The sequence below is a fragment of the Siphateles boraxobius genome, unplaced genomic scaffold (assembly GCF_051911475.1).
Source record: "Siphateles boraxobius isolate OS27281-9 unplaced genomic scaffold, OSU_SipBor_1 1, whole genome shotgun sequence".
Lineage (NCBI taxonomy): Eukaryota > Metazoa > Chordata > Actinopteri > Cypriniformes > Leuciscidae > Siphateles > Siphateles boraxobius.
Window position 1 is genome coordinate 14,155,853 of NW_027508699.1, and position 72,089 is coordinate 14,227,941.

The window sequence follows — 72,089 nt, forward strand, 5'->3', positions numbered from 1 at the left end:
GATAAAAGGCAGGATTGATTCATGCTTTCATATTGTTTATGACCCTACAATCTGTATGTTGCAGCAGAAATCAAGACCCCGTTTAAACATACAATGGTGCGATGAAGGCTGTCCCGATTCAATTCTCCACCCTTCGAAGGCCTGTTGCGTCACCGTGGCGCGACGAATGCTACCCCTGATTTAAAAGCGACGCCAAATGCACCCTTCGTCTCCCTGTGAAAGAAAGGATATACAAATGGATCCTTAGCGGCCTATCCTACACCATAAGTCATTGCGCGCCGGTGACGACAGCATTTTTATTTAAAAAAATTACGGACGATTGTTCTTGTCACCTAGCAATTGTGACAGCTACCGATGACGAGTGGGAGTAACATGTACATGACCCGGCGGCACCGGGGGTGAAACATCCTCACCATGTCCTCCAGTAAAATATAAAACATAAAAATGACAATAGCCAATTCTGGCTCCATAGCTGCTTACTCTGTTATCAAATTAATTATCAGGATGGCAGCTGTTCTCTTGCACCGTTGCTTGGTGCCAGGAGCAGTAATCAGGAACACCTGCTTGCGCAATTAGGAAATCCTTCGAAGGCTACATGGTGCATCCTTCGAAGGACGCATAGGCTGCATTCTTCGAAGTCCGCGGCCTTCGAAGAATGCAACCTTCACATTGGGACACAGCTATGTGTTTTTCTAATCTTCTATTGTCCAATTTTGGTGAACCCATGTGAATTCTAGCATCTGCTTCAAGGTTTGACGTGTTGTGCATTCAGAGATGCTCTTCTGCAAACCTCAGTTGTAACGATTGGTTATTTGAGTTACTGTTGCCTTTCTATCACCTCGACCCAGTTTGGCCATTCTATTCTGGCCTCTGGCATTTCGGCCACAAAACTGCTGCTCACTGGATATTTTCTCTTTTTTTGACCATTCTCTGTAAAACCCTAGAGATGGTCGTGTGTCAAAAATGTAGGGCTGGGTAAAAAATATCGATTTCTAGATTTTAGTCGATTCTCATTTTTACGAACCATATCGATTCTTAAATCCCAAGAATCGATTAGGCTAGTCATAGTTGATGAATGAATGGAACATTGTAGCGCGCATCCCATCCAATAAACGCAATAATCTTTGTGCTTTGTTACTACTGATATGAAACAAAGTCTCAGATTTCAAATTACGTCCAAAATAAAAAAAAAAAACGCTTTGGCGCATCTGACATCTTATCTTCCGCCTTAATAATACCAACTACAGCGCGAAATAAACATTCATGAGCATCTGAAAGTGTTTTAAAAGATAGAGTAAGACTTTTCGAATTCCGTATCATGTTACATGGAATCGCTCAATCAGTGTTTCAACCGTGGAAAGACGTCAGTGAAATCAATGTAAGCTAAACAATTGTCATGTAACGTCACATTTACCTCAGATAAATGGCCATATCCATTGCCAGTGACCATAAACCTGTTAGTCAGCTAGAAAAATTTATTCTAGAGAGGAGCATTTTGCTAATATATGCACCATATTACGCATTCATTATAATTTTTTATGTTCTTTAATATTTAATGCATGTTTGAATAAATCTGGCAAGTTTTTATGACATCCACCATTTAAATGTTTATATTTCATATAAATGTATTAACGAGCGAGAAACACAAACTGCTTTACGGCGATTCGACATAAACACACATGCCGCCCTCAATGTGTATGATGTATTACCCACCTCAGGAGACATAGCTCCAAACGATAAAGTTTGCCGGCTCCGATAATAACAAATGCACATGATCAGCGGTAGATGGGGAGGGGAGTTTTTTTACGACATTGTTGTGAAATATACGCCTCACAGCTGTAGGGGGAGCTCGTTGAGAAAACATGCGACAACAAAAGTTAAAATCAGCGAATAGCTAGAGTTGCCGAATGCCCCTTTAAAGGTGTGTAACGATTTTCAGATGTTATGGGAAATGGGAAGAAGGAGGCGGGAACCGGGGAACATTCAACAATTTAATAACAAATACAAAATGAAAGTAAAGACGGCAGTCCCTCACGGTCGACTGCCACCACACATAATACAACAAAACATCAAATAAAATCCAGGCCTAGCCTCTCTCGATCTCCACTGTCGTTGCTCCTCCTTTAATGCTTCTGCTCCTCCGTGAGAGATACGAGACCGGTGCGTTGCGCAGGTGACGCTCATCAGCCTCCGGCCTCGCGCCATTCTCCCACGGCCCTGGACTTCGTCCTGCTCGCCACAAGGTGCAGTAAGCAGTTTTAAAAAAATGCAGTTGAAAGTGCATCTGACCGAGCGAGCACCACAACAAACTTGTAGCCAATCAGCAGTAGACACTAATGATGCGAGAGGAGAGGGATTTGAGCAAGAGGGAGATTTGAAGAAAAGAGCGATGGCTGAGAGAGAGACATTACAAAAGAGAAAAGCTCAAAGGAATATCACTAGTTGTAAATTTGACCATTTTTTAGGTTTTTCTATTATTCCGAAGTGTCAGATATTGTAATAATTCAAGTTAGTAAGGTGGATAGCAGGGGGGGAAAAACAAGTAATATCTTGAAGAATATTTATTAAAAAATACAGATTTTTATTCAGAATGTGTGGAAAAAATGTGCTTCAAAAATGCTGTTATAACTTAATTTATTTTGTATTTGTATGTGTGTGTGTGTGGGGGGGGGGGGGGGGGGGGGGGTTTGATTCTCTAAAATCAGACTATGATAAAGGCCTTTTATTTCTAAATTATTGCAATCTTTGATGTAAAAATCATACTTACATTATAAGGGCACCCCAGGAAACATAAAATAATTAAATATACAGTATAATGCTGTAAAAATATCTCACTGTAAATTGGTTTTGAAAGTCACTACATTAATTCCCCAACATCATCCTATAGCCTAACATGTAAGGTTTCACCTTTTCGTCTTGGCAAATCGAATGTGAATTACTTTTTCCATCTGCGCTTCTGTGGAACACGATTGTGTGTCAGAGAGAAAATCTTATACAGTACGTCATATGAGTCACTTGCTCTGGTGATTCCGACAACTTCAGAGATCAACTATTCACTCAATAGTGCTTTAAATGTCAGCCGCCTATATCTCAGAGCACAAAAGCAATAAGGTCTAAATGATATTATTGGACTTGATCAATGAGCCGAAACATGGGTGACACTTAAGGGCTTATGCAATTGGCTAGAGCTTGAATACTGTGACGTGAGAAGATCTATGGCCTTTCCCAGACCACAGGAAAGCCCTCAAAAGCCTATTACCTAATAACTAACTGGTAGTAAAAGCAAACCTGTGTGTGTGTATATATATAAGTCTGAGGACTTTCTCTAATAGCATATATATTGTAAGACATACTTATGATTTTCTTCTTATAAACAGGAAAAGAGAGCAATATTTATTAGCAGTTTAAGCAAATGATCATTTTAATTTGCTGCTGTGTGAACATCATCCTGACAAATTGCACCACTAATGTCGGGAATGGCCAGCACATTAATAAAACTATATGGTACAAAGAGGAAGAAAGTGAAGATATGGGTAAGAATGCTGTAGTCTGATGTTTTTATTAACTGAAGGTGCACAGTACATACCATAAATAATACGATTACAAATACTCAATACTCTGCAGTGGAATACAAAGACCTTGAATTTTGATGCACAAATATTCTTGTTTTGTGAATTTCTGGGCAGCCTGAGGGGGTCGAATTCTAACCACAAAATTTATAATTTCTTCAAATGTTGTCGCTCAGCAGGTCTCAGATTATTCTGTTTTTAATAGGGTAAATTATCTAGCCTATAGAAAATAAACTAGTCGCTGCAACTTTATTTCTAAAGGACACAGCTTCAATTCTGTTACTGGAGGGCCATGACCAGCAGAGTTTAGTTCCAATCCTAATCAAGCACATCAAGTACCTTGATTAGCTGATTCTGTTTAATTGAGTTTTGAATTAAACTCTGCAGGTCATGGCTTTCCAGGACGTCATTGTATAGCTCTGCTATAGTTCTAAAGCACCACTCAATACCAATAATGGTACCAATCATGTCACAGACTCAAATCTTTTGAATCCACAAAAATAATTTGTATTTGGAGTTGCTTAGTTCAGTGTAATTTTCTATAGGTTACATCATTGTAAGCTACTGGATTCAGTAGGTGGAAGAAAGTGTTATATTTGTGTGTTATTAGTAAGCCAAAACCAAATAAATGATGACTTCCAATGTCGTCATTAGGTCATTTTAATGTCAGTTTTACACAAATATAATTCTTCAGTCCCCTTTCTACTTGTTGTGAACAAGATTGTCTCCCAAGCAAAAGAACAGATCCCCTCCTCCCGTCTGTCATCAGATGCTTGGTTCGTTCAGTGCTTCAGTCCAGCCTGCAATGTAATACTTTTTCCATCTTTGAAGGCAGGAAATTTGTCACATGCTTCAAAAAGCAGAGATAAAAAATATCCAGTGCACAGAAGTGAAGAAACGACTCGATAATTTAAAAGATTCGTCCAAAACACTAATTTGATCATGAACACAACTAACACCAATCAGTAGGCCACTCTAGCAATACATGAAGTGCAATGTCAATAATTTCTCTTAGCTTGAAAATCTTGAGCAGGCCTATGGCTGTAACATGTATGCACTGTGTCGTGTTTCCCTGTGACCTATAGTTTTCCCCAATCTGTTTGATTAGTCATTTCTTTCATATGTGTCCTTTTAATTATCAAATTAATTTCCTTTGTTTGCTCTGTGTATTTAGACTCTGTTTTCTCCTTCAGTCTTCGTCTGTTCTCGTTAATGTTTGTGGAGTTTTGTCTATACCTTTTATAATTGTTCTCTTTCGTGCTGATTCCACAACCACGGTAAGTAACAATGTCATGAGTATATGTTTTAGAAAAAAATCAGGAGAAAAATATCTGCTAATTTTCTGACATTTGTTAATTTTGCTGAATGCGTGTTCTTCTGAAAAAATCTAGAAGGATTTTCCATGTGAAGTCTGTGTCTCCTGGGAATGAATGAATATTTGTCTCTCAGTAGTTTTCTGTTTTATGGAATTTTGATTTGTATGAGCAAAATAATTATATCACATTGATAAATATTATGTAATTTCACACATTTTTGGTACCAAATGATTGTTTTATCATGTATTTCTTATTTTTGTATGACATATAACTGTATAAAGGACAATAGATTTAATGAATCATTCTCCTATGGATATGCAATGACTACAGATTTCTGTAAAAAAAAAATAAAAAAAACTTGACCGACGTATTTTTGTTATACAGTTATCGCTTTGGATGTTTGTCACATATGGTCAGTGTTTTGATTCTTTGTGTTTAGTCCCGGTGTCATTGGTTGCTATGTGGTTAGTCGATCGATCAGTCCCACCTTTGCTGTTCTTTGAACCAAAAAGCCTCAGTCTTTTGTTTGTATTAAAGAATCGTTTGCACTTAGAGCCTTGCCTTGGCTCTCCTTCCTTGACAACCAGCCGTGAGTGACACTAGGAATGTTAGCACATTGTAAGGAACCTAACTATTTGAAATATTAATAATCAATAATAACTTGTTATGATTAATTATGAATATTTGGGTCAGTTAATTGGATTAACTTGACATGGCTAAATTAATATTACAATCAATTAATCAGTTCGTCCAACGAACTCTTTTGATTATTAATTTATTCTAAGAAAAGGGTATCTTCCCTGGCCACAGAAGAATAATTATTTCTTAGTATGTACAGCGTTTTGAGCATGTAGCAAGAACAAAAACCGTAAAGGGACTTCGTATTGCCAGCAAATCAGAACCAAATACATAAAGTGCATAAGTTTTATTAACTAAATCATAAACATGAATAAACTAAACACACACATATACAGAAATACATAAATAGGTTGGTGATAGGATTAAATTGGGAACCGGAAAAAGGGACTATGAGAAGAACCATCAGAATTTCATTTTCACATTTCATTGAATTGAATACTTGCATTTGTAGTGGGAACAATTCTTGAAGTCTTTGTCCCTAGCGTGGTTATACCTTCATTAATGCTCAGATAGCTATAACACATCCACATTGCATTCTAGAAGAAGGTGACGTACATCAAAGTGTGAGTCATTAAATGAGGATTAATTAGGTAGGAGGCATGATACAGGTGAGGTTACATTGATCGTTAGTTGGTTGTATACCAGGATACATACCATAATATATACCTAATAGTACACAAGACAGTAAACCATTTACTCTGTGTCTTTCACAGTTTTATGCATGTTCATTTATTGACAGTTAGTCTATGATTAATGCAGCAAAGTCTGTTTTAAAGAGGGTTTCTGTTTCATAGTCTCTCTCATGTGCATGTGGCCACATTCCTCGGAGGTCGTAAAATCTCCTTATCATGCCCTGTAACATGTAACAGTGGCACTGTTTCTGCCCTTGTGTTCGTTCATTTGGGCTGTTAGTTTTGGAGTTTCATAAACCTTTGTATATAATGAATAATTAGTGTGTGTCAGATTGGTCCATACCCTACAACATATATTGTTGGATATATAGGCATTTTTAAGTTAACAATTTCATTAGATGCATTATGGTAAATGTCTCCCGATTCACAAGTTCCTTTGCCCATATAATCTTTAAGCTAATAAGGCTGAGCTTATTTGGCTTGCTGTCCGCAATGGAGGGGCTCAAGGAAGCAGCTTCAACTCAAGCCTAGATTCAGTATACCCCCCAGTGGGACTACTAATGCTTAGATGATGAGTAGCCTATGGTAGCAAGATGCCTAAATTATGTTGGGGAGGTGGAGGGATGCCAAAACAGCTGAGGCCAGAGCAAGGTGAGCGGCTGCTTGTATGCTCTGGCGGTTAATTGAAAGATTAGATGGGTTCCCTCCTCCTGAAATTACGGTGTGAACTTCACTAAATGGAAAAAGATGTGCTATTTTCTATTTTTTCAGTGACAATGTGAATTGAAATCATTTTGTCTTTGCACTGAGCATGTTGGACTTTTTTTGGCCTCTGAATAAGAGCATTTTTGTAAGAAAGCTTCTATGATTATGTGTGTGAACTTCTCTTGTTGGACTCAGCTACATTTACAGACATTTCCTTATTTGACCCTACAGTGCAATCTGTAATTCAAAGTACTGGTAAAACACCTGTGAAAAAACAATACAGACAATTATTTTAGATTAATACATTGGACCCTTTCCTTTACTGACTGAGTGTTCATGATGTTCCTGGTTAGAATTTTATAGCCTGTCATCATCCCAGTGGTGTGTGATTGTTCTTCTTGTGGTTGTAAGGGCGAATGAGAAGGGAGACAGAGGAAGTATCGTGTGACAGCAGAACAAACTATCAGCCATTTCATGTCAGAGTTTGTCGTCTTTAACTGAGGCAGAGTTCAAGGTGTCTGAATCAGACAGGAAATCTCATTTCATCTCTCTGCTGCATTATATGGTAATTGCCATGCTTGCTAATGTACTGTTGTTGATTCCCAGTGAAAATGCTGGATCTTTAATTAGAAAAGGGCAGTGTCAATCTGAAGCACATATGTATGTACTTAGCCTGTGAATACCAAATAGCCACAATGAAAGAGGAAAATTGCTTAATGTGCTGAGAGGACATTAATTCAGGCTGCATCCCAATAGGAGAAAAATAAAACACTGCAGCCTGATAAAAGCCCTGGTTTGAACCACCTGTCTTATTTTTGAGAGCTGCGTGGTTTAATGTAGTTGGCCCGACCACACTCAATTAGCCACACTCGTCGTTCTTTCATTCAGATGTTCACCCACTCACTCATTTAGTCTCCATCGCTTTTTTTTTCTCTTTAAGTGTCAGCTAGTAATCAATTTGATGGCATTATACAATCTTAACTCAATGAGGCACCTATTATTTGGATTACCTAGACAACAGTGATATGTGATACTTAAACTTCTATCTGCTCAAATTCTCTTAATTTAATTTATTACAATCTTATGTGTAAAGTATACTATAGAGGTAATGTAATGTTCTCTAATAAAATCCCATTCACATGCATTAATACAGCTACTTCTAAAACCAGACAGAAAGCTACGAGACAAAGAGCTTTGCCATTTAAAGTCTTCATTATTAAAAAAAAAATGCATTCAGCATCTCTCGACCTATATAAGAACAAATTTAGCACTGTGGCCTTAAGAATAAATGAAAATCACTCTGGGTATCTGTTATTATTCCTGTGTTTTGTCAGCTGAGGAGTCACAAGATGAACAATTCTAATATCTCCCCTTACCAGATGCTAACGTTACCACACATTCCTTAGAGAAGCAATAATGCTACAAGGAGGCTGTTAGTCACCCAAGCACCATAACATTTTCTAAACGCATCTTCAAATGATTCATGTCTTTCTATGTGGCTTACAATTTTGAGAGAAGAGATTTGCTTAATAGTCCCTAAGAGACAATGAAGCTATACAACATTAGAGATAAAGATATATGGTATGGAAAGCACCAATGCTATGTTGTGAGGCTGTTGCTTGCAACCTAGGAAGTGCATCTGAGAAGCTCTTTCTCAGGCATATAGACCAGGCATAGAGGACTATGAAACAGTATTAATATCAATTATTGAATTGATATCAATAATTATAGACCAATATTTATTATATGTTCCATATCCAAAGTTTTTGAAAAATTAATTTATAAGCAACTTTCAAATTATTTATGTATTAATAATATTTTATCACCATCTCAATCTGGTTTTAGGACTAACCATTCCACAACCACTGCACTACTTAAGTTTACAAATGATGTGTTTTCAGCTTCAGATAACGGCAAGCTCACAGGTGCTATTTTTCTTGATTTGACTAAAGCTTTTGATTTGGTTGATCATTATTTGCTTTTAGATAAACTTCATGCTATTGGTTTTTCAAAAAATTCTATTTTGTGGTTTAATTCATATCTACATAACAGGAAACAATGTGTTGTCTTAAATGGAAACAAATCAGATTTTTTGATTCAACAACGTGGTGTGCCTCAAGGTTCAGTTTTAGGACCACTTCTCTTTTCTATTTATGTAAATAATCTACCATTACTTCTTAAAAATTGTCAGGTTCAACTTTATGCGGACGATACTGTCATATATACTTCTAATTTTGACTCTATACAAATTCAATTATCTCTTCAATCGGATTTTAATAGTTTACAAGAGTGGCTTTTGGCTAACAAATTAGTGCTTAATAAAACCAAGTCATATACTATGATCTTTGGTTCTAGACATAAACTTAATTCCAAAACCTGTTCTTGTGCTATATTATGTAAAGACGGTACTCTTCTGAATAGAGTTGATACTATTAAATACCTTGGTGTATGGCTCGACTCTAAACTTTCCTTTAAACTTCACATTAATCATGTCTTACGAAAAGTCAACGTTGGAATGAGTATCTTGCATCGATCTCGAAATTGCTTTACTTATAGTGTTCGTAAGAAACTAGTTGTTCAATTAATATTTCCATTGTTTGATTACTGTGATGTGGTTTATCAGACGGCATTAAAATCTGATCTTGTCTTACTTAATTCGGCATATAATAGAATTTGTAGATTTGTTCTAGGATGTTCTTTTTCCACTCACCACTGTACAATGTATGATGCACTTCAGTGGCCACCTTTGAATGTGAGAAGGCAGACGCACTGGCTCCAATTTATATTTAAATGTATTTATTTTGATTATCCTAGTTATCTACAACAATATTTTGTACTCTTTTCCTCAAACTATCATGTTAGGCATTCTGTCCAGACTTACTTTTTTGTTCCTCGTGTTAAAAAAACAATTGGTAAGAGAGCATTTATGTTTAAAGCCCTATTAGATTGGAATAATTTACCCATACATATTAGATCCATTACTTCATTTCGGTTGTTTAAACAATCTTTATTATTTTATTTGAAAGTAGATTGCACATGCTATCATTGAAACTGGTGTTGTAGTTTTGTGTATTGTTGTGTATGTATGTGTGTATGTGTATTTGTATATATATATGTGTATGTGTATATGTATACATGTATGTGTATGTATGTATATATATATATATATGTGTGTATTTTATATTGGTGGTGTCTTGTTGTTTGATGTATTAATTGTAAATATTTTTTTTTTTTTTTTGTAATTGTGTTTCATTGTAAGGACCCCCTCGAAAACGAGATGATACATCTCAAGGGGTTAATCCTAATAAATTCTAATAAATAAATTAATAAATAATATATAAAAATTATATTCATAAAAGTAATAATATGAAGATACTAATATAAAGCATGTTAAAGCATGGTTCTTTATGGAACCTTAAAAAGGGTTCTACTTGGCACAAAAAAGGGTTCTGCTATTGTTACAAGCCGAACACCCTAATTTGGCACTGTTTAGAACCCATTTTTCTTAAGAGTGTATGCTTGGTTTCTAACAAAAACATTTTATATTTATTTTCTAACATTAACACTTCCCCGTGAAAGGTAAGTGATTAACGTTACATCTGTTGTCTATAAGCTAATAAAGAGCAAATTATTATTAGTGAAATACAGCATGGAATATTAAAATAACTGTGCAAACTCATTCATTAACATTCACTACAGGCTTGTTTGTCAGCATGTTATACTGACATGTTAGTTCCGAAAGGAAAACTAGCTTCCTTTGTATTAAATACTATGCAGTGTATTCTTTATACTGTCTACTATTTTATTAAAACTTAAAGTGTAGGTATTGGCTGAAATATGGCAGAAATAAAGTATTACAGTAAAATGCTACTACACAACGGGCCTGTCCTAATACTTACACTTGCAGCCTATGCACTTGACCACTTGACTTATTTCCTGTATTTGGGCCCAGTGATCAAGTGGGCTTGAAGACGCGAGTGTATGTATAATGTTTGAAGACCTGATGGGACAAACTTACACTATAGTGTTACGAAATGTGTTTTCCTTGGGGGCAGATGAGTTCCTGAACATAATGAATGATGGGATATGCTTAGCCTCAAATAGAGCCCTGATGCGTGTATATCCTGTGTGCATTATAAGGGCACTGAGTTATATTAAGTGTGTGTTTCAATTACATTGCTACATTGCTGCCATGATCGCAATATTTCTGTCACATGACCATCACATTTTATGTGAGCTGCATAGTTATAAGGTGTGGCTGCAGCTGGATTTAACCATTTGCAGTTGGAAGACGAGTCGATAATAGATTGTGTATTCGGACACCTTTTCCTTCCCGTAGTAATGCTCGAATGGTGTTTGTGTACTAAGATAAAGTGGATTAGGTGCAATATTTCTCAAGTACACAGACATTTCAGACATTTTCATATAGCCTCAGAAACACTTTTTCTTTCAATCTTTTATGAACTGCTTAATAGAAGATTATATGTAATGTATGTACAAGTGCAATTGCAACATAAGCCTACACTATTTAAATACCAATAAGGTGGGGTCTAATATTTTTACATAAATTATTTTAGATAAATAATTATCAGTTTTATTTTGATAGCATTACACAATATAACATTGGCACTAAATTAAGAGTTTTTACTGTAATAAAAACAGATTTGGTAGCATTAGCAGAACTGAAGGTGTCCGAATATATACACGAAACACACATGATCATTGTCGTCAGTGAAACCAACCAATCGTGAAACAGCTGTCGTTATCAGAATTCGTGTCGTTTGCTCTCGAATCGCATTCGCAGTACTTTGATAGTATACGTCACAGTCACGTGGTGTCGACGTCATTCAAAATTTCCAACCAGCATGCACTGCTTCAAATTAGACACCGATCAGTAATTTTCGGATTTGTCATTTCAGCTCCTATGGCCATATGGGATACCGCAGGATACTATATTTGCCTTGTCCAAATACCCACACTTGCGGTCTTGGCCACTTGAAAGCGTGTGAACACTAAACCCAAACTATCTTGGTCTAAGCATATCCCATCATGCATTGTGTTCGGGAACTCGTGTGCCCTGAAATCATTCTGAAAACATTCCACTGTAATTTAAAGGAATTAGATAAATATAATTTGGGCCAAATGGAGGAAACACATCATACAAGTAGACAAGTGGTCAAGTGCAAAGACCACAAGTGTGGGTATGTGGACAAGGCAAACGACTAGTTACACACTTCAGAATCTCAGTGGATGCCATACTTTATGTCAATAATTGTTCGCTTACTCTGTCATGAATTCGGACATCCTACTCATGTACATGTGCATAGCATCAGTGTTTTTACTGCATTTTTTCAAATGAATGAAGCCTTAGTGAGCATAAGAGACTTCTTTCAAAAACATGCTATATTGTACGTATGCATCTTTGGTCGGGTTTTATGAGTTGAAAAGAAGTACAGGAACTCTGTGGCTGAATGCAGGCGAGCTGAAAGCGATCAAGAGGAGGAACACCTGTGACATTTTTTCCTTGACATTTTCAATTAAAACCTCTCCTGAGCTCCTGAAATGAGCAAAGACTCGTGTTTCTCACCTTGGAAAGGGCGAGACTAAGTCACAGCGGCTCCATCACACATCTTTCACAACACACGATTCAGAATCTGTGCTCTGCTATTAAGCGCCTTTCATTCTCCCGCCCGCTCTCTTGTACTCTAATGACATCTCAGAGACAAAGACGGTTCACTTTAACTGTGCTTGTTGCGTTTGAACAAAGACTGGAAGATTTGGAAAGAATAAAGAGAGAAATAGCGCATGAGACTGTGTGTGATGAGCGAACGCTCCTGCACATCACACAGAAACGTCACACTCTTGCTTACAACACATCATCATTTAGATGTGAATGAAGCCATAGCTCTCAGTCTATCACTCCTAACACTTCCCCAATTCTGTTAGATTTAAAACAGGGGTTTTCAAACTGTGGTCTGGGGAATTCAGTAATTATTTTGAATTAAAAAGTTTGGAATAATAAAGATGTTTTAATGTTCCTTATGCTCACCAGGCTGTGTTTATTTGGTTTGATTTATTCGAAGGCAAAAACAGTAATATTGTGAAATATTATTACAGTTAAAAATATCTGTTTTCTATTTGAACATTTAAAATGTAATTTATTCCTGTGTTTTTAAAGCTGAATTTTCAGCATCATTACTCCAGTCTTCAGTGTCACATGATCCTTTAGAAATCATTCAGAAATTATGATTTGCCACTCAAGAAACTCTGTAATTATAAATTGTAATAATACTTCTCAATATTACTGTTTTTACTGTATTTAATCAAATAAATGCAGTCTTGACGAGCATAAAATACTTCTTTCAAAAACATTTTAAAAAATCATATCTTTTGACCAGAAGTAGGCCTATATACTGTATATAGACTGGGATTCTTTTCAAATTAAACTGATTTTATACACAATTTTGTGTCCTTAAGTCATTTTAAAATTGTCATGTGTGATCTAAAGGATGAATCAATGATGTGTACATGTTGTAAAGGCTGTATGTTTTATGTCTGTTTTATTACATGTTGTTATTTGTTAAATGATGTTTTATTAACAAGGTTCGGGAGGAGCAGGTGCAGATAATTAACCCAATCAGCACAAGTGGAGATCAATCAGTAATCATCTCGGGACAAGATAAATAACAGCAGAACCCACCTGTGTTTCTTGACGGTTTATCAGCATTTGGCCCCGCAGTAGCCTACCTTCCTATCATGTCCGAATCGAGCTCTTCCCGTTTGATGAAGAATCTTTCGTCCATCAGAATCAGGAATATTTCCCGCAATCCTGGTGTTATCTCGCGGCGTCAGGCCAAACAAACGGAAACATCCGCAATCTACTTCCGCGTATTAAACTGGAGCATTCAATAATTCCTGCCATAGAGAAATGGACAATAAAGGCCTCATTATGCTTCTGCCGTCACTCCTACGGCGTCGTTGCCGTTTTATGGTTCTGCGTCAGGTTGAGTTGCATCGTGGTGCATCTGACCAATCACAGCCCTTGTGGTCTGCGTCGCCTCGACGCGTAGTTAAAATTTTTTGGAGGTGCACGTCGAGCTACGGCGGAGGGGTTCGCGGCGACTCAGAGGGGTCTGCGGGGGTACGCCATCGATTCGACGCAGAAGCATAAAACAGGCTTAAGGCAATGCCGCCCTCTTCACGCGAAGGAACGGGCCTTCCTCCAGCGCCAGGCCGCCGCAGGAGGCCCTAAGTGAGCCGCGCTGCAGATTCAGTCCCGACCAGTCCACACTCTCAACATCTGCCGGGTCAACTCCATGAGTGCTCAGGTCAAAACCTTTTCGTTTCCGTCACCCGGTTGAACTTCGCATCGTTTCAGTTGTTGAATCACGAGCCAGTTATGCTATCTGGATACTCATTTTTGATCAGGGAACACTCGCTTTAAATCATTTCTGTACAAATGATTTGCCGTCACTAACGCGATGCTTCCTCGTGGCATAAACTCACACGTAAACAGTAGATCTAACATTACGTGCAGATTGCACACAGAATCATCAATAACCTATCACTAACACTGTCCTGCAATGTATCTACAAAAATCGCTTAGAAACTTAGTTATAGCGTAAATGTATTTTTTTTTTTTTTAAGTAGCCTAATTTAAAACCACTGCTTCATTATTGTTTTTCTGATTCATAACGAACAAATCGGCAGGGAATGTGACCCATAGCCATAGAAATATTTAAAATAAACTGTCATGTTGACGGTTCCTGTTTGATGATCATCCAACATCAAACAACGATTACTGAATCAAACCGATGGGTCAGAGGTGAATATATGCAGGTTCTAAAACGTTTTAGTCTTCTCATGTAAGCAGTCTAAACTGTTCTGAACGCGGATTGCTATCTTTGCTCGGCCACTTAAACTTCAGATGCGCATAATCCTGCAAGGATTAATCTCTCACCTCCTCTTCCTCGCGTCTTTGATTAACGTGCAAGAAGACGAGCATCGGTCTGCCAGGCCCCAATCTCCTCCTCCCTTCACTCAGCCTCACACCACAGGAGCTTAATTTCTCCAGGTAAGTTTCTCTACTGCCACAGCAGTGATGTCTCCTCTGCTGCCGCAGGAGCTCTGTTTCTCTGGGTAGGTTTCTCCACTGCCACAGCAGTGATGTCTCCTCTGCTCCCACAGGAGCTCTGTTTCTCTGGCTAATTTTCGCCACTGCCGCAGCAGTGATGTCTCCTCTGCTCCCGCAGGAGCTCAATTTCTCCAGGTAAGTTTCTCCACTGCCACAGCAGTGATGTCTCCTCTGCTCCCGCAGGAGCTCTTTTTCTCTTGCTAATGTTCTCCATTGCCACAGCAGTGATGTCTCCTCTGCTCCCGCAGGAGCTCTTTTTCTCTGGGTAAGTTTCTCCACTGCCACAGCAGTGATGTCTCCTCTGCTCCCGCAGGAGCTCAATTTTTCCAGGTAAGTTTCTCCACTGCCACAGCAGTGATGTCTCCTCTGCTCCCGCAGGAACTCTTTTTCTCTTGCTAATGTTCTCCATTGCCACAGCAGTGATGTCTCCTCTGCTCCCGCAGGAGCTCTGTTTCTCTGGCTAATTTTCTCCACTTTCGCAGCAGTGATGTCTCCTCTGCTCCCGCAGGAGCTCAAATTCTCCAGGTAAGTTTCTCCACTGCCACAGTAGTGATGTCTCCTCTGCTCCCGCAGGAGCTCAATTTCTCCAGGTAAGTTTCTCCACTGCCACAGCAGTGATGTCTCCTCTGCTCCCGCAGGAGCTCTGTTTCTCTGGCTATTTTCTCCACTGCAACAGCAGTGATGTCTCCTCTGCTCCCGCAGGAGCTCTGTTTCTCTGGCTATTTTCTCCACTGCCGCAGCAGTGATATCTCCTCTGCTCCCGCAGGAGCTCTGTTTCTCTAGCTAATTTTCTCCACTGCCCCAGCAGTGATCTCTTCTCTCCAGTACCTCACTATTCAGAATTGATATTCCAGTAAAAAAAACAAAAAAACGAATTGATGATTTTCTCTGTCCAGCGAGCATTGGTCTCCCAGCGGACGTAGTATGCATCCGTTTCCTCTTTCTCCATCCAGCGAGCATTGGTCTCCCAGCGGATGTTGCATGCATCTATGTTTCCTCTTTCTCCATCCAGCGAGCATTGGTCTCCAGCGGACGTAGCATGCATCTGTTTCTTCTTTCTCTGTCCAGCGAGCATTGGTCTCCAGCGGACGTAGCATGCATCTATGTTTCCTCTTTCTCCATCCAGTGAGCATTGGTCTCCCAGTGGATGTTGCATGCATCTGTTTCTTCTTTCTCTGTCCAGCAAGCATTGGTCTCCCAGCGGACGTAGCATGCATCTATCTCTACTCTTTTCCATCCAGCGAGCATTGGTCTCCCAGTGAATGTATTATGTACTTGTGCTGCGTTCTATTATTTATGCGTGTCGGAGTTCCGACTAGGAAGACAGACATTGCCTAGCAACATGCCCCCTTTCCTCAGATTTCCCAGCTCGGTAGTCAGACAACCGTGAGGACACTGAGCAAGAATTCCGATACGTAATCCAAGATGGCTGCGCCCTGTGTGACTTGTATGAATTGTTTTTGTTGGTTTTGGACCGCTTTGGTTGTTTAAATTACGATTTTAATCACTCGTATTAATGCGATACCTTACTGCGTCTGTATCACTGCCTGTGGGTATGGAAATCGGCCTTGTTCTGAGTGCAATATTGAACGAAACCTTGTTTCAAAAGGGTGTTACTAACGTGGCTAGCGTTGCTAACAGAAAATAACTAAAACATGAAATAAAGTGAGAATTTTAGAAGTTCAAATGGCTGTGTTTTGATAAGCGCCTGGTACTCGGGCAGTGCTACCATAGCAACAGCTTTCGGGGTGGCGTCTATGTTTTTCTCCGACTCGGACGCGCGAAACATACCAGAATACTTGGAAGCGTAGAAGTGACGTCAGATATGAGGGCCGAATCGGTTCGTTCACAAAAAAAAAAAAAAATCGGTTCGTTGACATAATAGATCGCAGTGTTATCTCTACTCTCTCCCGTCCAGCGAGCATGGGTCTCCCAGCGGACGTACTACGTATTGTAGGATTACAAATTTATTAAAATGTTAATTTAGGTTTCAATACTATAGTATATAAACTGAGGAAGTTTATTAGCGTGTATTTTTATAACTAAAAATGCATTCTATGCATTCGAATCACACTGTTAATACCGATGAGATCAGGGCTGGGGAGTTTCAGGTAGCAGGGTGGACTCCTGTGCTCATTTACATTCTTTATTTCAGAGTGTCTCCACCTCTATGTAACTCCTCCCCCTTGAAAGATATATAAACTACAATGTATTTTGCCTTAGTCAGATCTTGGACGAAGCAGACTACAGCAATAAAGAAACCTGCTTGAAAGATATCCCAATGTCTCCTGCTCTTCGCTTCTGAGTTCCTACACCTTAGAAGAAAGTTCACTACAGTACTTATCTCTACTCTATCCCGTCCAGCGAGCATGGGTCTCCCAGCAGACACAGCATGTATCTATCTTCCCACTACCTCTATCCAGCAAGAATTGGTCTCTCAGCGGACAGCATGTATCTTCCTTTTTCATATTTCTGTCCAGCGAGCATTGGTCTCTCAGCGGACTCGACACGTATCTATCTTTCCTGCCCAGCCAGCATTTTCAAATTCATTCCACCTCGCAGGGGGCCGGTAGAGCCCAATATCCTGACGCCATCGAGCCGCTCACGTCAGAAGCTACATGAGCCCTCCCGGTCAGCCGTTTTTTGATTCCCGCTTAACTCACCTGTTAACGCCACGGAGATATACTTGATCAAGCGATCAAGCTTATTGAAAAGCCAGCCCGCCAAATTCGCTGCATCTTTGCGGGGTCTATAGACTGGCGGCTGTCCTTTTGCTCTTTTGCTTTTTGGGGGGAGTACTCTGGGTTCGGGGCAGAAATTCCGAGCTCGGAGCCCTCCACCCGGACAGCACACCAAGTACGCATAACCTTTACCATAATAATTATGTAGATGTGAACTTGTGAAACATGAGTATTAGTAAATGGCAATTATTTATTTTATTTAAGTACAAATTAATCTATAGGTGGATTTGTATTTTAAGAAGGGATTCCTCATATTAGGGGGTCCTTGGCTTTAAAAAAATTTAAAAACCCTGCTAAACTACCAAAAGAACAAATGAACAGCAGGAGGTTTAATACTGCAGTCAATATGGAGATGTGCGTACTGCGTACATAATTAAAAATTTACTTAGTTAACAATTAATCACTAAACCAACACCTTTCAGGTACACAAAATTGAGCCATGATTTCTGTTGACAAACTTAAGTCACTGACTGACCATTAGAATTTGCTGCCACAATTCATGAATGAATGGCTCGGTTGGGACATTGAAGCTCTATCATGAGGGAAATACATCAAGACCATTGACCACTTGGACATCAGTCAAATGTCCGCAGTGTTTGAAGTAAGCGAGTGTGGTGCATTAGCACAACAAGTAACTGAGGTCTTCAATAAACTTTTCCAAATAAAAATGATGGGAAAGGGCATGAGAGACACTTCATGTGCAAAACAGGATCTCAAACCCACACTACAGATAGTTCAATAGTTTGTCAGTACGTTTTTTTTAAAATGTTTTTGAAAGAAGTCTCTTATGCTCACCGAGGCTGTGTTTATTTGAATCAAAATATGGTTGAAATACTAATATTGTGAAATATTTCACAATATTTCAATTTCAAATAACTGTTTTCTATTTGAATATATTTTAAAATTGAATTCATTCCTGTGATGGCAAAGCTGAATTTTCAGCATCGTTACTCCAGTCTCTCCACTTCACAGTGCACGTATTGTGTATGTATTTCCAGGCTGATGTTCACAGGCACAATGCTCAGATGTCACAGCTGTTGTACGCCTGGAGGACTGTATTATCCAAACTCAGAAGCCATAAACCAATCAAAACTAAAGTATGCACCTAAATGTAATAAAACAATAAAATTTACTTTGTAGATGTTGCCTACATCTTAAATATTTACTTGCATGGGTTTCCATGGAAGTAAAATATTTTATATCTATAGTTTATCTATATTTTTTTAAATACAGATTATTTAATTTTTAATAATGAAAACGTGTGTGAAATGTTTTGAAATATTCACAGCTTAAATATACAACCATGTTGAATTTCAGCTCATAAAAATGCAAGCCCTAAATTTGTCATTATTTTACTTCCATAGGTTTCAGTCTGGATTGGAACATAATAGGTGTGCTATTTGCAGAAAAAAAAACTATACATAACAATGTAGTATAGGAAATTTTCAGGGTTTTATTTCATGTTATTTTCTTTTCCAATAGAAGTAGGTAAATGCTAAACAGAAATATGTGTCATGACTCAATGTCATCATTCATTTCAACCATGCTCTGAGTGTCAAAAAACTGTAGACAGTAACAAAGGCATAATGCAACCAGGCTCAGCTGTGTGATATTTCTATAGCAACAGCTAATCTTGAAATTTTTTGAAATGTGTTTCATTAATGTAATTGATTTTCTATTGACATTCCATTGATTAAGTGTGTTTTTTTCTCTCAAGGGACATGCATCGCAACAAGGGAACAACTGAAATGATTTGGAGCAATAATAATTCACTTGACATGGACGATTTAAAGATTACATTTTATTTTACACAAGTTACACAAAACCTGTCCTTATATATAGTGTATGTATATGTCCTCTATGCGGAGACACGCACGCACGCACGCACGCACGCACGCACGCACGCGCACACACACACACACACACACACACACACACACACACACACACACACACACGCACGCACGCACGCACACACACACACACACACACACACACACACACACACACACACACACACACACACACACACACACACACACACACAGGCTTTATATATATATCTGTACACATGTAAATGTATGTACTTCATATGTCTTAAAATGTAATTTATTCCTGTGATGGCAAAGCTGAATTTTCAGCATCATTACTCCAGTCTTACTCCCAGTGTCACATGATCCTTCAGAAATCATTCTAATACAGGCTAATGATTTGCTGAAATATTTATTATTATTATATCAATGCTGAAAACAGTTGTGCTGCTTAATTTTGTGGAAACTAGTATAAAAAGAATGTTTAAAAGAACAGCATTTATTTGAAATAGAAATCTTTTGTAACATTATAAATGTCTGTTCTGTCACTTTTGACCAAACAATCTTACTGACCCCAAACTTTTGAACCCTAGTGTATATTAACAAGTGAATTTTAAAATCTTGTTAAAAAATATGTAATTTTAATCCTATGATTGTGATGAGACTGTAGCCTACTGAGATCCATTGTTGGGGGTAACATACATTACAAGTTGTTCTGTCTGTGTTTCCCCGTTCTTTGTGTTTTTGGTTTAGTCCTGTTTCCAGTTTCCTGCTCCTCGTTAGTGTTTAGTTAATTCACCTGGTGTTCTGTCATTATCTGGTCATTTGCCCCAGCTGTGTCTCGTCACCCTGTTTGTAACCCTTGCCTGTTTGTACCCTGTTCTCTCATTCACTCAGGGCGAAGTTTTGTATTACTGTTGTGAGCATTACCGAGCGTTTCCCCTGTCTGATATCTTCCTGGTTTGACCCTGTCCTGATCTCTGTTCTCATCTGCCTGTTTCCTGTGTTACTTACCTCTGCCTGGATACCGACTCTCGTTTGCTCGCCGCCTGCCTCGACCATCCCTGGATTTCCTCTGATACTTCTGTTTGCCTGTGATATTGATCTTTGCCTGTTCGACTCTGCTTTCTAATAAACACGCTGCATTTGGATCCCCCAGACTCACATGATTCATAACAAAAATTTTCGCATGATTCACCGCGATCCAGCAGCGCCATAGACCAACATGAATCTGACAGGTACCATTCAGGACCCGCTGAGAAAACTGTGTACTATTTTTCAGTTTAATCGCATCATTGAGGAGTATGTGGAGGAGTTTCTTTTTTATAGTCATCTTGTTCCTGGCGATGATTCAATGATTAAAGACTGTTTCGGGAGTGGACTACACCCAGACATTAGAATAAATTTGCCAGAAGAAGACCCCAGCTGGACTCTGGCACAGTTTATGGACTTCTTCCTGGAGTTTTGCGGATCTCCCTTCACAGTATGGAGGTGGAGAAGCCTGCCTCTCCAGCTAGGCCTGTGTCTGAACCGTCCAATTCTTCAGTGAAGCCTGTTTCCGAACCGCCCGAGCCTCCAGTGAAGCCTGCCACCGAACCTCCTGTTCCTGACCCCCGTCCAGCCAGAACCTGTCCAACCAGAGCCTGTCCAGTCCGAGCCTGTCCAGCCAGAGCTCTCACCGTTGGCCCCGACCAGCCCAGAGCCCTCATCGCTGGTTCCTTCTAGTCCTGAGCCTTCACCGCTGGTTCCGTCCAGTCCCGAGTCTTCGCTGTTGATCTCGTCCAGCCCAGCGTCCTCACGCTCTGCCTGCGCCGCCCGAGCTCCTTGCCCTGCCTGCGCCGCCCGAGCTCCTGGCCCTGCCGTTGCCACCTATTCCATCAAGCAAGGCTGAAACTGTCCACACCCTGTCTGCTGAGTCTCAGACGGTCCACGTCCTCTCAGCCCGGCCAAAGACGGTCCCAGAGCCTGCCCCAGAACCTTTCCCAGAGTTTACTCGAGAGCACAGTCCTAACCCCGTAGCTCTCTCTAGATATTTTTTTGGGGAGGGGGGGCCGGCCACCTGAAAGCTCCTTTCTGCGGCCGTCCGAAGATCCATGGCCACCCGAAGGGTCTTCATCTCCGTGGCCACCCGAAGGGTCTTCACCTCCATGGCCACCCCGAAGGGGCCTCACCTCTATGGCCACCCGAAGGATCTGCTCCGCCCGTGTCCACCCAAGGGGTCCTCGCCTCCGTGGCCACCTGAATGGGCTTCACCGCCATGGACACTTGAGGGGTCTGCTCTGCCAGGAAGCAGACCAGACCAGTAAGTGTGTGTGTGTGTGTGTTATGTTATGAATTCTGTCTGTGTTTCCCCGTTCTTTGTGTTTTTGGTTTAGTCCTGTTTCCTGTTTCCCGCTCCTCGTTAGTGTTTAGTTAATTCACCTGGTGTTCTGTCATTATCTGGTCATTTGCCCCAGCTGTGTCTCGTCACCCTGTTTGTACCCTGTTCTCTCATTTACTCAGGGCGAAGTTTTGTATTACTGTTGTGAGCATTACCGAGCGTTTCCCCTGTCTGATATCTTCCTGGTTTGACCCTGTCCTGATCTCTGTTCTCGTCTGCCTGTTTCCTGTGTCACTTACCTCTGCCTGGATACCGACTCTCGTCTGCTCGCCGCCTGCCTCGACCATTGCCTGTTGACTATCCCTGGATTTCCTCTGATATTGCTGTTTGCCTGTGATATTGATCTTTGCCTGTTTGACTCTGCTTTCTAATAAACACGCTGGATTTGGATCCCCCAGACTCACGTGATTCATAACACAAGTTACATTGCCAGAGTAGGCTACTTTTTAGTAGGTCTAACTAACGCATTACTTTTAAATTTACAACAAAAATATCTAAGTTACTTTCTCAAATAAGTCACGCAAGTTATTTTGTTTTCTCATTTGTAGACTGGAACCTCTCCTGTCCTCATGTTGAGAGAATCCGGGAGTAGGTGCCGAGCATCCACTGTGCAAGTTCGGACACTGAAGCTTGTGAGCCCTTGCACATGTCACAAGCCCGTGGTGGCACCGGAAACACAAGAGATTCCGAATGGTGTGTCCATTGAAAACAATTAGAAAAATACGCTTTGGTGGACACACGGCCTAAATGTGAGCATGCATTTATTAAGCCTATCTCATATGCTCAAAAACCGATTCAGTATTCCACAAAATTAATAGAAATAGCCTAGTTAAATACTAACTCAGAATATTGCAAACCTGCTTTATGTATTTAGGTTTGTTTGAGCTTCACCCTATAATGTACACATGTGTGACTTTGCATTTGCTTCACCCTGAGGCTTAGCCTATTCATATCACTTTGGGTGTGAAAGAGCTATTACATTTGCCAAAAATAGAAATTTTATTTTATTTTGTTATTTAAATCAAACGAGCAAGCCCAGCCCAGGTGAAAAAGAAGTAACACAAAAGTAACCTAACATATTACTTTCCATAAAAATTAACCAAGTAACACAATTAGTTATATACTTTTGTAAGGAGCAGCGTAATATTGTAACTCTTTACTCTTAAAAGTAACTTTCCCCAACACTGCTGAAATCTAGACATTAAATAATGATTTTGTACTAAATGGGAAATAATCAATGTGAAATATTATTTTTACCACTATTTGTGCTATAAATGATTCTCCACAGACATTTATAGTATGTGTTTGCTCATAAAATAGATATCTGTATATATACACTTACCACGCACACACTCAGCTAGCCGTCCTCTACAAGAGCAGGGTATAAACGCCTCCTCTCTGTGTGTGATGTGGGCGTGTGAGTGTTGGCGTCTATGGCCAAAAGGTTATTGTAAAAAAGATATGAAAGGCTGAGTGAGACGTTTGCCCGGGGTGCCGGTAGCACACACACCGACTCCTGCTTGCATCAGGGCAGAATCTACTTATAAAGACAGAGACACAGCAAAGCCGTCACACGGTGGCATCGCTCTATAACTCCCTTGTGATGATGAATTCTTTCATTACCTCTAATTACACCTCAAGCCCTGGGTTCACGACTGCTATAAGATACCTGTGGTAGACAGAGGAAGAGCTTTATCGAGATCCTGTGTTGAGAAAGGCTCTGCCACACTGGGTTTATATAGATTCCTGCAGATTCATAACCCTCTCTGTGCCTAAATACTCCCAAATGGATTAGGAGATGGATGCAAAGATTTTCCCAGTCCAAACACAGACATCAATACCTCTCCACTGCCTATATCAGCTCAGGATGTGTGTGTGAGGGACTGTTTGCAATGAATTCGTAAAATGGCATCACAATCATTGATTATGTGAGAATCCTTTATTCAGTTGATTAACAAAAGCCCTGTTTTTACAGGTGGAGTGATAAAGGATGTAATACTGGCTTTGTCAGAGATAGAGAGCTATACAAGACATTCTTAATGAAGTTTAAGATTTTCCAAGATGAGGGGAAACAAGAGAAACACTAATTCAGACAAAACAACACACACACACGCACGCACACACACGCACACGCACGCACACACACACACGCAAACACTCTAAATAGATGTTGATGATGCTATTCAAGTCCAATATTATTTAATATGTTTAAATCAACCTGTCATTTAGGGGTCTGATCAGGAACAAATGGATCATGAAAGGGATAGTTCTGCCAAAAATAAAAAAATGTGTAATCGGTACTCCCTTGTTTCGTTCCAAACCTGAATGACAGATCACATAAGAAAATATTTTATTAGACCTTAATTTTTTTTAAATACTATCTTTTATGTTCTACAGAAGCCATACAGGTTTGGAACAATAACAGGGTTAGTTTCTATTTTGTATACTATTCCTGTGATTAAAGCTGAATTTTCAGCATTACTCCAGTCTTCAGTGTCATCCTTCAGAAATCCTCAGATATCATGATTTGCCACTCAAGAAACTCTAATTATAATTTTTTTTTATTATTATTATTATTTTTTACAGTAGATCTGAACATTACTTCTTTTCCTGATCATCTGAGACTGTTTTTTTTATAATTACAACACTATTAAAAATTATTGAAAAAAAACTTGAATTTCAAAGCCAATAGTGTTGTAATTATAAAAAAATAACAGTTTTTTTTTGTGCGTACAAAAGAAAATACTGTAAAATCAATGCAATCTGTTGTTAGTGTTGTTAGGTTTGTTAGTTGTTTGGTAGTTTTAGTGCATTTTGAAAGTGAAATTAACAGCTGTGCCAGGTTCAAAGTTGGTTAGGAGAACTGTTTGAAGAGTTTTAAAACAATCAAACAAAAAACTATAACATTTACCATACAGAAAAAGGGTAGCCTTGTGCAGGTACATGTTCTGACATAAATACTTTTGAAAGATGCACTGAGGATTTTGGACAAATTACCGGCTTTTACAGGTAATCTAGTGTGTGGTGCTGTTTGTACAAATTGTTTCGAGACTGTTTTAGGATTATTCCAGAAATGTACATGTGACTGAGAAAAACCGTAAGAGAATAATTTGTCTTTTCAGTTGAACGCTCAGTTATTAAGCTATCATTCACATGAAACAAATATAGTTATGTAATCAAGTCACAGCATATATTACAGTTTTTTACAATCGCTATGACAATTTTTTCAATACTTTTAACAGATTTCCTAAACTCTTAACACAGTTAGGACTATATCCGTCTGTGTAAGCTATAATATTAACACATTTCTTGTTGCTTTAACACAAAATGCATACAATTAACACAAATTTAAAATGCTTGAACTTCATTTACACACAAGCTCAAACAAAAACAAAACAATGTATTTTTACTGGCAAATTTACCAATGCTTTAAAGGAACACTCCACTGTTGTTTGAAATAGGGCTTATTCACCGTCTCTCCTACATTTAGATAGGTGGGCAAAAGCATTTTTGTCTCAGTGCATGCATTGTCTTAGTTTGGCAGCGGCAACGCTAGCTTAGCTTAGCATAATGAATGGAATCCTATGTTGTCAGGTAGCTTGACGTGAGTAAAAGTGATGAAAAAAAACAAACCCTGATTACTTCTTGTGCCCTGCGTATTCACCACGAGTACAAATAGCAATTCAGATTAAGACTAGGCGATTTCCTAGGCAGAGATTGACTTGGGACTATATTGGGGGGAAGCACAGACGAAGCACTGCTACTTGGGCGCAGAGATATCGCGCAACACCTGAAATCCGTCAACATACTGACGTGACCTGCACCGAGTATCTTCTATTTGGATTGTGTTGAGTTTGATAAGTTACAGCTACAGTTACAGCAGACATGGTAATTGCCTGCATAGCAAAAGGTTGTGAGAACAAGCAAAGGACATACACTCACACCACCAGTTCATGTTGGCTCTCATCCTCACGTCCTCTGTCTGTTGAGCGATCGCAACCTCCTCCTGTCGTTCTATGTCCAAAGCATGCAGCTCCTCTTCTGAAAACTCTGGTTCGTAGAGTTGTGGTTCTGGATCTTGACTGTCTGAGAAGTCACCCTCTTCGTTTCTCACAAAATCCGCCATGTTCATCGCCATTCACTATGTCTACTGTAGGAAAAATAGCCAGCTACTATTCACGCCGGTATGTTGACGGAAGTTGGGGGATTTCCAGAGGGGATTTCAGGTTTTGCGTATATATATCTTGGAGATGTATGAACATCTGATGAACATCTTTAAAAGAGCGGATTGCCGACGTTCTAAAATATTTACGTCTTATTTACATACCCTAGACGTCGTTCTAACAGCTGGCAAGGACGTCTTGGCGACGTAATCCATATGAGCACACGCCATAATATAAACGTCTTCCCGATGAAAACGACGACGTCACACAGATGTCTGCGCGATGTGCGTGTGCTATCTGGGATGACTGCGCCTAAGTAGCAGTGCTTCGCCTGTGATTCACCCTATAGTCCCAAGTCAATATCTGCCTAGGAAATCGCCTAGTCTTAATCTGAATTGCTATTTGTACTCGTTTCGAATACGCAGGCCACAAGAAGTAATCAGGGTTTTTAAATTTTTTTTATCACTTTTACTTACGACATGCTACCGACATGGGATTCCATTCCTTATGCTAAGCTAAGCTAGCGTCGGCGCTGCCAAACTAAGACAATGCATGCACTGAGACAAAAATGCTTTTGGCCACCTATCTTAATGTAGGGGAGACGGCGAATAAGCCCTATTTAAAAAAAACGGCGGAGTGTTCCTTTAACACTGTATGTCAGAACAGATAACACCATGTTCTAAACCTAACCTTACAGGCTAAAGTCAAGGTAAACGACTGTTTATATTGTGAATTGAAACACAAATATATCCCCTGTATTATTATTGTATTATTCTATTGTTACTGAGAAACAGCTGATTGAATTATGCAAATATATACATTTATTTTTATTTATTTTCTTTATTGCAGCAATTCTGTCTCTGTCTTCGTTTTTTCATTACAGTAACCGTACATTCTATAAAGCACTCTGAGATAGGTCTTTTTTGATTGAATTTCTGCAGCAAAAGACCTAAACCCAACAAAACAAAAATGTAGAGAGGCTTCAAAAGAAACTGCAGTGCAAAACACAATCTATGATCAATACAATATAGCCTACTGTCTGTTGTATAAGAGCATACCTGACACATATAAAATAATGCAGTTTCTGTAATTCCATCTGATGTTCGATTTTTTATGACATTGTGCTATGATTGACTAAATCTTCCTGTTGGACGAGAACATATGTCAGTGTTTTGAAAAATAATTTGATTTTGAGTCATGTTTGCAGTGTTTTGGTATCATAGTGTATTGTTGATAGTGTATTATTGTATTTTGAAAATTAGTGTTGGAGTTTAGTTTACAACGTGTGATTTTGAGCATGAAATTAACGGTTTTGCCAATTGTGTGTTGTAGGTGTGTTGGTGCGTTAAGAGTTTAGGAAATTTGTTAAAAGTATTGAAAAAATTGTCATAGTGATTGTAAAAAACTGTATTATTATTTTCCATTCATAGGTTTAGAAACCACGAGCAACAGAAAAATATATTGCTCCGCAAAATAATGCAGTTAACATGCAAAACATCTGCCACTATTCTTGCAATTCCTAAACTGAATTGAGCTTGTCACAGGCTATACACACCTGCGTTTACAATTACCTATAATATCTGGCTGCATTGGATTGCATTGTGACGTCACTCTCTATTGCTGACATCACTTGGTGGGAAAGAGGAGCTGTGGGTTTCTATAAAAGCAGTGACACGTAAGGCACAGAGAGATGCGAGTAAACTTAAGTTGCAAAGAGGTCTGTTCGTTATTTATTTGGTGAACTCTCTGTATGTGCAGTGGCTGCACACTGTAGCCTACTTATGGAAAGTGGAGATTTTGAGTTTGTGGAGACACTTGCACCTGTCAACATATCAGGCATGAATGATTCACTGTTGAACCTGGGTTTGAATGTATCAGAAGTTCTAGTGCCTTTCGCCAACAGCTCGTCTCGTGATTTGCGCCTGGACTATCGCTCTCTCATCACTTCGGCAACTATGTTTGGTTTCGGAGTCCTCGGAAACCTCGTGGCGATCGTGGTGCTTTGCATTTCCAAGAAGGAACAGAAAGAGACCACCTTCTACACTCTGGTGTGCGGGATGGCCATCACAGACCTGTTGGGCACCTGTTTCACCAGTCCGGTGGTCATCGCCACATACATCGCGGGCAGGTGGCCGGGCGGAACGCTCCTGTGCCATTTCTTCTCCTTCTCCATGCTGTTCTTCGGCTCGGCTGGGATGTCTATTCTCTGCGCCATGTCAGTGGAGAGATATCTGGCCATAAACCACGCGTACTTCTATTCTCAGCATGTGGATCGGACCATGGCTCGGTTTGCGCTGATGGCGACGTATCTGGCCAATATCGTGTTGTGCATCATGCCCAGTTTTGGTTTCGGAAAACACACTAGACACTTTCCCGGAACTTGGTGCTTCTTGGACTGGCGCGCAATGGATCCCGTCGGCGCCTCGTACACGTTTCTGTACGGAGGTTTCATGCTGCTGTTGATCGCCATAACCGTCCTGTGTAATTTCGCTGTGTGTCGTTCACTGGTCGGGATGAGTAAAATGAGTCGTATGGTGAGGGCAGAGGTATCCGGCCAGCGCAGGTTCAAATTAACATCTGCGGCGGAGATCCAGATGTTCTGGCTGTTAATTTTAATGACCATCGTGTTCCTAATATGCTCCATTCCTTTAGTCGTGAGTTATTCAGTACTACTATATTATTTGTTCTATTTCATATTATAAGCGCTATACTAGTGGAGGTTGTATCTAATTCTGCCAATCATAACGCAACATAAAAAGTGGCTCAGGCTAACTCACAACCAATTCATTCAGCATCCGTTCCAACCACAACCTTAGACCCACTTTTCTAGAAATTAACTGCTGACTTAATTTGTCATCATTAGCTTATTATGGCTATTTATAGCTCAAGTGGAGTCTCAGACTCCAAGCAAGCCAAATCAGACTTAATTTGAATACAAGGATTATATGAGCAGGTGAACTTGTATTTGTCACCTCTTGAAAGTGGGGGAATGACGTGAGTTATTAAATCGCTGTGTTATTATCACGAAGTTATTTAAAAAAAAAAAACATCATAAAAATGCAAGTCGTACAAAAATGAATCAGGTTTAAAGTAAAAAATGTCTAGGTAAAAAAAAAGACAAACTCTTTAAAAAAATTCCTTTAATAATCTGTGAAGCAATTTTGTTTTAAAATATAATTAAAATTTTTTTTTGCTGTCATCTGACAAGGAAATTATTTATACTCTAATGACATCGGTTTATTATTGTTATTATTATTAAACCTTAGTTCACCTAAAAATGAAAATTATTTAATTAATTTCTCACCATCATGTCATTCCAAAGACTTTCGTTTATCTTTGGAACACAAATGAAGATCTTTTTGATGAAATCTGAGAGATTCCTGTTAACAGCTACGCAACAAACCTCATTGGTTCTTGCAGAAGCTCAAACGTGCTGCGTAACACAGGAAAATGAACCCTTATTGGTTTTTGAGGAAGCTCAAACGTGCTTCGTAACACAAGAATGAACCTAATTGGTTCTTGCAGAAGCTCAAACATTCTGCATAACTCTTCTGGTTCTTGCACATCAAGCGAACATGCTTTAGCTTCAGTTTATCATTAACGATGTGTGCGTTGATGAATGTTTATATGTGAATAAAAGCCTAAATTCAATCTGTTCATCATATAAAGTGATCATGTCTCTTCAGAAAAATTGGACTAAACCACTAAATTCATATGGATTTGTTTTATGATCTCTTTATGTATTTTTTGAAGCGTCAAAGTGTCAGTTACATAGCTGTCAATGTAGGTAAGAAAGCCTTCAGATTTCATCAAAGTGTCTTCATTTGTGTTCGAAGATGAACGAAAGTCTTACAGGTTTGGAACTACATGTGGGTGAGTAATTAATGACAGAATTTTCATTTTTGAGTGAACTTAACCCTGTAAGACAGGTTTTAATGACGTCAAATGGAATAACCTTAAGAAAACTTGATATTCATGACGTCATGATGATTGTAAATTTTTTTTTAAAAATAGATATAAATGTTATATGTATCATAATCAATGATTAAGTTATGTACAATAATGTGTATTCAAGGTGCAAGGAAAATATTGAAATATTGAATAATGAAAAAAAAATTAAAAATGAATGACTTTTCACAGGCTGTACTTATATAATGTGTAATATTGACACAATCGCTATTATCTTTTCTCATTTTAATGGGATTGAATTTTTGTTCAATTTAACAGGTGCGCATTTTCGTCAACCAGCTGTATGATCCTGCTCACATATCATCAGGCAAAAGTCCAGACTATCGCAGTGATCTCCTAGCCATCAGATTCGCCTCCTTCAACCCTATCCTGGATCCATGGGTGTATATTCTGTGCAGGAAAAACTTATTAACCAAAGGTTGCACGCGACTCAAGCGTATTATCAGACTGAGGAAAGGGGAGCACAGTCATGTTTCGGCTTGGATGGATGGTCAGCACTCACCTCCGTCATTTGTGCAAAGCAATTGCACAAGTTATGCATCGTTGCGCACAGCCATCTGTAGAAACGACGTGTGTAAACAAACCTGTACGAACACTAAATCTTATGTGGACTTAACCCTTCGCCAGGCATGGGACTTTGATACAGCCCTGGCTGAGTTTCATCCTTTCAGCGTCGAGCAGAATGGTGTCATGGGTTTTGATGAAGACGAAAGAGCATCAAGCCCCAAACCCTTCTCCAAAACTGTTGTGGCTCCACCAGCCGCTGAAATATTAGAAAATAAAGCTGAAATAGTGACCTGCACTTTCAGTACACCAAGTTCATGTGTATCAGAAAAGTGCATGAGACAATGACCTAGATGCCAATCTAGATTCAATCTGTAAAGCACTGTGAGGAAAAAAATACTTTTTCTCTTTTTTGTGGCATTTTACATTCACAAATAATTCTGTGAATTTGCTTATTTTGATTCTGAATGATCCTGATTTTAAGGATTAAACCATAACACTTGTATATCTATGTTTTGTTAGATGACATGGATGTGTTTAATATGTGGTTATGGATATGCTGCTTCCTTCTTCTGTGCTGTGCCACGTTGCATGCTGGGTTGTACTTGACTATGACTTGTCAAACTGTGAATAATTTATTAAAGGTGCAATTTATTTTCATCACATGTAAAAGTACAACTGAACTGACCAACAAACTCCCAACAATTCGACAATCCTTAAAATGCTTCTATTGTAAAACGCTAAAATCAGTCTTTCAGATAAAATTATACAAATAATTTCATTCACAGAAGGACCATGCATCTAATAGATTCAAAAATAGTCAATGATGATACCTCAGTGAGACTTGAATTTTGGTGCTAAATAAATATTTTGTAACATCCAAATACTCGAATCCACAATAAAGATATTACATTACATTACATTACATACTGTTTGCAGCCAGATGGTGTAGTTACAGCATCCACCAGCAGGGGCGAACTATCCCATGATGATTATACACTGTATACAGCCAAAATGCTTCTTAAATAAATGTAGTTAAACTGTACTAATGCTGGGTCACTGAGAATGAAACCGATGCCTGAAATTATTGATTGAGTCTAGTTTTAAAGATATGCTACTGGTTCAGCATTACCTTGGGAATGTCGGAGGATAAGTGAGATCTCAATTTAAACCAAAAAATCATTAAACTACATCTTTGACTGCTATAAACAAATCTACGACTAGGTTAGGACAATAGGCCTACTTGCCTTTAAGGCAAAACAATGAATGTGGTTGGCACCCCTGTAATAGTGTCATGCTCTCTCATTTATCAGTGTTTGATTTAGCAAAGGGACACATTTCTGTTAAGCCAAAGTGAGCAGAGAGGCCTCGTACCTGTCAACAAAGCAGATAACTTCAAATGGAGCAAAGCCAAACCTTGACTTCTTCACTGCACACTAATCTAGGTTAGGAGACAGTATGAAAAATGTAAACACTTCACCTTTTAAATTTGGGCTGCTTTGCAATTATGTTGAGCTAACACATTTGTAAAAACATTTGACATTTTGGTCATTGCCACTGTGCATTAATTCTCATGTAATTGTGTGGCGTTTGAAATTACCCTGAGGCCACAGAATTTACATTAGAGTCTCATCGTACCGCAACGTCTTTGGAGGACTGTACCTCACATATCACACTGATGCTAGTCCTCCATTAACACAAAAATGGAGGCCTTGGCTTGGACTCAACATGTCTATTGATTTCAGTGATGCTTTGTGAGCAAACACATCTCTTATGATCTGCCAGGATGTAAAAGACTTATTGAATGAGACATGATGAATACTCACTGCAGAATGTCACAGCAGTCAATTAGCTAATTATTTTTGGGTTGTTGTCTGATGATATGTAGAGCATTGCAGTCAAACTAACAGAAAAAATTAAATAAAATGTATTAAAATAAAAAATTATTACAGTAATACTAATAGTTTATCAGGTAAATATGAATTGTCCACTGTGAATATTTTACTTACAATATATATAGGCAGATGCAGATTGTAGCTATGCATAGGCTATAGCCTACTGAAGATTGCCACCATAATGACACAAAACAAGCATATCAAAACAGAAGTTTTGAGAGTTGCCATCACTGAATTATAAATGTGTGACTAAAATGCCTGGCAGATGAAAACATAGTATGTGATAGATCTGATCTAGTTTATATCTAACCTACCATCAAAAGCCTGTAATGCGTGTTTGAACCGACATAACTCTGTTGAACAATTGAGCTTTGTCGTAGCTTATATTGACCAGCAGATGTCAATACCGCACAGCTTTTAAACCGAACACATAAATGTTGACTAAACTAAGATGATAACATTTTACATTGTCTGCTGAAATGACAGATAGGCAGACAGACAGACACAGACAGACAGACAGACAGACAACGTAAGTTACTTAACTAAAGCTATTTATTGGCGCCTGTCACGATTTTTGAACAATATCCTGGCCACTATTTTCCAAACAATGAAAGCGAATGAGGACCTTCAAATTACTGAAAATATCCACGACGTGCGCCTTAATTCAGAGTCTGAGGCCATTGATTTGTGTGACAAACACAACAAAATATGAGCCTAATCCTGATTATCTTCATTCCATTGAACAGATACCGGATCGTTGAGTCATTTTCCCCGAGTCGATCAGTTCGATTCGTCAATTAATCATTCAGACAGGTTTTGTGAATGCCGAGATTTGCTGAGATTTTCAGTGGATGCTGATTTACAGTTCGCACAGGCTAATGGCATTAGAAGATTTAGAATATAACGGAATATGAACCACTTTAATGATGGTGTCATTGTGTACCATCAGCCCATTCATTTTCATAAGGCGCATTTACAATTTCTTAATTTTGTTTCCCAGAAGAAGAAAGTCATAGGCCTACAGGTTTAGAACGACATGAAGTTGAGTGAATGATGACAGTAATTTCATATTTTTAGGACGAACTATTCTTTTAATACAATGTAAGCTTGTCATATGTGAATAATGACAATAATTGTTTCTCACACAAGAATTGGAATATAGATTTTATATACTATTAGAACTTTTTGAATCATGGCAGTATAGCCTAGTTTATGACCCTCTTTTAGCTATAGGCCTACACGCTTTTGTCAACATAAGCAGCTGAGACAGTTTGCAAAATATCTACAGTGCTCCAATTAAGAAAGAACTATGGTTTTATAACGATTTAAAGGTCAAAGTATTTTTTTTATTTTTTTTTTGCACAAACTGATCTTTCAACTACAGGCAGCTGAAGAGTACTAATATATTGTGATCACATTGTTGCAAGCATCTGGTAGTAGTGCAGTTATACCTTAAAAATGCAGAAGAGGCTCCAATCTCCTGTTAATTAAGTTCACCCACGGTGTGAGAGGTGCAGACTCACTGCACAGAGGCCCCTGAGCCACAGCCAGGCCAGTCTGTGAGGGCTGCGCTCATTAGCAGCCCGACAACAGATGGAAACGTTCTTTGCACTTTAGCAGATGAGAGGTTCACCTAGGGCCTAATGGTGCTGTAATGTACATACATGTCTCCAAGCAGTCTACCTGACTACCTGATGATTGCCATTAGCCGAACTGAGACAAGAGGTCAATGGAGGGAAAAGCTCTGTGGTGCGGATGAACTTTTTGACGATTTTAAGGTGTTTAATACACATAGAGTTAACATGGAAGCATACAAATAAAATCGCATATGCTATATACCCAGACTTAATCTCTCTTGGAAGAGTTTGCAGAAAGATGTAAGACCCTTAGAGTGTTTGCTGCTGCACCTAAATGAAAGGACAAGAATCTTAATTCACATTATGTATAAACAGCTTTATTCCTATACAGAAAATATGAAGTACAAAAATAAAGTGTAACTTTGCCAACAACAACAATTATAATTGATAAATAAAACATGTAAAATACTGAAGCAAAGCCATTTATTGTTATCAGCTTTTTAAAACAATATTTTTGGAGCAGCTTTTAATATTGAAACTGAATACAACATCAAGACTCTTAAGGTCAGCAGATTGGGCAGACAGATGGACTCGTCAGAACACAATCCTTTCCCCCTTATCCTTTTGGAAGAAAACTATTTTAATTTCCTTTTCATAAATTGAATCTGAGACTTCCCAGTAAGTGCTCTGAGAATTTTATAACCCTTGGAGGACACAAAAAAAGCACCCAATGAAATCACTCAACAGATCATGACAAAGTTATCTACAAGTTCTTCCTACTCCATGAAAATATCTGGGTTAAATAGCTCAGTTTTTCCGCAACCGTGATATTTTGCAGCTGACTTTGTTTTTCAAAGCCTTGTTGTTATCCATGCTGGTTCATCATGAGATGACAGGGATTGAAGAACACAGGCCAAGGTATAAACAATAAATATAAACATCCACAAGACACTTGTGTAGACATAGTAATAAATAAATAACTTAAATGAAAAAATAAATATGATATCTGTTAGGTGTACAGTAAATGTTAAGGGATGCATGGCATCCATTTGGTAACAAAATGATAAACAATGACAAATGCATTGTGGTCATCATCTGTGTTGATAAAAGAGAACGCTAATGAGCCTGCTAAAGCACAGTCTGGTACACATCACACTCTACGGTGCAATCAATGTCATTTTATTACTACATATAAACATATAAATGCTAAAAATGTCAGGTAAGATGTATCAAGAACGGACTTTTAGCTCAGTATTTAGCTGAATTCAGCTATCTTTTCACACAGTTTGACAATTTTTATATCATATCTACTTTGTATATTAATATTTGATGTACCATCATAAATAAATAATAAAAAAAACGATTCATTGTACTACTGGACTAGACAGCCCCTATTGGTTAAGTATCAAATATTCTTTTGTATTTTTAGATTTTATTCACTTTATATTTATCTTTCATCAACTTTCTATATAAAAACCTGGCCTTATAGAACACAAACCCTTTTAATACCTCTTACTTTATTTATGGTATTAAAAAGGATTAAAAATGTAAGATAGAAAAATAGTTCATATCAGTCCTGGAAAAGTCCCTAGGAATGGAAATCCTACTGCAAATACAATAAACCTTCAGCGCTTCCAGCTGAAAGGTAAATACTAACTGGCCTGTGTGTTTTCTATGGGCTCAACTTTTAATAATACTCTGCATATGTTTGTTCAATTACATTGTAATTACACCATTAATATGCTGTTAATGAACGATCCAAATGTTGCTAATCTGGCTGATATATTACATGCCAGATTGAAGGCCAGGAAAATGGGCACTGGCATCCAGGATCAACAAATGAGTCTGACAAATGAAACAGGGTTTCGTTCTGTATCCAAGTCTGATGAAACTCCTAGTAAGCAAATGCTCGTTGAGTTATAACATGTAGTTTTTGTTTATAGAGCCATTCAGATGGACGATCCAAAGTTGCAGTTCTTCCATCCGCAAACTCTCTCCATGTTGAGTCCAAAGAGTCTCTTGTCGACATGGTCAAATCATATTCTAACACCATTCAAGCTTTTCTGTTGAGGCGTGGGCTGTCGAGAACAGGCTGTTCTGAATCACTTACAGCCAAACCAGATTCCCTCACAGTGTTTCACCACGGCCAACCCGCCCGACCTCGTTCTGTAGCCGCGGCCCAGGAGGCTTTCCGATTCCTCCTTTCCTCTGTTTGACCATTGCACAATTTCTTCAGGTCACGCTCCACTTCCCCTCATTCATCTCTCATCATCCCACGCACTCACAGTTTGCTGCGGAGAGGGACTTGATGGTTCGCCAGGTTGTCGCAGCATCCATGAAGGAGACCGGTTCATAGCCCGTGGGGCGGCAGCAAGGGTGTGCACTAACCTTTCTAGCGGTGCGCTTCGGCAGACTACCGTTGGCCAGCAGAGTGCGCAGAGCCAAGTCGTAATTCCCACGAGACCTCTGGCAGGACCCGACGCAGAACTTGAAGAGGACAATCTCGTCCGAGTCGAAGCCCATGCCCAGGTCCCGTACGCGCATCTCACGTTTCTCCACGCGACAGTCCCGACTGCTCTGCCGTCCTCTGCTGCTCTTTTCTTTCTTTTTCTTTTCCTCCTTCTCTTTTTTCTTCTTTTTCTTGCGCACTCCTTTGGTCTGTAAATCAGAGGTATCCGGTGAGCGGGGGGAGCGTTCCCATCGTGCTGGCTGCTGGTCGTCCTCGACGAGAACAGATGGCTCTGCGGGAGAGATGGAAACGGACAAAAAGAAAGAGACGTTTATCACCCGATTCAGGCCTGAATAATTCCTTATTGATTAATTGTAGAAATGATTCCCAGATATCCGACTCACCAAACAGGCCGTGCCACGGGGAGTCACTGCCCTCCTCAAACTCTTCCTCAACGTTTGGAAAAGGTTCTAAAGGCGGCTCCTCCACCCCAGCACCAGCAAATCCCACCACAGCTTCGGATTCTGCTCGAAAACGCGACCTGCCTCCTGTCACTAGCGGCAGTAGAGACATCACAACCCATACAAGCACCTGAGCAAACAAAGCAAAGGTGGATGGCAAATGAAAGGACAATTTTTCACAGTAATTAGAGCATCTTCAGGTTACTTGAATCAATGGATGTCGTAGCAAAGAATTTGCCCATTTATACACACCTGCCAGCGTTTCCTGTGACATGGTGCGTTTGTGACTGATGGCATGGCTGGCATTGCACTGATCCAACTCCTCGGCCACCCCAAAACTCCCACCTGCATGGAAAGAACAAAGAATGGCTTTATTATACAGTGAGCTACAGTTATACAAGTACCAAGGCAGGTAATGTAAACTCCAGAGCGCAACATGCGGGTGACACACACAGATGCATACAAACGTATAATCAAAGGTGTCCCATTCATCACGGTCATAATGCCTTTAGAAACATGCTCATTGTTGTTATAGAGAGAGACCAGTGCGATCTCTGAGCACGACCGGTGCTGACTTGCCTGCGGACAAAGCTACAGTGTTAAAAAGAGCCGTTGTCCATCAAATAAACTGCCTTGAAGCAAACTCTGTCAAAAGCATTCTTGATGTGGTTAGATTGCAGCATGTAGAAGGAGCCTCGTGATCTCAGGGGGTCCTACAGGCCACAGAGATACAGAGAGGTTGATAAGAACTCTGAGCAATGCAGATGTTTATTGACTCACTGCAGTGTGTGACTGTGTAACCTGTGCTGGGGGCTTTGATTTATATCAGGGTCAGGAACGGGGCACAGTGTCTCAGTTAACACCATTCAAACAGCAGGACTCAGTCAAACACGGCAACCAGAAAATGATTGATGAGGACAGACCAATTATTTGCTAGGGGAAAAGGGATGGCAGGCAGCACAGAAGAGTATGCTGTGCTTATATTTTGGCATAGTTTTATAGCGTTCCAGTTGTGTAGAGATGACTGAGGCTGGATTCCTTTCTCTTGCTAACCTCTGAGAGATCCGCTCCAGAGGAAATGAACTGATGGCACACTTAAGCCCAATTTACAAGAATTAACTCATAATAAAGCAGTTAGCCACAAAAGGATGTGCCTTAATTTTAGCATGTTTACAGGGTGTTATTAGACACAACATGTTCGTGTTAGAGATGTGAACAATAACAACAAGCTATTGTGCATATTGTGTTATACTTTCTTTTTTGAAACATAAAATAAGTTTGTTGAAGAGCATAGGATTTTGCCAATAGATTAAGGGTGATATATTTATGAGCCAACATTATTTATCATAGTTTTATTATTTACAGAACTGTATACTAAAATAAACAAATGGCAGATATAAAAATTCTACAATTTTGGCTTTATCAAAGAAAAAAAGTAAAATCACCCATTTGAAATTCTACCAGGGAATTTAGGCATCACAACGTTATAATGTACAGTCTGAAAAATGTTAGATTTGCTAAGCATTACATTTAACTTGTGAGTAATTAACTTCAAGTGTTAGATGGCAGTAAATGTAAAGTTAGGGGAAATGAGCAGGCACAATTAAATATCCAATTTAAATCTCTAATATTGGCAAATAACCAATATGGTACTAATATAGTTAATTCCTAAAGGATCATTTCTAAGATGCTCTTTTCTATACTTTTAATGTGTATGGTAAAGACGACTGACCTTGCTCCCAATCCAATTTCATTTTATCTTATTTGGTGTTCAAATGAAGAAAACAAGCCATACAGGTGGGGAAAGATTTTTCATTTCTCGGTGAAACTATCCCTTCAAGCCTGCATTATGGAAGTATTTAGGAAATATAAGGCATAATCTAATTTTAAATCACATTAATGGGGGCCGGACACACACCTGTTCTGTTCTTTCTGCATCATTTGCGATGACTCTCATAATGTTAAAGAAATGTCATCGTAAAGTTTTAAGGGTCAGAAGATCTTTTCTCATGCAGTTGGAAGCCATTCAAGACAAATCATCCAGACTCCTGATCTACTCAAAAGCTCACCTTTGGACAAAAGTACTTTAGAATGATATACAGAATAAATCTTTAATGGCAAAAAATAAAACTAAAGAGTAGTATCTCATGTGCTCCTCAGGAGCATTAAAAGTGTCTAATGCTGTATCTTAAGATCTTCAGTCATCTTGGTTTATTGGCTGCTTAAGGCAAATGTAGAATTTATGTCTTCTAAATCCAGCCAAATAAATATGAACCCGGTTTCAACAGCTTCAGGACATATTTATGGTGTCTCTGGAGGCCGGCTTCAGCTGAGAAAGACCACATATGACCAGAGATGAATGTGGACATGCTGTCAAGAGGGTTTACGGCATGGATTCCCATTGAAATGTGACTTCGACCATCCTTCTAACTCCTGCATGTGTTGCATTAAAATCGAAGTGTTGTTTATGCGCAAGGATTTATTGTATTCTGATGATTTTCTAATTATAATTGTATACATATCCGAAACCTCATTAAATATGCGGCACTTCATCTAAACCGCCATAATTGCTTTGATCATAAGTGACATAAAAGCATACGCCCTGAGCTGCATATGTGATTGTTTGTTTATAAATGGTTTGCGTGCGTGTGTATGAGTGTTATGGCTGTGACTCTGTGAGCGTACACATCTGTTTTCCTGACCACAACAATCATTCTTACAGTCTGGCTGGCTTCCCTCCTTCACTCTTCAGCTTCTATCCAGCTGAATGTATAAACCCAGTGCAGAATATCCAGGCTGACCGTAACAAGCAAATCAATATCAGACACCTACAGAGAAACAAGACCAGCTCCACCACAAGAATTCGGAAACTTATCCATTGTAGACTACGGAAGTGCAATCTGGCATTCTGGTTGGTCTGCACTCGGGGTCTGTGCAGCTCATTTTGTGCTGTCAGTTTCTAAATAAGCCCCTTGGCCTCTCGTTCCCTGACGACCCCCCACCTCACTGCTTCCTGTAAGCTGAGCTGGCATGCTGGGGGTGCAGGCCAGAGGTTATGATAAGAGCACTACCTGCCTCTCAAACGCACAGCAGGCCTTTACAGCCAGATACGCATTGAAAATGGTTTATGACACAACAAATTCACACTTACTATGCAAATTATTAGTTAACGGCTCCCGATAAAGGCAGGCATCACTATTATTATTGCTCACACTACGTCAGGGGTTTATTCTAAACTTCCAGTTCCAGCCCTAAGAATTCAGCTTCGGTGCATAACCTGTCCCGTACAGTTTATGCTACAGATATGAAAGATATGTCAAATCAAGCAAATCAAAACTGTTCTAATCACTTGGCAGGCACAAAAATGGGTGAAAATCCAATAAACATACATTGAATGAGGGATTGAGCCATATGCAGGATGCAGACTATCACAGAGGGTGATATCTCAATCTATGAGATAGATTGAGATATGAAATAGATTGAGGGAGAATATCTCAATCAGTTCCCGTGTACACAGATTCAGGCAGTCGCAAGGACAGTAAGGACCCTGGCTCACCACACATTGACTGATGACTCTATTTTCGAACGACATGGCAACGTCCTCATTGTAGAACATCACTACAGGTATTTATGAACAACAGCAGAACTGATATATTTCTGACATTAATTTTAATTTTATTTAAAGTACATTATGATAAAACTTTGCTTGTTAGTGCAACTTTTCAGCCGCAAATAAATTATAGGGCTATAGGTTAGCTAGATTGTTCATTTCCTGTTTAGCAATGTATGTCTATGCTGAAATATAATCAAATAATAGTTTGTATTTTAAAAAACATTATTGCGTGTCATTATGTAGTGATTTATGTTTTGCACTTCAGAACTTCCGTTTAGGGAGCCTAGTGAGCATTGATGCTCCCTGGTTTTTATAGTTCATTGTGGGACTTTTTAGTGCAAATGTTTTAGTGCACTAGAAGGATTTTGCAATTGAGACAGCCCTTGAAATGGCTGACAACCTGATCAGTGCCTTGACTACTGAACTAGGGAGCTGATTGAGACTTAGAGGCGGGCTCTTTTTCGACTTAAGCCAGTCGATTAATCTGAGTGAGCTCGGATGAAATTTCAATTGGACTGGAAGAGTTGGCGTAGACCTGAAATAATACGATCAATAGCAAAAGTGCCTCGGGCACACGCAGTGTTGTGATGCATATATTTACATATATTAAATGACTTAAGAATGTGCCTATGTTTATTTTCTTCTTTCATCTTTTAAAAAAAAGGTCGGTGCAAATCAAAATGACAGTTAAATTCACGGTAGCTCCATTAAAATTATTGCACTGGTTTTCTCTGGTTCTGTAAGCAGCAACTGGGCACTACACATGCACTGAAGTTTTGTTCAGAATACATAAATGTCCATTTAAATTAATATGGGAATCAGATTGTAAAGTTTAGAGTTCATATAAATCAAGGGTAGCGTCAGTTCTGGTAGGTCACATTAGTCAAGCTCGCATCAGCTGACTCTCAGCTGATCCACGTCTACCTATAGGAATACGACGCCTATAATACATATATAAGATCCTTCAGTGTTATCAGCAGCTATTGCGTTTCTCAGGAGCTAATTACCCTCCTCCATCCCCAGCTCCTCCTCTCGTCAGTCAGGATTTGGCATTCTGATTCCCCTTGAATCAGAATAAATACTCGAATTATTGTGTACTTTAAAATCTATAAGCCAAAAAAAACTAAAAAAAATTCTCATTATTTTTCATAAAATACTTATAACAAATCTCAGTGTTCATTTTTAAATGTCATGTGAACAACCAGTTAGGAAATTTAGGTCTCAAGAGTTAGTTGAAATTTGTGTTAGATTCACTTAAAGTCCCCCTGTGGTCAATAATTGTATCCCTTAAAACTCATATTTGATTACCAAAATTACATATTTAAAAGTTTGTTTTATGTTAAATCTATTGTAAATTTTTTTAATGTCTTAAAATAACTTGAATGTAACAACACCCTTGCCTTATTTAGTACACACAGTTCTATGAATATGCAAATTAGCCCCGCCTCCACTTACTCACACCAGCTCAGAGACTCGTTGATGTGATTGGTTACAAGGTAGTGTGTGGCGTCAGAAACACCAGCGATTTCAAACCGTGTTTTTGGGACTGTCTGTTGTTCGCTGCAGTTTTAAGGAGAAAATAATCACCAATCATGTTGACTTATGAATTTGTACATGGTTTGTCTTAAAGCATATTAACACACCACATAGACATTTATGTTTCAGACTTCAGACTTCAGACTTGCTTTGCTTGTTTCACAAATTGACTAATAAGAGTCATTCTTTTGGTTGCACTCCACCAGGGGTGTCAAACCCTGTTCCCGTATAGCCGCAGCCACAGTTTAGCTTCAGCCCTAATTAAACGCACCTGTTCCAGCTCATCAAGTCTTTTAGACTTATTTGAATACTACAGGAGTGTGTTTTGGAGCAGGATTTGAACTCCAGGAGCTGAGTTTGACACCCCTGCACTACACTGTTCATGCTGTAGATTCAGCATTTTTAAATGAACAAAAATGAAGCCCAACACTAATTAACAAGCACATGTAATAATCTCTTACTGACTTTTCTTTATCCTGTGTGAACTGACAATTTCTAAAACCTGTCTTTGTGCAAACAACCTTTTAAGCTCTTCAATGAATATCAAATCAATGAATATAATTAAAACCGAATCAAAACCGATTTACTTTAAGGCAACTTATTTACATCTTTACAAATGAGACATAAGAACCCTCTAGATTTGGTTTCAGATTTGGTTCGGCAAGACCACACGGTCCTCAAAGCACACAAACTCAAGAGAGTGTGGTTGAAGTGCAAACCCACACTGACCCAAACCGTCCAAGTCTTCCTATGCAGTGAGAAGCATCTTCCACAGTCCCTCACACCCACCACTAGAGGTGCACCTGGTTGTGTTTAAGTGCCCTAAGCAGTGTCTTTGTTGGCCAGTCGCTCTGTGCCTCTTGTTAACATGTGAGCTGTGCCTGAGGGACGGGACCATGCGGCTGCACTCTTGAGGAACTGCAGAGCGGTTCTGACGGCCTCTGTGCTGGGACTCATTGATTAAAGGCATGCTTCAAACGCACAACAACCTGCCCTCGGGCACTTACATGCCACCGTTAAAGAATACGGGAGTATCACAGTGGCGTCACTGTGACTAACGTGGATGCTTGACATTTCCCCCTGCAGAAACTAATTTCCGGGAGATGGGACTACACCGCCCCCCTAACCCGTGAAATGAAAAATTACATTATAAACTAATATTATATTCATTTGTGTAAGCTGCATAACATGCCTCGTGACCGAGGGTATCCCAACATAAGTGTTCTTGGCTGACAACTTTTGAACAGCAGGTTTCAGGGATATTGCATATAATATAAGGATATTGTATATCAAGATGTGGGAGACTCCCGGACCTTACGGGAGAGGTGGGATGTCTGGGATGCAAACTCCTCAGTCGTGATGACAGATGCAAATGAGGGTCTGTCATTTTAGAGCTGTTATGAGGGTGTTGACTTTTGTGATGTGCACTGGAAAATCTATATCATGAATATACATGATTAAGCAAATGATTTGTTAATTATGATGTTTAAAAGTAAAAGCTGACATGATCATTTTTTCCTGGAATTTGAGCCTTAATCTGTCTAGACTGCACTCAAGTTGGCGCATAAGCGAGTCTCAAGAGAGAACCCCTGTGTTATTTCACTGTCCCCCTTCCATCTCGGACAGAACCATTAGAGGTGTTTGATGTGCCAGGTCTACCTGTCATTAATGATGAGGAGCAGTGGTGTGGGATAGGCCACACTAAATCAGCCAGCCAATAAAAGACACCTGGTGAAAGCAGAGATGCAAAGTACACTTCACCAGCCTGGCCTGCTTGATCATTGCCAGACACGCTTTTATCCGGGGGTGTGAACTTCAGCCGTGAGGTGCGTGTAATATATCTATCCGTGTTCCCTCAGGCTCGCTAAACTCATCGGCCTCAATCTCCAATTGGCACATGCAAAGAGCAGGCAGCATGCATGTCCTTTCAAGTTCATAGGTCTTTCCTTCTAACAGTACTTATTACATACACCCTGTATATAATGTATTGGACCTGTTACAACGGACTGCATTTTGGCTATTTGCAGATATCCGAGACACTGGTTTTATGACATTTTAATGTGCTTATGCTCCAGAACTTGAGTTCAATCGCAGCATGTCTGAGTGCGTGACATCCAAGCGTATAATTCAATAATCCTTCTCTGGCAAAAGGTAAGTTCTCATTACTGTCAGAGTCCAGCCACTGGAGAGGTGAAGAGAGAGCGTACGCTGCCAATAAAACCAGCATTACCTGTTTGAAACCCTTTACTCTTTTGTTCCAGGATCCAAGGGGAAAAAACAGACTGATTATTGGATTGTGAACACATGTGGTTTTCAGACCACCATTCATGTCATTGAGTGAACATGATAGCAAAAACAACTTCCACTAATTGCTAAGATCCATCATTCAGGTCTCTGCTGCTTTCAGTTTCTCTCTTAGAAAGACTCGTAGTCTAGTACAGCTTACTCATATCCATAGATTATTGCGTGTAATGGAAGAACATACTTGAACAGCAAACGCAAAAAATGCACACAGTACAGCAAACCTAACACAAGGGTCCTCAATTTAAGAAAATTCTCAAAAAATACAGGATCTTTATTGGTATCAATGGTTCTATATAGAACCTATATAACCTCAATGGAACCTTTCCATTTCACAAAAGCTTCATTATAGTGGAAAAAGCTTCTTTAGATTTTTTAAATATTCTTTACATTAAGAAAGAAAAAGGTTCTTCTTAAGAACAGATCGCTGAAAGGTTCCAAAGTTCCAAAAATGGTTCTTCTATGGCATCGCTGTGAAAAAAAACCTTCTAGAACCTATTTTTTTAAATTAGAAGGTCTCTTTTAATCAGATTAATCTGAAAAGACCTTTTAATTAGTTCAATTTGTCGACACAATAATGATACAGTCAAATCAACATCAGTGATGTGAGCACGTCCTGGGTCGTTCCCTTTTGACTTCTTACGGCACAAAATTCCTGAATTCACGGTACATCAGCAATGAAATCAGCAGTGTTCGAGTTAGAGGCTGTGAGCCTTGACAAAAGAGGCAGGTTGGTTGGTAGGCTTTATTTTTACTACGCAAATGCAGTGGCCACTGTTTGCATTCCACACCACACGGCTGCATCACGAGCCTGTCGGACGGAGCTCAAGAGCGCGTCCCTTCCCCTTCGGAACCTCGACTGAGGCGCAGACCTGGACCACACAAACAGCTCGCTCAGGCACCTACAAGCGTGCGTGAATGCACGCACAATTATCACAATACAAATGGCTCAGATTAGGATAATTATTTTACCATTGTTATTATCATTATTTATCATCCAATTTTTAAAACTACTACATTCCAGCCTCCCAACATGTTCTGATGTCTGTTCAAATTATTCAGTCTTTTACCAAAAACACTCTCAAGCATCTAACCCAGTCATGCATTTCAAACGCCTCAAAATAGTTTTGTTCTAAAATTATCTAAAATTATTTAACTAAGCATAGTTTATTTAAAGTAGAGATGGAGGATATGGCATTAACATATTGCCTATTCCCTGGTATTGATCACTCATTTGTCCTCATTTCCTCTGTTTTTACATTTAGATTAACTTTGCAGAAATCTATGGCTCACAGAAAAGTTAACTTAAAAAAGAAAATTCTGGCATCATTTACTCACCCTCAAGTTCTTGCAAACCTGTATGAATTTCTTTCTTCAGCTAAACACAAGAGAAGATATTTTGAAGAATGTCAGTAATCAGACAGTTGATGTATCCCACTGACTTCCATAGTATTGTATTATCGACTATGGATGTCGATGGGGTCCAACAACTATTTGATTACAAAAATTCTACAAAATATCTTCTGTTGTGTTCAGCAGAAGAAGAAAATTCATACAGGTTTGCAAGAACTTGAGGATGAGTAAATGATGACAGAATTTTCTTTTTTAAGTGAACTTTACATTTAAAGATAATCTTTAAAGAACGCTAATAAATTAATAACACTGCTAAATTTGGCAAACATAAATGGCAATTTTTCATACTGTACATTATAAAGTTGTGATGCCTTAAATCACTTGTAGCATTAAAAAAATATATATTTTAGTTTATTAACACGAAACCGTACAGAATTTGGTCCCACTTTACTATGTACTGAAATAGTCTGAAACAATGTACTTATTGTGTTCATGTGGTATTCCAAATGACTTTTGCTGCTAGTGAGGTGGGCTATGGGTAAGGTTAGGAACAGGTTTGGTTGTATTGTTAGGTTTAAGGTTGGGTTAAGGTCAACAATGTAACTAACTATAAATGTAACTGCAGAAATTACAGATGTAATTACAGGCAGGTATTTTTTTTAGCCCAAGTATAACCTAAAACATAGGTACAGGATAAGTGTATTGTATCCACTGTATTAAATTATACTACATAGTAGTTAAAGACACTTAATATAAAGTAGACCCCAGAATCTTAATATTGGCCTGCCATGTATCATCATCCATAACATCAAAACAACTATCAGCTTTTCGGTATTGGCCAACATTTTTAATATCAGGGCATCCATACTTTAAACCTTACTTTGCTTAATCTAAAGAACAAAACAAATTTGATTTTCAAATGAGAAGAATGTGTTTGATACTCAACCTGATGATCAGTGATAATTACTGTTGGTTTTCTTCAATAATGATCAGTAACAGTATCAGTAAGTCTTTCTACTTGATGCTCGGCAGAAAAATCTGTCCTCCTTTATTTATGATCTACTATACACCCGTTACAAATTTGCTAAAAATGTATACATTAGTAATGTTTTTCTAGATCTAAAGAAAATCAGCTATCATTCACCTGGCAAAACATTGTTAACAGGCAGATTTTATACGAAGGACCCGTATAAAGTGGGTCAGCATTGCAACTCTGAGCAGATGATCTGAGCTGACAGCCAGCAGTGGCACCAAGTCATAAATTTGAGCTGCAAGATTATTAGAGAACAAATTTTATAGTCCAGATTCGTAAAGTCTGTGCCTATCAGTTCAGATGCAGTAGCTAATGTCGTTTCCTGTCTGAAACCCATCCTGAACAACAGCTTTACCTTCTCTTCATTAAAGTGTCTTGCCTTTTGCTTTGATAACCAAATACAGCCAGATTAACTACATTTAAAAGGGACTGACAGAGCGAGAACACTTGGATGAACAAGTCCTTAAATGGGAATAAATTAGGGAAGAGAGGGTAATGGGGAAGATAGTATTTCCCTCCCGAGGCTTAGCCTGAGCAGTCACAGCGACCTCTAAAGAGAGAGAAAGAAAGAGAGGGATAGACTAAGCAACCAAATACTCTATAAAAGGAAGCCAGAACAGTTATCCTTGAGATAAGAGTTGGTGGCTTAAAAGAGAGAAGCTTCATCACTGAATTCACGTATCATATACATACATATCCGACGCACTCAGTCAACTTCCTAAGCCATTGACCTGTGTAAAAGACCACCTAAACCCTGCTCTAGCAGACTTTTGGTTTCTAAATTAATCCACAGGTAATTATTTTAATCTAGGCAGTGCTCAGGCTACAGAGGCCAGCCCATCCTCATAGGCCTTTATACTGTAGCTCACGTCTCATTTGTTCAAATTAAGCTCAGGGAGGGGGAAAAACTAGCTATTAGTGTGTCTGGATGAACTAACGACATCCAAAGCGTTTCCATGTCGCCTAGTTGAGCCCCAGACAGGGTTCGAGTAATGACCTGGCCCGCTCTTTCAAAGGCACCGACGCCACCATGATTAATGCATCTGACCTGGCAATTTCGGAAGAATACAGCTTATTGTATTAAAGACTGCTTCCAGCCACAAACATGGGTGTACAATAAGTCCACTTAACATTCTTCGCTATCAAAAGTTTGGTAATAGATGTTCAGATAAAGAGAAAAAGGTAATATCCCTCATCAGTGTCATGAATGAAGTCTTGAGCGTACATGCATTTCATCTGGCAAAAACACCAACAATTAAGCGAAAACCAAGGGTCAGACCTGGTGAAACTTTTGTGTGCATTTATCAATTTGGTTTTATTGTATGAGCAATAGTCTGAGTGACTGAGTCTGAGGGTCAAGATATAAACAATCACAAAATCAGATTTTCTTCGTGCCACAATCAAGGCAAATGAACGAGCTCTGTATTAGAGTGTATAAAAAGACTGTGTGTTATAACTCTGCAGAGTATGAGGAATGCAACAATGGAGCTATGCATCAAAATGAATAGCTTTTGCTAATCATTTTTGGTAACCACAAGAGGGAGAACGTTCAATCTATTTTACAAGGGGGAGACTGTGTGGAATATCCAGATTGTGTAAGATAAGCATAATCATACCAATGGCAAAAAATAGGTCAAAATAAAAGGTTGGGGTGTCTTAAAGGGATGATTAATCTCAAAATGAAAATGTCCTCATGTTTTTCCAAACCTGTATGAATTTCCTTGTTCTATGGAACACTTTTTTTGTCCACAAAATGAAAGCTGTTTTGGACCCCAAAGTACTTCAAAATATCCTCTTTTGAAATCACGTTCACCTAAGGAGGTAACTAGAAACAGTAAATCGCTCGAGCACTTTAAAGATAAGATCACAGGACTGACACACCATCAGTAAGTCATTATTTGTCACTTTATTATAGATTCTAAATATACCACAAAATAAAGAGCGTTAAAACGTCTTTAGGTAGTTGCCATTTAGCTAACTATCCTTGGGGTTCCAAAATGACCATGTGGCTCGCTTGTGATGAACTTCAACAGATTGCGCCTTCCTGAACATTTCCTGAAATTCCTTTTCAAAAGCCAATCCCCCTTAAAAGCCATTGAATCATTTGCACACTGGTTGGCACCATGATGAATTTTCTATAAACTGACACAGAGGCCCATTCAGATGGAACACAGACAGTTGCACTGACCCTTAGAGAGAATGAGCTCAGGTCAGCTAAGGCCAAGGGACGTGGAGCCTGTGGTGGAGTTGCAGGACACTGTGAGATATCTCAACCTTCTCCTCTAAAGCACTAATATGATCTCTTCTTCACACACATGCCTGTACATTTCTGTCACATTCGGAACCCAGCTTATTTATTGTTCATGCCAGTTATCTTCTTGATAGGTCTTGCTGCGCTAGAAGCCAGAAGCAATGTCCAGTGTATGAATGTGTCATCATTTAAACCTTCCTACCATGCTGCTGAGTTTCGGGAATGTGCACATGAAAACACAAGGAGGGAGGTGCCACATCTACGCCGGGGGTTTGAGAGATCAGTATATGACATGAAGAAGTAAAACCTTCAGAGGTGAGAGCCAGGTCAACTAACACATGAGTGACCGAAGAATTGGAGGGAGAAAAAAACCCTCATCCGTGATAAAAAATAAAAGTATGTTGCTTTTTTTGTCTTCCCATGTGATTGGTTCTCAATGGTAGTTTCGGAGGACACATTTTGGATGTGTCCTTTATTGAAAACACCTGATTATATCAACTTCTTATTAGCTGACTTGAATTTGGTGTGTCAGATTAGGGAGACATCCAATATGTTCAGTGTCGGGGTCCTCAAAGAAAACAAATGAAAACCACTGCTCTATAGTGAGGCAAAGTAAAATACAAAGCATGTAAGCTATGCAAAAACACACATGGACATGTCATTGAGGTAGGTGCGGTGTTAGTCCAGGACTGATCTGAAAGCAAAGATTCCAGAATGACAGCCCTGAAAATGGAAATCAGTGCACAAAAAATGAAATCCAAGCCTTCAGTGGAATCTGATATTTGAAATAATTTGAATAAATCGAGTTCAGCTCACATGTGGAACTCGTATATGCTTCTCTGAAATGTACACAATAAAAAAATGATGTGATCAATAAGTTATGACAACATATATTTTTACATTGCTTTAACTCATCAAAAAAGTTAAGTAATTTTCAACTTTTTATTATACAAGATTCAACACATTTTTTAAAGTCATTTGAATGTAATTTAAGCTGAAATGACTTAAACATCCAAGTTGATTGTACTTGAAAATTTAAGGCACTTTTAACTTTTTAATCATAAAATTACATACATTTATTTACAATAGGTAAGTAGGCTATATGAAGTCAATCAAACAGCAACAAGAAAACAGATTTCTTTAAAATATTTTTTTTTTGAGAAGTGTGTTAATTTTAATAAATTTTAACGTTTAACCACAAGAAAAAGTCCCTTTTAGGTTCTCCATCTTTCACTATTTACGCTGTTGAAAATATCCCTTTCGCTTCCAATAAAACAATTTTCACAGTTTCCCACTATCCATGGCAGCTCTATATCTACTGCAAATCACTCTATATAAATTAAAAACGACCAACCAAACCATGTTTGTTTTCAAGAATAAGTTCAGCAGGGTGCGAGAACAGAATGACAGGTATCTTACAATGCCTCTCACACCACACCTGATGACACCCGGCTAGTAGAAGTTTCAATTACACTCCAGCCGTCTAATGTTTATTGCCTGAGGGGACATATTACAGAGGGTCTGATCCAAAGCCGTTGACAATCTATAACTCTATGAATTCAAAGGCAGCCGATATGTCAAGAAGTTGAAGTTTTGCGCGTTACCGTGCGTATGGAGTGCTTGAGCGCGAGCGTGCCAAATCCTTACAGCCTCGCGCTTCTCGTAGGCAGCTTGTCTTCGCGAGTAAAATCCACACGCGCCTCTGTAAAGCAACTGACTTTCTCACGGGTATGTCCTCCTCTAAAAGCGAGACAACAAACTCTTCAAAGGAGAGGAAGACTGAGAGGCGCCTCCCTCCGTGGCCAAGCCTCTCTCTCTCTTCATCTTGTGAGATGATCCTGAGAGGAACGAAAATCAAAGCCAATTTTCCATGACCAGCTTAGCAGCTACAGTAATGATTTAAATAATATTAGTAACAATAACAACAGCTAATATAGCACATTTCGTCGTCATTTAAATATTTATTTAGTATTGGGGTAGTCATTGGTTAGGCTATTTCTATCGATCCACATCTAGTTTTCCTATTAATCTGTATTAAAACATAATTTCCCATTTTCCCACATAAAGAAAAGGGTGATAGTTTTAATATGAAATAGCTACTCTCCAAAAATCAAACTCCAACTTAACAACAGCTCGAAATATGATTAACAACAGTGACCCATTTGAGAATTATAATAGGCTAATGGTAATAAAAGCCTCTCGAACTGTGATTTGAATCAATAGGCTTAATGTGATTTTAATCACAGTTGTGATTCGTGATCCCATATAGGCTACCCAGTCTGTGAAAGTGAATGTGAGAGAACATCCATCACGCTTTCATTAACCTCCTCAGCCGAGATGCGAAACTTTACAAACAATGCTTATTTATGAAAAGAAAATGTAAATGTTAATCACTCCATTAGACTACAAATTAGACTACAATAGAATACAAATTACGAATGCAAGAACGAACATTCATGTGTAGCCTAATCTTAGCAATGTAGGCTATTTAATGTGTAATTTATCTAATTATTTCCTGGAGCAGTTTACACATTGTTATTGTTAGTAGTTTGTAAATATAAAAAAGGGTATAGCCAGCCTATATGAAATATTGTTCTGTAAAATGCTACCTAAACGTCCAATACCGCGCATCAAAATTCACTTATTTCCCCCACTTTCATAACAGAAATGTTTTAACATACAAATTATGAAAAATATGTCCGGTGAAACATTTAATTACATTAAAAAGTAACACTCATTTCACCCGGTGTGTAAAGTGAGGATCGCTTCGACGCTTCTCTTGCTCATGGTGCCACCCAAATATATCTTTTTTTTCATACTAGTTAGCCACTCATAGCTACTATGTTGAATGCGACTCAGAAGATTATCATAAACTAATCGATTCAACAAAAATAATAATAACCATAATAATCTACAAATAAAATAAAATAAATCTCTAGAAACTCATTTAAAACGTTTCTTCATCTCGTGTGAGATTAGCTACAACATAAGACTTCGGAACCCGTAGCCTATTACACGCAGGTAGCGTGGCTATTTTAGTTAATACCGAGCACAAGTTGATTTTATGATGCACAAACGTACATAAAATAAAATTAATCATGATTAAGGAAGACATAGGTACCAATAAATGACTTACAGGGACACCCAGAAAGAGAAATTCTGTCATAATTTACTCACCCTCATGTTTCGTTATTCCTTTCTTCTGTGGACTGTGGATCACAAAATGAGATGTTAGGCAGAATGGCCATTCACCTTCACCTTATGGAAAAAATGAAACATAAGTGAATGGTGACTGAGACTGTCAGTCCCTCACATAACAACATCAAGGGTGAGTAAATGATGACAGAAGGCTAATTTTTAGCTAAGGGTCAGTACAGACTACACAGTTTCATTCCGTCAGTTTAGGTCATTCAGTTCCTGTATAAACTCTCATTTTAAATGTTAAATTTAAATGTCAGATATCAAGTTTCATGATTTTCATCATATTTCATGCAGTCAAACTCAAGCTTATACACTTATTTAAACAAAACAATGCTTCAAAGACCATGCACTGCTGCTTTTGACTGTTGATATGCCTACATATATCTATATGGAGGGCAGATATGAAAAACTCTCTGGCCCTTGCTCTGCGAAAGCTCCCCTCTGCTCCCCAAATGTCCATCAGTGGAGTTCCCTCCGCCCACAGACAAGCACTAACTTTGGCACTCCTTCTACTACAAACACCAAGCTCAAAGCACAAAGACTGGCCAAACAGGGCCTTGCTTGCTTTAGAATTTCACAAAACATTAAAACAAATTCTGGGAGGCTCTCCTGAGCTCTATTTATAGACCAAACCAACAATACACACAACTGAGTAAGGAATGGCGGAGTGTGAATCACCACTGGTCCGACATATGATCCATTAACAGTGTAAAGTTCAAGCTCAAAAAGACTGATTGGGAAATCTCTCATTGCAAGGGTTTCCCCTCAGGTAACCCTGCCTGAATCACAATGGATGGCGATTTGATTTAAACAGATAACATTGCTGATTATGTAGCCATCATGATTTTCCCAAGTTCCTTTTCATGAGCACCACAGCATGTCCCACACAGGGTTTCACCAGGTGCACTCTAGGTATTTTCCAAGCTAGAACATTCAGTTTTTCAAATGTCATGAGGCGGTGCTCAGCTGCTGTTTCATTTGTGCTCTTTATAGTGTAAATGTTTATTACTTACAATGTTTTTAAGAGCTGATTACTGGCTATTAATCAGCTGGAGGACACCAAATGTCAATATCTTGATGAGAGAAAACATAAAATACATGTACAGACATCTTCAGCGCATCAAAATGAACAACTTGGCATGAAAAATAATTCACTAAATATAGATAGTAATAGTAATATAGATAAAAATTCAAGAGCCCATGAGCGCACACCTTCTTTGACATAATATGTGACTGTCTTGCTTGAGTGATGAATGTGAACGTGCACTATTGTGTTGGGCTTAAGAACACGTCCTGTGTGTACTCACGGCTAAGCCCATGAGCACATGAACAACAGATACAGGCACCCAGTAAACAAACCGCTCAAATACCATCAAGGGTGACTGAGCTATGACAAACACAACTAACACTTGTCATGCATCCCCTCCCAACAGCATCCATGCTCTCGGCATGTAAGCCATGCAGTCTATTTACCCTCACAGCTCAGTTTTTAGTTCCAGGTTCAGCATGATCATTAAAGCAGCATAAGGTTGTCCTACTGAAAATCCTCAAAAACACCTGCAAACTATTATCAATATATATTGTGGCGAGCAGGACGAGGCAGAGGGCCGTGAGAGAGTATAGCACGAGGCCAGTGGCATGATTACTAATGAGTGCCACCTGCGCGACGCATCCGTCTTTTATCGCTCACGGAGGAGTGAGGGTAAAAAAGGAGGAACGACGACAGTGGAGACAGAGAGAGAAACTGGTTTGCCAATCGCCATTAAACCCTAAAGAAGAAGAAGCAGTAGTAGAATAAGTAGTAGTAGTAGTAGTAGTAGTAGTAGTAGTAGTAGTGGAGATAGAGAGAGGCCAGGCCTGGACTTGTGTTTGTTTTGTTATATGTGACAGCAGTCATCCGTGAGGGGCTGCTGTCTTTTACTTTCATTTTGTATTTGTTTTATTTTTGATATTAAAGATTGTTGAATGTTGGCCAATTCCCGCCTCCTTCCCACAACATCTGAACTGCGTTACACTGGTGGCGAAACCCGGGAAGGAGGAACGTGCTGCCAAAGAGCCCTCACCGCTGTGGGGAATCCGCAGTGCCATCGAGCATGGCTGAGCAGAGTCCGTCGCCATGGACGCTCGAGGCGGTGCGCTGGAGTGAGTTTCCGGGACGAGGGACGAGGTTGAGGTCGAGGGTAGAGCGTCGTTTCGGGTGTTTCCCCGGCCTGTGAGGGGGATATGTGGGCCGGTGGTGTTACTAATGAGCGACACCTGCTCGATGCACCGGTCTCGTATCTCTCAAGGAGGAGCAGAAGCATTTATGGGAGGAGCGACGATCGTGAAGATCGAGAGAGGTCAGGCCTGGATTTTATTTAATGTTTTGTTTTGTTTTATTGTTTGTGGCGGCAGTCGACCGTGAGGGGACTGTCGTCTTTACTTTCATTTTTGTATTTGTTTAATTAATTATTTATTATTAAAATTGTTGAATGTTTGCTGGTTCCCGCCTCCTCCTTCCCATAACATCTGAACTGCGTTACACACACACACACACACACACACACACACACACACACACACACACACACACACACACACACACACACACACACACACACACACACACACACACACACATATATATATTAAAATCAAGACACCAGGTCTGTTTCATGTGGAAGCCTGTATCGGAGTAAAACAAGAAAATATATTTTTAAATCACTCTTTGTTATAACAGTCACAACAGTTTCGAGAAATTATGAGATACAGTCACATTATTAGTTATAAAGTCGCAACTGCAAGATTTAAAGTCACTTTTGAAAATTAAATTCTCAAATGTTAGATGTAGTGTCACATCATTAGCTGTAAAATAGCAATTTTGAGATTTAAAGTGACATTCCCCTCAAATGTCAGATGTAGTCACATTATTAGTATTAAAGTCGCAATTCAGGGGTGGTGGCTCTAGTGAGCACCGTATGGAGTAAACATGTTTTGCTGAGCTCCTCTCCATAGAAAGTCACAATTACAGGATTTAAAGTAATTATTAGTAAATATAATAGTAAAAAAAGCTGCAATTGTGACATTTAAAGTCACATTGTCAAAGTCTCAAATGTGAGATGTAGTGTTACATTATTAGTTATGAAGAAGCAATTACAAGATATTAAGTCACATTATTAGTTAAATTCTCAAATGTGAGATGTAGAATCACATTATTAGTTATGAAGTTGCAATTACAATATTTAAAGTCTCGAATGCGAGATGTAACGTCACAATTGTGACATTTAAAATCAACATAACGATAATCCAACAAGAGAAAGGCAATGTAAAATGCATTGTGAATTGTATTAAACAAAAAAAAAAGAGTCCAACATAACGATAATCCAACACAAGAGAAAGTCAATGTAACAGTGTGTAGAACTCAAACAAAACTAGACAATGAGGAATATACACATGAACTAATGTGGGTTTTTGATACACCGTCTGGTGCACCTGGACATATCATCGGTGATGTAACCTAGGATCACGGGGGGTTTCGGGTCTTTCAACAATCAGACCCCCTCCCCTAGGCGACCCAGCCGGGGTGATCAAGTCCCAGCTTATGTCCAGGTAGCGCTACTACCCTACACGCCATGCCTCTCCTCTCCTGATCCACAGCCACCTTGATGCTACTTCTGCAGCATCAGTGGCCAACTTGATGGCCCTTCGCTGACTCGCCCCTGTGATGCCAAGCATTTTGTAGGCCCTGCAGAGGGAATGGCCCACAAACCCTCGACATCCCACTTCGACAGGTTGGCATATTGCCCGCCACCCATTGCTCCGGCAACCCTCCACAAGCTGAGAGTACTTTGCCCTTTTTCTTTCATTGGCCTCCTCAATATGGTCCTCCCAAGGCACTGTTAACTCTAAGAGGATTACCTGCTTGGAGGCCTCTGAGGTGAGTATAATGTCAGGCCTTAATGTTGTTATGGCAACTGCTTCAGGAAACTTCAGCTGCTTACCCAGATCAACTGCCAGCTCCCAGTCGCGCGGTGTTGCCAACAGGCCAGAGGAGGTGCCCCGGGCAGCTGGTGTTGACTTCTCCCCAGCTCTGACAAAGGCTGTGGTCTTCACTGGGCGAAGGCTCTTGCTGTGGCTAATTCCACTGCAGATAGAATCCGCTACGGCTTTTAGGACCTGGTCATGCCGCCAGCGGTAACGCCTTTCACCCAGGGCTTTTGGACAGCAGCTCAGGATGTGTTCCAACGTTCCTCTCCTCTGGCAGAGGGGGCATGCTGGTGTCTCCACTTTTCCCCAGGAGAAGAGGTTGGATGGACTTGGCAACACGTCATAGACCGCCTGGATCAGGAATTTTATCCTGTGGGGTTCAGCCTTCCACAGCTCAGTCCATGTGACTTTGCGCTCCACTGTTCGCTCCCATCTTGTCCAGGCGCCCTGTTGACGCATCCCAGCCATCTGGCAAGCTCGCTTCTCCTCAACTCCTGCACGCACTTCCTCCAGGATCAGGGACCTCCTCTCTTTCCCTTCTGCCTTGTCGTAACGAGGAGTTCTTCTGCTTCCCAGGCCAGCTCTCCCATGTGCCACTGCACCCACCAACACCCTTTGCCGTAGCCTTGACTCTGCGTCGTCCACTGCCACGGCAGCCCTCCACTTCCGCCCTGTCCTGACCTCAATCCCAGCCTGGGCAACCTTTGGATCACTGGAATCCCGATACTTTAGGACCTCCCTGGACCGTGTCACCATGAACTCCTCGCTCAGGCTGCTCATGGGAAGCTTCAGCTTGTTGTTCTGCCCATATAGTGCGATGCTGCTCAGGCTTCGAGGCAGTCCCAACCACCTGCGCAGAAACCTGCTAATCCTCATCTCAAAGCCTTCCACCGTTGAAATGGGGACTTCATATACCAGGAGGGGCCAGAGGATCCTAGGGAGGATGCCGTGCTGGTAAATCCAGGCCTTGAACTTGCCAGGAAGGCCAGACTTGTCCACCGCGGCCAGCCAGGTCTCCAGGTCTTGGTTGGTCGCTTTTGTGGAAGCTGCGTCTCTCAGGCTACAATTGAACACCTTCCCCAGGCTCTTCACAGGTTCCTCTGTCAGTGATGGTATCTTGATGGTGCCAAGTGAGAAGTGGAACTTATCAGTGACCTTCCCTTTCTTCAGCACGAGGGACCTTGACTTGGCCGGCTTGAACTTCATGCGAGCCCAGGACATCAGCTCCTGAAGGCCATTCAGGATCCACCTGCAGCCTGGGACAGATGTTGTGGTCACTGTCAGGTCATCCATGAAGGCTCGGATGGGTGGCTGTCTAACTCCAGACTTCGAGAGGGGCCCCCTACACTGCATCTCCGCAGATTTCACCAGCATGTTCATGGCGAGTGCAAAAAGGATGACTGAGATTGTACAGCCAGTGATGATTCCCTTCTCAAGCTTGTGCCAGTCTGAAGTTGTTGTTCCGGAGGAGACTCTCACATGGAAGTTGGTATAGTAGTCCAGGATGAGGTCTCTGAACTTCTTCGGGATATGATGCCGGTTCAGTGCCTCTTCGACCAGTTTATGGGGCATGGATCCATAGGCATTTGCGAGGTCCAGCCACAGCACAGCCAGGTCCCCCTTGTTCTTCCTGGCTTCCCTGATAAGCTGAGTGACCACCCCTGTATGCTCCAGACATCCAGGTACCTCTGGGATTCCTCCCTTCTGGACTGCTGTATCGATGTAGGAATTCTTCAGGAGGTAGTCTGTCAGTCGCCTGGAAATGAAGCTGAAGAAAATCTTTCCTTCAACGCTCAGCAGTGAGATGATCCGGAACTGCTCGATCTTCTGAGACTTCTCCTCCTTCGGGATCCAGACACCCTCTGCCTGTCTCCACTGGTCTACTACCTTTCCCCTCCTCCAAATCACCTTCAGGATCTTCAAGAGTCTGTGGAGTAGTCTTGGACAGTTTTTATAAACCTTATACGGTACTCCACTGGGCCCTGGAGCGGAGTTTGCCCTTGCTCTTCTGACCACCTCCTGGATCTCCTTCCAGCCTGGGTCTTTCCCGTCAAAGTCCATAGCCGGTGCAGGTGGATTAATCAGGAACCTGCAGGGGCCTAGGTCTTGCTCTCTGTACTCATCACTGTAGGATTGCTTGAGGTGGAGGTCAACCTCAGCTTTGGAGCAGGTGAATTGGCCGCTGCGCTTCTGTCCTAGCAGCTGTTTCGTAAATCCAAATGGGTTCACTAGAAAGGCAGCTCTCCTCCTGGACCTCTCCTTCCTCCTCCTCCTATGCCACTCAGCTCTCCTCAGGGTCATCAGCTTTTTGCGGATTATGCTGCGTAGCTCCGCAAGCGGTCCCCTGTCCTCTTCGCTTGCAGCCTTGAACTGCTGCCTCAAGTTCTTCAGCTCCTGCCTGAGCTGATTGATTTTACTTGCTCTGTTGTTCATGGTATAGGGGGGCTTCGTTGCTCGCTTCTCCTCAAGTCCAAATCTCTCTGCAGCTAAGCTGATAATGATTGTAGTCATCGTTTTGAGGCGTCGATCAGCTCTCCCTTTGGCAGTTGCCTCCAAGATGGTATCTGCATCTAGATCAAACTGGCGCCACTCCTTCTCCTTGCTAGCTTGGGGCCACTTCACCCGACGATGTTCTGATGTCCTGTGTGCATCAGGTGATTGCATCACCTGGAGGCTCCGGGCACTGTGGGGTGACTCCGGGCCTGGCTCCTCCTGCGTCTCACCAGGCGTAGTTCCTGTGCGCTGTGACTCTACCCCCTTCTGCATACACTTCATCTTGGCCTGGTGGATCCGCAGGCCATGTCGGTTCTTGCATATCTTGCCACATATGCATTCCATTATCGTTGTCGTATTTTCATTGCCATGTGTCGTCATCCTTTGATCCGTCCTGTGGGATTCTCTTCCGCCCCCCCTCTCAGGAATCCCTAGGGGTATATCTCCTGTAGGTCGATTCGTAGCTTTTGTGGGTTCCTTCTTCTCAGAAGGTGCAGCTTGGGATGCTACCCCTCACTGCCCCGATGCCGTCTCTCCGGGCTGTCCGCTGTCTCTCCAGCTGTCACCATTCTGTACTTGGTGGTCAACCAGACTGTTCCTGGTAGTCACTGGTTGTTCCAGAAAGAAGGTTTTTGATACACCGTCTGGTGCACCTGGACATATCATCGGTGATGTAACCTAGGATCACGGGGGGTTTCGGGTCTTTCAACAATCAGACCCCCTCCCCTAGGCGACCCAGCCGGGGTGATCAAGTCCCAGCTTATGTCCAGGTCCAGGAAAGGTGTGAGAAATCAATCAAACAGTGAATAACCATGACAACCAGGGGGCAAAAGCGGGAACAAAGGAAACAAACAAAGTCCTTCAAAAGAAACCAAAACACTGACAAAACGTGACAATACTGTGAGATATAAAGTCACATTATTAGTCAGAAATTCTCAATTGTGAGATATCACTCCTAAAGGTTCTTTATTGGCATAAATGGTTCCATGAAGAAACTTTAACATCCATTGAACCTCTCCATTGCACAAAAGTTTCTTTAGAGTGGAACATTTTTATTTATTATGTACTTCACAAATGAAAAATTATATTGTTCTTTTAAGAACTGTTCACTGAAAGGTTTTTGGGGGGAGGACAATTGTTCTTCTACGGCATCACTACAAAACCCACCATTTGGAACCTTTATTTCTGATGTATTGTAAAACTTTAAAAAACATTTAAAAAAAGATTTTAAATTACAAATGTGACTTTTTTTAGAAACACATTTTTAACTAAAATACTTATTGCTTCAAGAACAAAATATTACAAAAACATGTAGAATGCTAAATATACTAAGTTTCAATGAAGGAGAACTCCACCAACGTGTTTTGTATGTTTTTAACAGTTACTGTCAGGATGGACTGCTTCTTCCCTGATCTTCAATTGCTTATGTACATTTGTGTTAAACCCCTAAAGCATTGTAAGAACATGTTGTAACCAATAATAGGTCGTAAATGTCATGAAGAGAGTAAGGGGAAAAATTGTTTGCAGCCACATCTAACAGAACAAGCTAACACAAAGCAAAACAAATGGAGCAGCACAGCAGTGTCGCACATATGGGCCTTTCTTCATTTAACATTTTCTTACTATAAAACCCATCTATTTTCTTAACCACACATGATTATTCTAATTATGTTGTAAAAACAAGATCATTTTTCCTTCAAAAATTCACATAAAAAGTGGGAGAAAACGTAAGCTCAGCTAATCCACCAGTTAACAAAATGCTTATTATCACGTGCACACCTGGGTATCTTTAAGTTATTAAACCCTCCTTCGACATGAACCATCAGGCTTATGCCAAGATATCCCAAAAGTTATTTAGCTAATTCTCAAGAGCAGGGTACGGGAAACCTGGTTCCATATGTGTAAATCAGTTAAAAGTATTTCACAAGCGGCACGCTCGCTCAGATAAACTCATAACCTTCTCATTTTGTGACTCCACTACTAAGATAGACAGACTGAGAATTTAACAGACACCAAGATTTCACAATTTCCAATAAAAACTAACCAATAATATGAGAAGATTGCTAGAAGAAAAGTTTCTATATAAAACCTTATAGGATTCTGTCAGGCGCTTCCATGGCCGGACTTGACTGGGCTGCAGCTCATGGACGCCGCTCAGTAGGGGGCCCCCTCCGTCACCCGTTTCGTACGTTTGTTTTGTTCGGTTAACTTCTATGCCAAATATCCAGAAATTATTAGCCGTATTTCCACTCTCTGGCCATGTGCGAGCGAGCGCTATAATCAGCCCAAAGTAGTGACTTGAGCGCTTGAAAACAAAATCCATTACACTATAGTGCACAACAGATAACTATGACAATGAATTTAAAAATACTGTTTTCTTTTTTATTATTAGAGTTTTGATATTCTCTCAACTGAGAGAGCACATCCTGCATTATATTGTATTAAAATGACTATTTAATATCAGCCTACCACTAAACTTTGACTATAGGCATGTTGCATATGAATTGTTCTAGGAACCCTCAAAGCATATTTCAATTTTTGTGTAATTTGTGCTACTCCAAAATGATGTTTGTAGCGTAAGTTGGGCCCAAACATAAACTCAAGCCCAGGGGCCTCCAGCCCCCTAAGTCCTGCCCTGGGCGCTTCATATATATATATATATATATATAACCTTTAAGTGGTTCCAATCAGCGGATCATTTTATAATTTCATTTTAATTCGTTTTTTTTATTTTATTTAATGATTTAAACAGCTTATAAACATACTTTATCACTACAAAATGAAATAACAGCTGAAATAACCTGTTGAACTTGAAAGTATTATGCAATCATTTAAGACACAAAATTTGAGTCAAGAACCTTGTTCTTTTGCACAATTTATTTCTAAGCGGGGCAGCAGCATATGGTCAATGTTTGGTGTCGAACAACTCTACGATGTAAAAAAAGACTTTTAGAAGTTGTAAATAAAGCAAATAGTATTAGAGTATGTTTTACAAGAAAACAATATTTCAGGATTTGTATTTTAATATTTCCCGGCCAATGTGTTGCTAGCGGTTTCTTTACAATTTTAAGTAGCAATTTTACAAGCAATTTGTGAGAAAATTGTTTGTACTCCAAATTCTTTTTTTCCAGTGTAGATGACTAGCTTTTTCTATCAGGCGTAAGGAACTTTCTTTTGGAAGGTCTGGACCCCAACCACCAAATGGAAGTGAATAAATGTGGTGGTGTTTAGAAAGAGGTCACCATAACTCCATCTAGCATTCACTTGACTCTGAACACGTTCAGGTTGAGAGCTTCCAGACTGACATGCAATACACACCAATCTCATGTGTCACGTCAAGCGAACAAACCACAGGTCAATGTAATCACCCAACAGTGGGCTGTTCTGTGGTTGATGGACAATTTATGGGCAGTTTCTCTCACCTTTCTGAATTTATGAGGTATCAGCCAAAGAATTATGAGTTGGATTGCTTATCTAGGAGGAAACGCAGCTGAATTTACGTCTATCAGTGTAAAAGCACCAAATGATGGGAGTGAGTTCTCGGTTCCATTAGTAATGTGTGAGAGCTTGTATTGTATTCAAGATTTTTTGGGTGCAAAGGGACTGTTAAGTCATCTTAAAGGGAACTGCCAAAACACAGAGTGGAGTTTTCGTGCCAAAACGTTGAAGGTTATATTACTGGCCTGTATTTACAGTGAATCATACATTACCGCAGTCACTTTAAAGGGCCTGAGTGTCACCCTATCAGAATACAGTTATAACATCCAGCAGCTGTACAAGCCCAGCTGAGAGCACATCCCACTGTTGGAGGTGTTCTTCTTGAGCCACACATATGAAATGAGATCCTAGTCAATGTTACACTTGAGCATTAAAAGAAATAGAGAAAAGGAGAGAATCAAATAAAGCAATGTTATCCCTCACTTTGCTTTCATACAGTCTCTCTCTGCTAGGGTGAGGGAAGGTCCTAGCTTTTCTCCCCGATTGACACATATGTTCCTGATGGATCTAAGTTGTAAATGAAACTGTATTTGCTTTAAAAAAAAAAAAAAAAAAAACATCAAAGAACCTATTTCCATAAAAGAACAAATGCAAATTATAATATTTAAAAGAAGAGCCAGGAAAAAGAACTTGAATAAACAAAAAACTTTAATGTAATAGACATTATCAACATTTGGTTTGTTAAAGATGCCATTTGATGCTTTTTAATGTTTTCCTTTTCCTTCAGTGTTTAATGCATCAGTTTGAGCATGTAGGCCTATCATATCGGCAAAGATACAAAGCTCACAGTCTCCCACAAAAGGGATTTCTAACAGAGAACACTGATCCAGAGCTGCCTTAAGACGGGTGCACACTGCACACTGTCCGATTTATAATAGTCTTTTACGATTGTTGCTTGTCAGACTGTACGAACATTATCCTCGCTGTAAGCCATGTCGCACTGTTAAGATATCAGTTGTCATAAATGTCAGACTGTACGGGAGTCAAGACGCGTTACAATGGACGCACGCGAGAAAACTCGTCGGTCCAGACCCGTCGCTATGGGCGGGCCATAGGGGGCCGGGCCCGCCCCAAAAAATGCTTGTGCCCCCCCACTTGAGGCACAGATCATTTAATTTTGATTTAATTTTAATATTATCATAGTTGCTAATTTTGTGTTGCATTAATGTTGCATTCTTTATCATTAAAATATTAAAAATATACAGAAACAATGGTGTGATTTAGTTTGATTGATGGGAATCTACACTGCACCAGCCTATCACGGCCATACAAAAGAACGTTAGGCTACGTACTTGACATACAACTAAGCCGCTCAACAGTTACAGCGCATTTTTGAAAGCTTTTTCAAAACAAGTTTTCGCCGGCTTACTCGCTTCAGTTCCTTCCGAGTGGAAGAATACTTCGATGGGGAGGTTCTGCTCGGAGAAACGCTTCCTCCCGCTGTACTGGGACTGCATGGACAGAGGACAGCGCTGCCTCCAAAGTATCTGTTCGAGTGTATTTGCGTGCTAGTGTAGGCTATGTGTGTGTGTGTGTGTCATGGCGATGCATATCCCTCTGTTGACTGCTTTAAAATGCAATGTTTGAGAGATGCTTCTAGTGTTACATCTAATATGTTGTGTAGTCAAGTGTTTTATGGATATTCATAACATTGCTTCTGTGTAATGTGGTGTAGGCTAGGCTACCTGGTCATATTGCTGTTGGTTATATGTTTAACGTGATGATAACGTTCTGCACGACTAGAGTTGATTATTATAAATATACATACTGTAGGCTAATAATAATTGTGCCCCCCCATACATTTCATATGCCCCCCTTAAGACTGAGGTCTGGCGACGGGTCTGGTTCGGTCTAATGTTAATTCTGGTCAAAAATCTAGCTGTAATCCAAATCACCATAAATATTTAAAAAAAAGAACTTTCTAAGCTTAAAAAAATCACAAGCTCTTTCAATGTAGGATGGAAGGAGTTAGGCTAATCAATGACTTAGCTTGACACAAACAAACTGTTATTGAAACCACTTTTTTTTTATTGTTCTCAGGTTTCTTACATGACACAGATGGTAACATGGAACACGGATTCTCTTCACCAGCTTCTTATTTTTGTTTTCATTACTAAGCTTTGAAAACAAGCCTGTAGGTTAGACAGCACTCTATATGTCCTGGTTGACCGGTGCTTTGGCAGTGGTTTTGACAGCAGGTCATTCTAAGTGCAGTTACTGCAGGATGCTCTGTTGAGTCCCGGACATCTACTTCCCTCCCTGGAAAATCCCAATTCATCACCAAAGGAAGGTCTATAATACAGTGATTAATCACTTCTGGATCACAGCAGTGATCAATCAGCATGACTCTATTAATTGAACCTGATTGTGCTGATTTCCATTACATATCAATCACCATATTTTTTTCTCACAGTAGCCTATTAATTCTTTGCACGTTCATTAATAAAAACTAAATAAGCGGAAATTTAAAGTTCTAAAAGAAAGACTCGGGAGGCAAAATAACGTAACAATCATGCATTTATTAACAGCCCAGCAGGCAAGTATGATATAAAGTTCTTTGGCGTCGGGGCGTCCGTAGCTCGCAATCCGAGGGTATGGAATCTGCATTTCCTGCCTGAAGACGAAGGCAGGGGTGCAGCCGACCCCCTGGGAGGTATGGGAAGAGACCATCCTGGTGATGGTGGGGAGGATGGAGGGGAATGTGCGTCAGCATCTGCGAACTCACTCAGACATGTGTAAGTACCGATCCTTTATACTACAAGTAGAACACGATTGGATAGATGAGAAGATAATAAGCGACGTAACAATTGAGTCTTCCTGGCAGAACTTGCGCTAATGCTTTCATTTCTTTTCCAAAACACACAGCGCTATTTCTATGAGGTAGGCTACAATCAGTTTCTATGACCAGCAGATTCACTCATGGTCAGATTATGAATCTGTGATATATCATATAGGGATGTCGTTGTCAACATCTCTCTATGTTAAACGCATTAGATAGTTTAGTGTGTAATGTAAAAAAGAAACAAACATGCCTATATGGTGACAAATGTTTACATTAAATATCATATTATTTTAACCCTCTACTGCACGCATTATTATGCAATCATGGAAAAAATTTTTACAGTGTTTTTTTATATATAAAATAGACTCAAATTAACATTTCTTTTTTTGTTTTTTTTTTTTTTTTGGGGGGGGGGGGGGGCACTTTTGGGTGCGTTGCCATATGGCAACATTGTGCGACAATGGAACAGCCTGATGCGTTTTCTCCCAAAATGACATGAAATTCATAGATGATTACAGACCTGTCTTTTAGAAATGAAATTGTTTTTATTATTTAAAATGTTTTCAAGAGCTTTGTGTACAAAATATGAAACTAATTTTCAAAGTATTATTTCAACAACATTTACAAAACATCTGACGCAAACTCATAAGAACTGTTCAAGTGAAACTACTCAATGTGAAACGATTATTTCAACAACAATTACAAAACATCTGACGCAAACTCATAAGAACTGTTCAAGTGAAACTACTCGATGTGAAACGCCTTAAAGCAGTTGTTCTCTCTGTTAAAGGTGGGGTATGTGATTTTCTTTTTTGACCATTTTTTCAAAATCACTTGAAATCCTATTCCTAACCCACTTACAGCCACTGAGTTAGAAAATGAAAATTAAAAAATGTAATCATCTGTGGAACGGGCAGGACTCGAAAAAACTCGAAAAACAGCCAATCATTTCTAAGACCACCTAGAATCATTGGACAGTAAGTGCGTCAATCAAACGGTCGTACCATACCCCCCTCCCCCATGCCCCTCTTCGAGTGGGTGGAGTCAGGGCCAGCGTTGGAGGAAAGAAGGTAGGACCTTTTGAGTTGTGTATTTTCAAAATCTGCCGGCCGTTTTGCAAATCACATACCCCACCTTTTAAGCAGAGGTGCACCTTGCACTTAGAGCAAACCCCTCTGACGATGCCCTTGCAGCCAGGATTCTTGCACCTTCCTTTTGGTGCACCCATCTCTGGCCAGTGATCAAAGCGGTCAAGACGGATATATATTTTACTTTTATACTTTACTTTTACTTTACTTTATAAATATATAAAAATATATATAAATATATGAGTAGAATACAACCATCCAACTATATCAGTGCATCCATACATTGTCATTCATACAAAGCTACTCTGCATTAGAATGGGCAAAATATTGTTCCATTACCGCACAATGTTGCCATATGGCAACACACCTATTTTATTAAATAAAAAGGTAATATAAGTATCAAAACAATGTGACAATGATTGAAATAAGATTAGAACTTACCCCAGATGCTTGATGTATTTTTTTATTCCGAAGAAATATGAAAAAAATGAGGAAAATCTTCACATATACACAAGCACTTTTTCAGCAGCTGGAGTCATCAAAAGTGTGTGAAAAGAATGACGTTGCAAGGGTGTGTGTAATGTCGTGATGTCATCAAAGCATATCATTGGTTACCACCAGGTTCTACAATGAATTTAAGATTAATCAGAGCTCATATTTATTTTCAAATTTCAAGAAATGTCCAAAGAAAGGGTATGTTGCCATATGGCAACACCGTGCAGTAGAGGGTTAAAGGCATTAATAAAAGAAAAATAATAAATAAAATTAACTGATACCTTAAAAAAAGATGCTTAAGCTCAAGGCTGTATATTTGATCAAATATACAATAAAAAAGTAATATTGTAAATTATTATTTTAAAGTAAAATAACTGTTGTTTTCTAGTTTCTAATCTGTGATTTAAAGCTGAATTTTCAGCATCATTACTCCAGTGTCACATGATCCTTCTTATGCTGATTTGGTGCTCAAGAAATTCTTATTTTATATTTTTCTTATCAATGCTAAAAACAGCAGCTTAATATGGTTGTGGAATCCATGATATATTTTATTTCCAGGATTCTTGGATGAATGAAAGTTCAAAACAACATTTATTTGAAATAAAAAAAATCTTTTGTAACATAATAAATGTCTTTACTGACACTTTGTTTTAATTTAATGTAAAAGTATTTCTAAGAAAACAACCTTTAACTGAACGTTTGAACGATGTTGTGTTATCCCATGTAGTTTTTTTAAACTACACCCAGGTCTCTTTTTTTAACCTGTTATAGAATTAATAAAAAAACAAATCAGTTTATCAGTTATTCCCCAAATTCAAAAATATTAACTGTGAATAATGTCATCCATCCATTTTGCAAACCGCTTTTATGATATAGTGCACGTGTCAAACTCCGCTCCTGAAGGGCCACTGTGACTGTCCTGCAGAGTGTAGCCCCAAATTAGCCTAATTACCGTAGTCTCGACATGACAACACGTGACGTTATATTTGGAGCTGTTCATGCCCTCAGACTGGGTATTGTGAATTTCTAAATGAACGGCTAAATGAATCTGCAGCAATCACAATTAGGAGCTCTCAGAAAACCCCTCTTACAAGCTCTTATAATGAACTCTACTAGGACATAAACGTAGCCTGGGAAAACCCAGACGACCTTCTGGCAAATTTAGATTTGCTCTGCAAGTTAGTCTGGCGAAGAGCCCATTCAAACTCATTTCCAATCTCTCCATGTCCATTGGTGACGCCCCTTTGGAAATGAGCTGTGAATGAACCTTCCCCAGACCCTAACTCAGTTATGACTGAGAAGGGTCTGGTTTTAACCAGGCTACCATAAACGCTTTTTAAAGGGAAAATAAGGTAATTGTGTTCATGACATGGCGTGAACGCACCTAAACACTGCAGGACGACGAATTTGACACCCCTGATGTAGGGTCATGTGGATGCTGGAGCCTATCCCAGTGTCTTGTATACCCTAGACGGATGGCCAGTTCATCACAGGGATAACATCTCACACTTCCACCTACAGACAATTTTAGTGTTGAATAAGTTTGTGTTGTGATGATACTTGCTATATTGGATAAAGGTTAGACTTTGAAAGAGAAATGCAATTGGTTGGTTTTGGTTTATGATAATGTGATTTATTTGTAAGGCACACATACTACTAGATTTGACTAGGTTTGAAATGATCAACCTTTTCCGGATAATGAGTCATGTACCTTCAATTTGTGATTCAAATATAACGTGCATTTGTGCAGTGTCTTTGAAAAGAGTAGAGAAAGATAAAGAGAACACAAAGGGCCAAAATTCAATTTAGGGCCAAAACTGCCTAACATGTTGATTTTATTACAACTTGAAGATATACTTATATTATATACAATAACAATTTAGTATTTCCTTCTAACTCCAAATGATCATCATTATAAATCTGATTGGTGGCATACTGCAGTGTAAATGCACCATTCTACACGGGCAAAGAACACTTTAAAACGTCTTTCAGTCAGGAGGTTGACATGATGACTCCTTCCTGTTGTGGGATCTTGATGAATTGAGTACCAGGTGTAGTGAACATATCTGCTGTGCAGTGTATGATGAACTATGATGGCTAGTGCAATGCTATGTTTCCAGTACTTGCACTGAAAGCTCACAGCTCAAAATATAAAACTATAAAGAACTGAAACAGTACTCTTTAAAATGTCCCGTACCACCAAAAAAGTACAAAACATACTCATCTCTTTTGTAAATATCTGTGATTTTTCTAATATTGAAATGCATTTGAAACAGAAAATGGTTCTTCTTGGTGTATTGGTCTGAATTCAGGATGGCAGTGTACCATGACATCAGGTGATTTTGAGGTCTGTCTGAACAAGAGATGCACCGATCTTGGGTGCGCTTCCCGTACAACAACGTAACTCGCTGCTTAACTACCATAGTACGATGCACCGTTGAAAAAATTACTGTTTCCCGAAACCATACTGTTGCGAATTGGTAGTTTTAAGCTATTTAAGCCAAATTTAAGCTAATGAAAACAGTCAGATGTCATTACCCATTATTCAACTCTGTCCGAGATGTCCTACTGTTCCCGTTCTCATGCATAATCATATAGAGGTTTGTGTTTTTATTTAAAAGGACAGCATTTTGCAACTGAGTGTTTGTTAGCCTAAAGCACTAGACGTTTGGGGTCAGTAAGATTTAATGTTTTTGAAAGAAGTCTCTTATGCTCAACAAATCTGCATTGAATTGATCAAAAATACAGTAAAAACAGTAATATTGTGAAATACCATTTAAAAGAACTGCATTTATTATTTATCATTTAAAAAGAAACTGCATTTATTTGAAATACAATTAACAATGTAGCTTAGTCTTTACTGCCTTTGCGGAATTTTTTTTTTCGTACAGACCCCAAACTTTTGAACAGTTAAATATCATGAATTTTGATAATTCATCCAAGAATATACATAGAATATGTATATTTTCTCTTTAATTACACTGAAGTTGTGTTTTTATGAAGCTAGTGAGGTACAGGCCGATATGGAATTCCAATTCAGGTTTTGTAATTAAATTGAGTACCTATTTGGGATGCACAGATACCATATTTTTCCAGTCTCCCACCTCAAGTAAACTGTAGTGTGTATTTATAACAGAAGTCATTTAGTAAATGTGGCTTACAAAAAAGAAAGAAAAAAAGCCTTCATCTATTCACCAAAATAAATAACTTCGGTTTTGAGCTCCTTTCCTCAACAAAAGAAGGTGTAACATAATATGCTCACATTGAGGAGATAAAGAGCCTCCTGTGCTCAGAAGAAGGGCTGAATCAAAGACCTGCCTCTGCCCTTCCACACACTGTGGCAGGATACGCAGGAGTGTCCTGGACGGAGAATCACGTGTCAAGGCAGGGGCCATAGCATTGAAATGCACTGTAAAAAATCTTTGATATTTACACCGTTAATACATTCAGGCAGGAGAGGAGGGGCGTCTCCTCCGTTAGAGGTACATTTGGCACAATCAGTTAATGTAGCGATTCACTCATCAAGCACATTGTGTTGGTCCCCTCAAAGTCTCGGTTAGCTTCTATCTGTACTCCAACAAGGATTGACTTCTGGATATTGAAGAACCCTTCAAAGTTCCGCTCAGAGGAAACCTGTCGGTAAGAAGGCACGTGTGCATCTTAACTGAGCAATCGCTTCCACCTATGAAATTATGCTCTTCAGTGTTGTCTGGTCCAGGGTTTCCCAGGACTCTGCGCTTTCAAGTCCTCCAAGAAAGGCACCCAACCTTGGGAGGTTCAAATCCCATTGGTTAAGTCTGTGATGATGTTAGCCTTTACCAACTTGCGAAGAAACTCCTTTTCCTTTGAGATGTTGTGAGTCCATGACTGTGGGGGAAACAAACAGCAGTGTCATTTCTTACTGAATGTGGCCGACTCTTGATAGGACAGTCTGCCCTTTTATTCTCATTTTACCAAGCATGTTAGTCTTGGAAGTAGGGATGGGACGATTACGGGTTTCACTATAAACCACGATAAAATGTACTGACGGTTAGTGATATCGTTTAAAATTCAATTATCATCAAAACCGTGTTTATCGCGATTTTAATAACTCACTATAAATCCTGTCCAGCCAGCACCAGTCTGACGCAGGCGCGCAATGTTGGGGTTTTTCTTTTCATTCAAGAAGGAATGGCGGAAGGCGGTGACCGTGTTCGGGAGATTTTTCAGCCATTTAAGAGGACCAAATCTGAGGTGTGGTCATATGTTGGCATTTACAAAAATCCTGAGGGAAACTTAATCGTGGATGGTCACTCTGTCTGCAGAACATGCATAAAAAAAGTCGCTGTGATAGAGGTAAATACTTCAAATCTGCCGAGTCGTCCTGTGTGACCATCATCCACTGTTGTAGCGAACACAAGGCAAGTTAACTTTGATCTCAATACTAAAACTACGTCTGGGAAATAATTGGGCACAAAATGTTGTTTTAAGTTGAAATATTGTATCTCACTCACTTGAAATAAACTTGAAGCTTCCCCGAAGAAAAGTTTGCAGCAATAAGTGGCTTTGAGCCAAAGACGAACGAACAAGTTCAAACAAGACTATTAGAGTGACATTTAAGAGATAATAATGTATATTCATTGTACTCTTATTACAACGATTTTTTTTTACCCCATAATTACGGGGACATATTGAATAGAGATTAATGTCTCTATTCAATGTCAAATCCATTTTGTACAGCGTACAAAACACGTCCAGACAAGATGATCACAACAATATTATCAAATTCTGTAAACAATAAATCAACTCTGATTTCATTTTCAATACAATCAAAAACGGAGACGCAAGATGACAAGTTGTATTTGAATGAAATGAGAGCGCGCGTCCGTTGTGATATACATGGATGTGCGCTGAGATATGGTTATAATACGTTACTATTGACGACGGTCATTATAAGGAAGGAAATGCCACAGAATAGAATCTTGCTTTAAAAAGTGCATAGAGCTGCTCGTTTTATTTGTTGTTTGATGATTCTCAAATATAAAACTTGTTGAAATGTTTTCAGTGTGAGCATCAGTTCTTTTTTAACACTTTCATCTTGTTTTAACAAAACCGTGATAATATTGATAATCACGATAATTTCGGTCACTATAATCGTCAAATGAAATTTTCATACCGTCCCATCCCTACTTGGAAGCAAGATTATTAGCATTAAATTCGGTGAATACAGCAACTTAAATTGGTCGAGAATCATCCATTCAAATATGAAGGGGCATATCACATCATAAACAACCAATCACAGTTCACTTCACTTGTACATGACATTTCAGGCATTATCACTTATGAATATCTTGTCTGTGACTGATGGGATAAATAACCAATGAGACTGACATAAATATGCAACCTGTTAAATCATCATATTTTTTTCTTGTTTTTTTTGTGCTAAGCTCCACCCCCTTCTCATTTCAGTAAAATGCGCCATTCCAATTTCATTAGAATTTTTTTTATGAAGTCACATTTTAGGATCAATTTGGACAAAATGTTCAGATTTTCAT

General features: G+C 39.5%; 3 protein-coding genes across 8 annotated transcripts in view; 1 reads left to right on the forward strand and 2 right to left on the reverse strand.

The window, feature by feature from the left end:
* Nucleotides 1-27,768: 27,768 nt before the first annotated feature.
* ptger4c (prostaglandin E receptor 4 (subtype EP4) c) lies at nucleotides 27,769-30,932 on the forward strand. The gene is made up of 2 exons (XM_077225704.1): nucleotides 27,769-28,744; nucleotides 30,318-30,932. The coding sequence occupies exons 1-2, from the start codon at nucleotides 27,872-27,874 to the stop codon at nucleotides 30,909-30,911; spliced, it is 1,467 nt and encodes a 488-aa protein (XP_077081819.1). The 5' UTR covers nucleotides 27,769-27,871; the 3' UTR covers nucleotides 30,912-30,932.
* A 3,461-nt stretch (nucleotides 30,933-34,393) lies between these two features.
* On the reverse strand, nucleotides 34,394-50,774 carry artnb (artemin b). The gene is made up of 4 exons (XM_077220759.1): nucleotides 50,637-50,774; nucleotides 37,198-37,290; nucleotides 36,889-37,075; nucleotides 34,394-36,776 (listed from the first exon to the last, which is right to left on the reverse strand). The coding sequence occupies exons 2-4, from the start codon at nucleotides 37,249-37,251 to the stop codon at nucleotides 36,304-36,306; spliced, it is 714 nt and encodes a 237-aa protein (XP_077076874.1). The 5' UTR covers nucleotides 37,252-37,290; nucleotides 50,637-50,774; the 3' UTR covers nucleotides 34,394-36,303.
* Nucleotides 50,775-68,354: 17,580 nt separating this feature from the next.
* st3gal3b (ST3 beta-galactoside alpha-2,3-sialyltransferase 3b) overlaps nucleotides 68,355-72,089 on the reverse strand; it is a 75,319-nt gene continuing 71,584 nt past the window's right edge. For all 6 annotated transcript variants that reach the window (XM_077219690.1, XM_077219547.1, XM_077219612.1 and 3 more), the window contains one exon: nucleotides 68,355-70,422. In XM_077219690.1, the coding sequence (XP_077075805.1) occupies nucleotides 70,333-70,422 (90 nt within the window). In that variant the 3' untranslated portion in view covers nucleotides 68,355-70,332. The remainder of the gene's footprint in view (nucleotides 70,423-72,089) is intronic.

Coding starts and splice junctions, on each gene's coding strand:
- ptger4c (XM_077225704.1), top strand. CDS start 27,872: ATGGAAAGTGGAGATTTTGAGTTTGTGGAGACACTTGCACCTGTCAAC. Junction 28,745..30,317: donor TATGCTCCATTCCTTTAGTC/GTGAGTTATTCA, acceptor TCAATTTAACAG/GTGCGCATTTTCGTCAACCA.
- artnb (XM_077220759.1), bottom strand. CDS start 37,251: ATGCCAGCCATGCCATCAGTCACAAACGCACCATGTCACAGGAAACGC. Junction 37,076..37,197: donor GTCACAGGAAACGCTGGCAG/GTGTGTATAAAT, acceptor TTGTTTGCTCAG/GTGCTTGTATGGGTTGTGAT. Junction 36,777..36,888: donor CCCGTGGCACGGCCTGTTTG/GTGAGTCGGATA, acceptor TCTCTCCCGCAG/AGCCATCTGTTCTCGTCGAG.